The sequence below is a fragment of the Stenella coeruleoalba genome, assembly GCF_951394435.1.
Source record: "Stenella coeruleoalba genome assembly, chromosome: 20".
Classification (NCBI taxonomy): Eukaryota; Metazoa; Chordata; class Mammalia; order Artiodactyla; family Delphinidae; genus Stenella; species Stenella coeruleoalba.
This window is the reverse complement of record NC_137166.1, coordinates 57,003,852-57,068,340: the sequence shown is the minus strand read 5'-3', so window position 1 is coordinate 57,068,340 and position 64,489 is coordinate 57,003,852. Positions and strand designations below refer to the sequence as shown.

The 64,489-nt window shown below is 43.4% G+C and overlaps 1 protein-coding gene and 1 pseudogene across 2 annotated transcripts; one reads left to right on the top strand and one right to left on the bottom strand.

Annotated features, from left to right (window-relative positions):
* Nucleotides 1–4,861: 4,861 nt before the first annotated feature.
* On the top strand, nucleotides 4,862–10,756 carry DUXA (double homeobox A; the record flags this gene model as incomplete). Its single annotated transcript, XM_079906692.1, has 5 exons — nucleotides 4,862–4,886; nucleotides 7,833–7,987; nucleotides 9,074–9,176; nucleotides 9,583–9,728; nucleotides 10,658–10,756. The coding sequence occupies 5 exons, from the start codon at nucleotides 4,862–4,864 to the stop codon at nucleotides 10,754–10,756; spliced, it is 528 nt and encodes a 175-aa protein (XP_079762818.1).
* A 37,923-nt stretch (nucleotides 10,757–48,679) lies between these two features.
* On the bottom strand, nucleotides 48,680–49,039 carry LOC307178954 (protein CEBPZOS-like; annotated as a pseudogene). The gene has a single exon. The product of its transcript is annotated as a protein CEBPZOS-like (transcript).
* Between the last annotated feature and the right edge of the window lie 15,450 nt (nucleotides 49,040–64,489).

The following is a 64,489-nucleotide window of genomic DNA, read 5'->3' as shown; positions in this document are numbered from 1 at the left end:
TCCTAGGTAGAGGTAGTCCTAATGGCTGCCACTTGGCCTTTCCCACCATAAAAGCCCTTACTCCCCAGGTCAGGAATGTAGGAATTCTGCCATCTGCTAAGTACGTCTATTCTAATTATGCATTCTGGAACTGTGGGAATAACCACAGGATATGTTTGAGGATCCACTGGACCCCACTATAAGATGGATCTGAGATAGTACTCCATGGATCACCTGAACTCCATAACTAGTAGATTTTGGGTCTCCTGGAATTAGGGTCAGTTCAGAGCCAGAGTCCAGTAGTCCTTAAAAGGTCTGATTCTTTCCTTTTACATAATGCACACTTGCCCTAGTAAAAGGTCGCTTTGGAGAAGACCAGGAGAAAGAGTAACAATATAAATTTTCTGTGATGTACTGTGGTTCTTCCTCAAGGGGACCCTCCCTCCCCTTCATCCAAGATGTTCTGAGCTTACAAACTGGCTCAAGTCTTGGAATTGATTGAGGGGCATTTCTTGATTGGACTATTTCATAACCTCTAGGAAAATATATCTTCTCATAGCATAATTTCTTTCCTCAATGTGGTACAAGACATGTCTAATAAATTCAAACATCTTTAGTTTCCCTCATGTAAGGAGACAAAAATAGGTAAATTTACACCTGTTTAGCAATTAACGTTCCAGTATTTTATCTTATTTGAAATGACCTGGATATTCATTGAAATCCCATCATTTAACTTAACTTATCAAAACTCAAGCTACCAAAAATCTGGAGAAACTATTTTAGATAGACATACCCAAAGCATAATTATTCCTAAAAAGATCACCTGAAAACTCTTATCTCACTTACCTTTATTTTATAACTTGTGAAAGTATCACCGCACCAAGTTAACTTTTTCTTGCTGACAAACTGCAACAGAAATAACACGAGCTTATTGACCTTTAGTTAACCTAGGTACAATAAAAGTAAGACATCTATATTGATTAAACCAACAAGCTTAAGTTAGCTTTAATACCAGGTATTAATTTAATATTGAATATTTCCTAGATCACACAAACCTGAAATTTATTCTGGCCAGTTTCTTTTACATTTAGAAATATTGAATTTGTAAGCATTTACCATTAAGTCAATTAAATACATCTTTTTTAAAAATTAAATTTTGGTAACATTATACAGAGGTAGAGACATATCAAATGTATGATGTGTACACAGACATACAAACAGGCAAAATTAGAGTTCTCATAGCTTCACTTTAACACTTAGCTGTGAATCAGGTATTACAACGTAAACTTACTAGCTTATAAATAACAGTTGGAATAAGTTAAATTTGCTTGCTCAGATGACTAAGGCCTTATTATTTGTGGAAAAGACTTTTAAGATTTGTATTTTTCCTTGATAAACCCTTAAAGAGATGATGAATTAGATTTTAGGTTAGGGAGACTTTCCAGCAAATTCTTCCCAGGCTTTCAACTTAAGATAACCTATTCAGTGTCTAAACTGAACAAAATCATCCCAGCCTTTCAACTTAGGATAACCCACTCAATATCTACACTGAGCAAAAATCTTCCCAGTCTTTCAACTTAGGATAACCCAGGTACCTCTTTTTGAAACTAAGCTTCAGGATAATCTACTCCAGAGAGGAGTTTAACACACCCCAACAAAACTTAGCTTCATCACTCAAGAAGGGGAGACCTGAGAACCAGGAAAGGTGTCTGCTGTGGGTCACTTCATTGGTAGTCAAAACTGTCGACTGAAAAAAAAAAGTACAACTTAAAAGTTGGGATATGCAAAAAGACACATGCACCCCAATGTTCATTGCAGCACTATTTACAATAGCCAGGTCATGGAAACAACCTAAATGCCCAGCGACAGACTGATGGATAAAGAAGATGTGGTACATATATACAATGGAAGATTACTCAGCCATAAAAAGGAATGAAATTGGGTCATTTGTAGAGATGTGGATGGATCTAGAGACTGTCATACCAAATGAAGTAAGTCAGAAAGAGAAAAACAAATATCGTATATTAATGCATATATGTGGAACCTAGAAAAATGGTACAGATGAACTGGTTTGCAGGGCAGAAATTGAAACACAGATGTAGAGAACAAAAGTATGGACACCAAGGGGGGAAAGCGGCAGGCGGTGGGGTGGTGGTGTGATGAATTGGGCGATTGGGATTGACATGTATACACTGATGTGTATAAAATGGATGACTAATAAGAACATGTTGTATAAAAAAATAAATAAAATTAAATTTAAAAAAAAGTTGGGAATTGTTTTTTATTCTGAGAATTTACTGAGGACTTATGTCAGGGATACAGCCTCTCAGCGCTGAGATACTGTTCTGAGAGGTAACTGAGGAGACAGGATATGTAGAATTTTTTGCAAAAAACAAAAATCCAGGTAGTTGAACCTCAAAAGATTACTGTTAATTAAAGAATACCAGAGGGGGCTTCCCTGGTGGCACAGTGGTTAAGAATCCGCCTGCCAGTGCAGGGGACACGGGTTCGAGCCCTGGTTCGGGAAGATCCCACATGCTGCGGAGCAACGAAGCCTGCACGCTCTGGAGCCCTCACCACAACTAGAGAAGAGCCTGAGCGCTGCAACTAACACCCGATACAGCCAAATAAATAAATAAGTAAATAATTTTTAAAAAATACCAGACATCTCAAGTTAATGAACTTAGTGCATTTTTACATATGGGAAGACACAGGAGTCTGGGCTTCTTGAAATTATTCCTTTGATATACACCTTAACTATCTAGGGCCAGTATACTGTTCTCGTCTATCCTGAATCCCCTCAGAGACACTTTGTGTATGTCTATAAACACCCCACACCATGTATTTACTCTCAGTGCTCTCTTTACTACTAGAAAGAGAGCCATCATCATCTTTAAATCTAATGTGATTAGAGAGCCAATTCTAGAAACCCAAGAACCAATTCAGAAAACTCATCCTTAAATTCTCTTCCTGTAGAACCACTCTTGGTTCCCAAATCTGTGTTAATCAGGGGTCTTCAGAGAAACAGAACAAACAGAAAAGATATATAGATAGAAAGAGATTTATTATGAGGAATTGGCTTACATTCTTATGGAGGCATCTTGAGGAGGAGTTTGTGCCTGAGTGGGTCCTCAATGCTGCATACTTGTAAATGACAGTTAGTTAAGAGGAAATATATGAGAAAATATTCATGGCAGAGTCTCATGCCTAGAAGCAGTTTTTAGCTTACACCACTCAAGGAGATTGCTTTAGCTCTCTAAGTGGTTTTCTCTACTTACTAGATGGCTTAGGTGGCTCTATAAGGGACTCAATTTTTGTTTTTTTTCCTTGGCCACAGCGCTGAGGCTTCCTGAGGATCTTAGTTCCCTGACCAGGGATCAAACCCAGGCCCTGGAAGTGAAAGCGCAGAGTCCTAACCACTGGACCGCCAGGGAATTCTCATCAGCTTCTTTACATTATTTTCCATGGTCATGTTTTCATCTCTTAAGTGCATCATCGCCCTTGTGGAACAAAGGTGCTGCTTAAAGTATTGGGCCTCCTTGGTAGTGTCACCTGACACTTTGACGTCTCCTGAGTCACACAAGTTTATATGGGTAATAAATTAAAATTTCTCTTTTATTCTGCAGTGCTGTGGAAGACAGCTATAAACAATTGAACAATCTTGTCAACTTCCCTCAGGACTGATCAATGACCTTGAGAAGATTGCAAGGGAAAGCAATTGCACGTATGCCCTCACATGCATAAATCCTGCCAGTGCAGGATAGGATCCTGTTTTTATTTATAATTTTTATATTTTGTAAACATGGGCTTTTTGCAATTAATTTTTTTAAGTATTGCATTCAAATATTATTTATATTTTTTTGCTTTTTTCTTTTCCTGTTTTTCTTTTCATACAATTGATTTTATTTTTTTGTAATTAGTTTTTTTAATTGAAGTAGAGTTGACTTACAAGGTTGTGCCAATCTCTGCTGAACAACAAAGTGACTCAGTTTTACACATAAATACATTCTTTTCTTTACATTCTTTTCCATGATGGTTTAACACAGGCTACTCAGTACAGTTCCCTGTGCTACACATTAGGACCTTGTTTATCCATTCTAAACGTAATAGTTTGCGTCTACCAACCCCAAACTCTCAGTCCGTCCCTCCCCCACCCCCCTCCCCCTTGGCAACCACAAGTCTGTTCTCTATGTCTGTGAGCTTCTGTTTTGTAGATAGGTTCATTAGTGCCACAAGTGTTATCTACTTTGATCACAGAATTTTTAGCACCTCCCTTAAACATTGCTCCCTGGAAATGAGAGCCTCACTTGCCTCACCCTAATCCTGGTACCAGTTATTAATTTAATAAGAAAAGGCTACCACTTCAAAAGATAAGTGAAGGGCTTCCCTGGTGGCGCAGTGGTTGACAGTCCGCCTGCCGATGCAGTGGACACAGGTTCGTGCCCCGGTCCGGGAAGATTCCTCATGCCGCAGAGCAGCTGGGCCCGTGAGCCATGGCCGCTGAGCCTGTGCGTCCAGAGCCTGTGCTCCGCAATGGGAGAGGCCACAACAGTGAGAGGCCCCCGTACCGCAAAAAAAAAAAAAAAAAAGTGAAGACCATGAAAAAGCAATTTCAAAAAGAATATGTAATAAACATTGGAAAAACAAGACGTGTAAATGCAATAGTACTCAAAAGTGTGCTTGTTCAGCTGTATATGTTGGTATAAATGATTAAATCTCTATCAAGGGAAGAAAAGAAAATCCTATCTAGTCCTTCCTAGATTAAGTGGGTGTATGCCTAAGTAAGCAGGAGGGGCCATCCCAGCTCATCATATAAAGCCAGCCTCGCCAAGGCTGTTTATCTCTCTTTTGATGGAACCAGGCTTCGGAGCTCCCTTCCAAGATGGCTGAAGACAATTCTCCATACAGTAAGTTCCTCACGCATCAGATTGCAGTTGTGGTTTCCTTGGTTTGGGGCGGTGGGTTGGGCTGAAAACATAATGGGCTTGTTAGAAGTTGTGGGAGTCCCATTTTTCAAACTTTTAAATAACTGTGCTAGGGTAAGGGAAAATCAGTTTCTTTCATGTAATATGAAAATATGCTGTTTTCTGTGCATCTGAGCATTGGGAATTTCAGAAAGATGCAGGCATGTAAGAACTAAACAATACAAATTATTGTTTAGGGGAGGGAAATGGGAGGAAAAAATAGATGGGAAGAAGAAAAAGGAGAGAAACACACTAAAAGAAACTAAGGGAGGCATCAAAAAGTCCTGCGACCAGAATGTCTTTGGAATCAAAGTAGCTTCCTGATTTCTCTCTCCAGACTGAACTTTTCTCCTGAACTTCCAGCTTTGTCTACATAACCGCTTACTCGTCTGTAACAGGCATCTCAAACTCAACGTGTCCCAAACTGAACTCCCGATGTTCAGACCCAAACTCTTCCTCCTACTGTTTTCCTTGCACAAGAAATGTCAATTGTTCATGCCAAAAACCTAGGAAACATCCTTGACCTTGTCTTCCTCTCATAACCTATATCTAATCAGGCTGAAAATTCTGTTGGCTTTAACGAAATATTTTAGGGATCTTCTGACTATTTCTTGGACTGTTTCCACCATTGTCACTGGATTATTTTTTTAATAAATCTATTTATTTTATTTACCTTTTTATTTTATTTTTTTAAATTTTCGGCTGCATTGGGTCTTTGTTGCTGCACGCGGGCTTTCTCTAGTTGCGGCGAGTGGGGGCTACTCTTAGGTGCGTGTACAGGCTTCTCATTGTGGTGGCTTCTCTTGTTGCCGGAGCACAGGCTCTAGGCGCGCGGGCTTCAGTAGTTGTGGCTTGTGGGCTCTAGAGCTCAGGCTCAGTAGTTGTGGTGCAGGGGCTTAGTTGTTCCGTGGCATGTGGGATCTTCCCAGACCAGGGCTCGAACCCGTGTCCCCTGCACTGGCAGGCGGATTCTTAACCACTGCGCCATGAGGGAAGCCCTCGTCACTGGATTATTGCAAGAATTGATCTCTCTGCTTCCATTCTGGCCCTGATTTAATCTGTTCTCAACCCTGTAGCCCGTGTGATCTTATCAAACTGTCAGATCAAGTCTTTTATCTACTCCAAACCCCTCGGTGACTTCCCAACATACTAAGAGTCAAAGGCACATGGTTGGAAGAGGTCCTATATAATCTGCCCTGCCTAGGAGGTCTAGGACCTCATCTGTTTCTGCTTCGTTTTCTCTTCTCCAGACTTATAGCCTTCTTGCTCTTCCTATCTATCTTATTTCTCTGTCATTTTTTCCTCATTACTTTGGTCTTATGCATAAAATTCTATCACGGGAATATACCATATTTCACTTATCCATTCTCCTAGCAATGTGCATTCAGTTGCTTCAGCTGTTACTACAAACAGCATTCTGAAAAATGTCATGCAGATGTAGGCAAGAAATGGATTGCAGGGTTACAATTACTTACTATACATAATTTAAACAAGCATACCCTGATTGCCCTACAGATTATCTTAAATAAATTACATTCTACCCAGCTCTCAAGAAGGGTTCTGATCTCCCCACCTTACCCCCATCATTGCAAGCTGCTGACTTTTATCTGGTTTTCTACCTTTTTGAACTGAAGGTTTCAATTACGATATCATTAGTTCCAGCAATTTTTCCCATTATGCATTTTGGTATCTTATTTAGTATATAACTTTTTCTATCTCAGTGTAACATAGGTTTTCTTGTACATTATCTATTTTTAGCTTTCATATGTATTTAATTTTTTGGCATTTATTTCTATATGCTGTATATTGTGTGACCCAACTTAATTTTTCTTCATATAGTAAGTCATTTTCTGTATCCAACACTACCCTTTCACATTGATTTTGGAGGCTATAGCTATCCCAATTCTAAGTGTGGACTTCAGTTACTAATAATGTATCAATATTGATCCATTAGTTGTGACAAATGTACAGCACTGATATAAGATGTTAATAATAGGGGAGGGGCTTCCCTGGTGGCGCAGTGGTTGAGAGTCCGCCTGCCGATGCAGGGGACACGGTTCGTGCCCCGGTCCGGGAAGATCCCACATGCCGCGGAGCGGTTGGGCCCGTGAGCCATGGCCGCTGAGCCTGCGCGTCCAGAGCCTGTGCTCCGCAACGGGAGAGGCCACAACAGTGAGAGGCCCGCATACCGCAAAATAATAATAATAATAATAATAGGGGAAACTGGGTGTGCAATATATGGGAACTCCCCATACTATGTTTTATTTGTTAAATGATATTCATTCATTTATTTATTTAAATTAATTCATTCATTTATTATTTTATTTTTGGCTGCGTTGGGTCTTCGGTGCTGTGCGCGGGCTTTCTCTAGTTGCGGCGAGCAGGGGCTACTCTTCATTGCGGTGTGCAGGCTTCTCATTGCAGTGGCTTCTCTTGTTGTGGAGCACAGGCTCTAGGCGCGCAGGCTTCAGTAGTTGTGGCTCGTGGGCTTAGTTGCTCCGTGGCATGTGGGATCTTCTCGGACCAGGGATCTAACCTGTGTCCCCTGCATTCGCAGGCGGGTTCTTAACCACGGAGCCACCAGGGAAGCCCCTCGCCTGCATTTTCTTGACTCATATTGTTCTTGATCCATATGAACAGGACATATCAATTTTTCATGTTGTTTGAAAACAGAAGACCTTGACTTCCTAGTCATGGCATTCAGATCAGCTGAAGAAGTTCAAGAATCACCCTTGTGTTCTTAAGGGCTTTATAATTGAGAGTTCTTTCCTCCTGGGTTCTCATGGATTCACAATGAAAAGAAGAAATGAGAGACAAGCTCGAACCTGAAGTTGGAATACATAAAATGGCCTATTTAATGCTTCTCTCCTAATCTTTCCTCTTTGCCAGAGGCCGTGGCAACAAAGGGTAGACGCAGCCGCACCAAATTCACAGAAGAGCAATTGAAAATCCTCGTTGATGCATTCAACAAAAAACCTTACCCGGGTTATGCCATCAAACAAAGACTTGCTTTGGAAGTCAACACTGAAGAGTCTAGGATCCAGGTAAGTTACAAGTTCTGTATCTCCAAGACGAGAAATAGAAAGGGAGGGGGGAACCATTCAGTGAGCACATATCATGTGCCAGTGTGACAAGGGCTTTTTTTAAAACAACATTTATTATTTATTAATTTGGTTGCACCAGGTCTTAGTTGTGGCACATGGGCTCCTTAGTTGCAGCAGGCGGGCTCCTTAATTGTGGCTCGCGGGTTCCTTAGTTGTGGAATGCGAACACTTAGTTGCAGTATGTGTGCAGGATCTAGTTCCCTGACCAGGGATTGAACCTGGGCCCCTTGCATTGGGAGCGCGGAGTCCTAACCACTGTGCTACCAGGGAAGTCCCGTGAAAAGGGCTTTGAGTAGCATGTCCTACTTGACACTCAGAATGAACTCCCAAGAATGTTGCTCTTAATCTCACTTCATGAATATGGATACTGAGGGTGAAGCTCCCAGGAGTGTGCAAGAAATATGTAGGTACACCTCCAGAAAAGAGGAAGTATGTGGTGTGGTGGCACACTTATTCCAGGGTGTAAATCCAAGTAAGTCATTATAAGCAGTGTGGTCACAGATAGGCAAGTGTCTGGTGACATGGTAAGATTCCAGAGGAACTGTGGGTGATGTGAGGGTTAACCTTCCCCTTTCAATGAAATACAATAGACCAGAGAGTAGTGGACTGGTGTGCCATTGCAGATTTAGGCTGGAGGGAGTTCTTAAATACATAATAATGGCAGCATTTATTTATTAACTTAAAAAATTATTAGAGTAGGTCATGTTGGAACCAGGTCATGAAGATGCTAAATGCCAAGCCTTGATCTAAGTCTTAGTCGAATGTGACAGGGATCAGTAATAGTAATCCTGAGCTTAGGGCTCATAAGAATCCTTCACAACCCCCTTTTTTTTGGCCACGTCGAGGCATATGGGATCTTAGTTCCCCAACCAAGGATTGAACCCTTGCCCCCTGCAGTGGAAGCACAAAGTTCTAACCACTGGACTGCCAGGGAATTCCCAGAATCACTCCCTTTGGAGAAAGGCAGCAATGGGGCTGAGATGACATAAATATGCTTAATTCCCTCATTTTCTTTTCCTCTTGTAGATATGGTTTCAGAATCGAAGAGCTAGGCACAGGTTCCTGAAAAGACCTGAGAAGAACTTAGACTTAAGACAAGACCGAGCTTACCCTGAAGAGAACATTCAAGGTGAATAGCCTGCTCCAGTCCTGCTACCCAGCAGAGCCTCTTGGGTACCCAAGTGCCTTTTTATAGTGAAGCCAACTACTGCTCTGAGTGGGAAAAGAATGTTTTCTCCTTCAGGGCCTCCTGTTCAGGGTCTTTGGTAGCAAAGGGCTCAAGATGGCCCCTGGAAATTCTTCCCCACAAGGTCCAGGGACCTTCTGAGGCTTACCTGATTTGCACCGGAGTCCAGCAACTCAGCCAAATATTGCCTCTCCTCTAGAACCTTCTGTCTTGAATAGGCTGGGACAAGGCCCTCCCAAGGAGAGGCAACATGTTCCAAGTTAGATGGTGGGACGTGTTTGGGTTCCTTGTTTGAACATGTAAACTGATCTCAAATGTTCCTCTGCCTTCCATCTTTCACCTCCTCCAGGTGTGAGAGACAGACGATGTCGTACCAGCTATACTTCTTCCCAATTACAAACTCTTATGAATGCGTTCATGGAAAACCCTTATCCTGGGATTGATTCCAGACAGCAACTTGCTGAAGATATTGGGGTTCCAGAGTCAAGAGTCCAGGTAAGTGATAAGGAATTTGATGTTGGTAGGAACATATATAGTGAGACATCTCGGAATGACTTCTCCAACAGGGATTAATTCTCATAGATATTATAAGCAGGACAGATGGGAAAATGGGATTTCTGGTTTGGATAGGTGCAGCTCTTCCAAAACGATCAATCATTTATCTGTAGAGTGGTATCAATATATGCCTTCTGGAGGGAGGTCAAAGTTCAGTGCTATTAGGTGACTTTTCTAAAGTCTGGTTTTGGGGCTCCTACAATAGACCTGTGTTTATTCTACTTGGAACCTCTGAAAACCAAAAGTAGTAGCTGTGAAACATGAGGGGGGTGTGTGTGTGAGGGGGGGCACAAACAAGGGGTAGCAATTAATGACATCTTATGGAAAGAAAAATGTCTTCCTTGGGACATCCCTGGCGGTTCAGTGGTTAAATGTCTGCGCTTCCACTGCAGGGGGTGCAGGTTCGATCCCTGGTCGGGGAACTAAGATCCTTCAAGCCATGCGGTGCAGACAAAAAAAAAAAAAAAAAAGTCTTCCTAGAAGATATTACTCTATCCTGCATCATGGAATAAAAATAGGTGTTTTAGGGAGGAAGAAAAGAAGTGGAAAGAGAATTCTAGGCAGAGGAGAGAGTTGCAATATAGGCATGGCACTTTAGGGAAAGACTAATACTTGTAATGAGGGGATCGTGGGGACTTCCAGGATATGAAACCCATCACTAGACCATAAAGGGACTTGGTACAAGATTCAGAATCTTGAGCTTTATCTTGAGACATGATAGGCTTTCCCAGACATCATATGGAATGTCAATGATTTGGGAATTCGGCCTAAAAGAAGCCACCTCTTCCTCCCCTTTGCCTTATGAGAAGAGCAATGGTGAGGCTCGCATGACATCGTTTTCAATAAATCTCTTTGTTTTACCCACTTAGATTTGGTTTCAAAACCGAAGATCTAGACTCCGTATCCAGAAGAAAAGAGAACCCGAAGAAGGTTCAGCCCAAAGACAAAACCAGGGACAAGATCTCTGAGATGGGAGCGTTCAAGGTACCAGCCTGTGGTTCCCAATTTGGCTCACAAGTGGAGTGTCCTGAGTGCTCAGTCCTTCCACATGGTGTAGTCAACTCCAGCTTCCTCTCAGGAGGTGGACGACGTTTCCACACATGTGCCTCCAGAGAGTCAGGGGCTTCATTGGTCACAGCCCCTGAAGGCTTTTCCCAAGTCTGTGGTCCTGCCAAGGAATTCCACTGCCCACTTTTCAAGCTCTGAACTGGAACCCAGACAACCCATTAGTATGTGAACTTTGTTCACTGATGTTTTCCCAGTGCCTGGCACATAGTAGGCAATCCATAAACTTTTGTGGCAGGTATGACGGAGTGAACAGAGGAATGAATCCTCAGGCGTGTTCTGCCGGGGGCCAGCTCATGCATGGCTTTCCCAAGAGGTAGGAGGTTCCATATTTGACTGGAAAGGTGGGAAAGAGCTGACCTCCCTTTCTGTATGTATAAATTGGCTTCTTCGATTTTTCTTTCCCTTTCCTCTTTAGGTTTACAGAATGGCACTCCCTAGTGACTGTTTTATTTCCCTGGAGCCAGAACAAGGTTAACAGAGAGACAAATTCAGCGTATTTGATGTCATCAGCCTGGACTCCAGATCGGTTCTCTTCCTGGCAACATACCCTTCCAAACATACTTTCGCCTTCTTCTTCGTCTTCTGGAAATGGTAAACAGGACTTCAGGACTCAGAGGCAGATGACACAAAGTACCACACAGCCCTAGTGACTGAACCTAGATTTAGAGTTCAACAGATCTCGAGAACAATGAAAGTAAACTTATTAACACCGTTTTTATGGTCATACAAATAAATGACCGATTCAAGTAAAAATCATCAAAACATATGTGGTATTGTGACTTTGATCAACTGTGCTGATGTACTGAAGCCTCCATAAAAACCCAGAAGGATGGGGTTCAGAGCTTCTGGGTTAGTGAACGCATGGCGGAGAGGAGAGCGATGTACTTGAAGAGGGCATGGAAGCTCGAGCCCCTTCTCACATACCTCGCCCTATGTATCCATCCGGCTGTTGACTCATATCCTTTAATATCTTTTGTAATAAATCTGTAATCTAGTGAGTTTCCTGAGTTCTGTGAGCCACTGTAGCAAATTAATCAGACCCAAGGAGGGGGGGTTCGTGGGAAACTCTGATTTATAGCCTGGTGGTCAGAAGTACAGGTAATAACCTGAACTTGAGATTGGCGTCTGAAGTCTCGGAGGAGTTGTAACGGAGCAGGAGCTTATGGTGATTTCCCAGGACAGATCCCCCCACCCCCATATCCTCTGCCTGCTTTTTGTCTGTAGAAAAACTTTAGCTGAAGAATAAATTTAATCAGAGAAATGAGAAAAATGCAGAAATGAAGGAAAACAGTCCAACAAGATGAAATAATAGTTCAGCTATTAAACAAAGTCAAGGATCTTTAGTTCCTTCTCAAGGCTATAGATCATATTCTGAGCCATATCCTTTAAGCTGTTTTGTAGATACTGAAACCCCACCAGAAGCAAGACGTTAACTACACGATGACCAGACTGCAGCCACAACATAAGCTTCTCCATCTTACACAATTCTGAGAACTCACCTCAAGGAAGTGGGAACAAACTGACCCTGGAATTGAAGATTAACTGTACTTAAAACAATCAAGATGATGCTGACCAGACCACCACGAGAACAGTTTCAAGATGATTGTCAGAGATGACTGCTGCTCTTCACGCAGCCACCCCCCCAGGCCTGTGCATTCCTGAAATTCCCCTTTAAAATCCCTTGCCCTTGATTAGCAGCGGGGATTTGTTTTTTTGGAACATGAGTCTAGCTTCTCCCCAGGATGGTCGGCTTCCTCAATAAAGCTATCTTTGTTTTCACTCAACACTTGTCTCTGTATTGGATTCTTGAGTGATGAGCAGCAGAACCTGAGTTCAGCAACAGTGTCTTAGGACTGAGCCCCTAATCTGTGGAAGATGATACTATCCCTAAGTAGATAAGAGTCAGAATTGGGTTGAATTCTAGGATACCCAGCTGGTGTCCCCAGCATTGCTTGGTAGTGTCAGGGGAAGCCCCCTCCCACCGCCACACATTGGAATTGGGACCAGAAGCCAAATAGGATGCCCAATATAGTAGCCACAAAAAAACAAAAATCAAAACAATATAGTGGCCACAAGCCACAATGGACTTCTGGGCACTAGAAATGTGCTAATGTGACAGGAACTGAATTTTTAATTCAATTAATTTTTAATTAAAATTTATTTAGCTACATGTGGCTAGTGGCTATCCTATTGATCAGTGCAGATCTGGAAAGCGTTTTAGTAACCATTTCATTCAAGAATACATGAACAGGGCTTCCCTGGTGGCACAGTGGTTGAGAGTCTGCCTGCCAATGTTCGTGTGCCGGTCCGGGAAGATCCCACAGGCCGCGAAGCGGCTGGGCCCTTGAGCCATGGCCGCTGAGCCTGCGCGTCCGGAGCCTGTGCTCCGCAACGGGAGAGGCCACAACAGTGAGAGGCCCATGAACCGCAAAAAAAAAAAAAAAAAAAGATGGTCAAAGATTCTTTTTCTTTTTTACTTTAATATGTGTAGATCTGCCTTATTTCAATGCATTTTTTAAAAATTCTTCTCCTAGATACCTCCTCTTCCCCTCCTTTTGTCATAAAATTTTGCAGATTAACATTTCATGCCTTAGTTCCTTTTCCCTCCATTGACTTCAGTCTCATATCCCCCTGCATCTACCAAAATATTCATTTGAAAGTCACCATGGTCGGGATTTCCCTGGTGGTCCAGTGGTAAAGAATGCACTTTGCAATGCAGGGGACACTGGTTCAATCCCTGGTTGGGGAACTAAGAGCCCACACGCCGTGGGCAACTAAGCCTGCGTGCTACAACTACTGAGCCGCATGAAGCAAACTACAGAGCCCATGCGCCCTGGAGCCCCGTGCGCCACAACTAGAGAGAAGCCCGCATGCCGCAACTAAGAGCCAGCACAGTCAAAATATTAATTAATTATTTAAAAAGACACCATTTTCTTTCTCCTGGCTAAGTTGTTCTTGACTTTATCAAACCCAGGGGTCACTTTTTATAACAGATATTTTATACCTCTCCATGTACCATACTGAGAGAAACTCCTATTTAATTTTGCCTTTATAGGGAATTCCCTGGCGGTCCAGTGGTTAGGACTCCGTGCTTTCACTGGTGGGACCCCAGGGACAATCCCTGGTCGGGGAACTAAGATCCTGCAAGCAAAGAAAACAAAACAAAACGAAAACAAACAAACCCAAAAAACTGCCTTTCTAGATGCATAATATTAAAACATCAACATAATGTTCTGACTATTGATGGAAAAATAAAAACAAAGTTGCTTATAATAAAAAAGAACGTGTACTTCACTGTGTAAGTGTTCTGGCATGATTCTGCTTGAGGTCAAACACAAGTAGCTAAATTACCTGCTCAGCTGTAGATTGACCTTGACACAACAACAGATGCAGCGTATGTATTGGCAACTCAGATGACCTGAGTGGCATTGCTTGGAGGTGTTATGATTTTTGAAATGATGTCCCCCACTTGGCAACATCTCAACTAAAGCAGTGTTCCCTCATATCTTGATCATCATATCTCCTAGGAGTTTCAGCATAAATTAAAGCATGGAAAAATGCTCAGTGTTTATATGTAAAATAAGGTTCAGTTTCAGTTACTTATCAACAGGATTTCCACCCATGATATCTACCTGCATGAATGTCCAACAGAACATTCAAAGGTTATGTGTTTGTTCCTTCATTTTCTCTTCACCTTCATCTTTATCCCATCACCTTCTCTGCCTCCACAACTTTTTTGGGGGGAAGTGGGGGCCGTGCTGAGCGGCTTGCAGGATCTTAGTTCCCCGATCAGGGATAGAACCCATGCCCCCTGCAGTGCAAGCGCAGAGTCTTAACCACTGGACCACCAGGGAAGTCCCAACACAACTTTTCTCCATTGATTAGTTCCTCTTCCTTTTGACTGTTTTCCTCCCTCCCCTCTTCCCTCAGCCTTAAGTCTCAGCTCCTCAAGCAACAACAAGAAATTCTCTCTACTCCTCCACTTTCTGAGACCTGGCTGCTCCCACCCCATTCTGCTGTCTTGCGTTTCTCCTTCCCAGGGAAGCATTGCCTCTGTTCTTTCTGTACCCCCTCACCTCCCACGATCCACTGCCATCAGACCTCTACCAACACCTCCCCACTGAAACTGTTCCCAAAACGTCACCAGTGTTCCTCCCTTCGACCAAATCTAAGGGAAGTTTTCAACCCTTAGTTTACTGGATTTCTGCTATATTTTATAGGGCTGACTACTGCTTCTTTCTTAAACTGCTCCTGTCCTTATTCATCTGGTCCTCAGACCTTTCTGGCTGATCCATCTTTTTTTTTTTTAATTGGGGTATAGTTGTTTTACAATGTTGTGTTAGTTTCTACTGTACAACGAAGTGGAGTTCCCTGTACTATACAGCAGGTTCTTGTTAGTTATCTATTTTATACATATTAGTGTGTATATGTCAATCCCAATCTCCCAATTCATCCCACCCTCCATCTGTTCCATCTTGATTATTTCAAGCATGTCTCTTCCTCTCTGTAAGCACTGTGAATCCCTGGGGCTTCATCTTTGCAATAGTCTGATTTCCTCTCTGCAGGCTCTCCCGGAGAGAGTTTATCCATTCCCTTCTTTTCCTAACTACTGCTTTTTGTAGATAGATAGATAGATAGTTACAGATAGATCTCTCTCTCTCTCTCTTTTTACTAGAATGATTTCGAGCAACACAGGATTTGCTCCCTCTTAATATATTGGGGAAACTTTCTATAGCAACAAATATTTCTATCCCTTATCCTTAGTTGTGGATACACATCATTCCCTTGTGCTTTGTACAAAAAGAACTTATTGAGTCAGTTTCTTAAAGATGGATAAACTGTTTCTGATGTTTTTACCCATGAGAAACAGTGCTGTGTTATGTGTGTTAATGTATGTTGCATACTCTCTAACATATAAATTGCTACAAGTGTAACTTGACCGGTAAGAGTAGGCTTTACTGGAAGATTCTCAAGGGATATTGCCAAGTTGCCCTCAAAAACAGATGATAACACATTACAGCCCACCACCTCTGTTTTCACCAGAACAGTTTCAGGAAGCCCTGAAAAGGTCCTCCAGCATCTTTACTCTTCCTGTTTACGATGATAAAGTGTGTATGGTGTGAATACTTTCATTTTTTTTACTCCTAGTGAATGCAAACTTTCTTTAATGCTTATCTACCCCTCCCCTCCCTTTTTTGTGGGGAGGGGTGTACTGCACAGCTTCTGGGAACTTATTTCCCCAACCAGGGATTGAACCTGGGCCCATGGCAGTGACAGCGCTGAGTCTTAACCACTTAATAAGCCAAGGAATTCCTTCCCCTCCCTTTTTTGCTTCTTTTGTGAACTGTGTTTATATCCATTGTCAACCCTTCCATTGGAGTACTTAGGGTTTTTTGGGGTTTTTAATGAGCACTCTTTCAGTGTGACTATTTGGAGATGAGGCCTTTATGGAGGGAATTAAGGTTAAATGAGATTATAAGGGTGGGGCTCTGATAGGATTAATTACCCTATAAGAGACAGCAGAGGCCCTCTCACTCTCCCCCTCCCTTTTTCTCTGTTTCTCTCGCTCTCTTTTGCTATTATCTTGTATTTATTGCACCTGCTGCAGTGTTCCATTGAAAATGACATACCTTTTAAAATGTGTTTTTGATACAAGTAGATATTATCATACTAAGTGAAGTAAGTCAGAAAGAGAAAGATAAATACCGCATGATATCACTCATATGTGGAATCTAAAATATGACACAAATGAACCTATCTATGAAACAGAATCACTGACATAGAAAACAGACTGGTGGTTGCCAAGGGGGAGGGGTTGGGGGAGGGATGGAGTGGGAGTATGGGATGAGCAGATGCAAGCTATTATACATAGGATGGATAAACAACAAGGTCCTACTGTGTAGCACAGGGAATTATATTCAATATCCAGTGATAAACAATAATGGAAAAGAATATAAAAAAAGAATGTATATCTATGTATAGCTGAATCACTTCACTGAACAGCAGAAATTAACACATTGTAAATCAACTATACATCAATAAAAAAATAAAATGCGTTTGTAAAGTGCACCTATTTAAAGAAAAACTGTTAGGCAGAATCGGATGACATGGAAAACTGTGGTGATGGTGTTGAAGTGTCTAACTTGTGGGGCTTCATGATTTAACGGGGCGGGGCGGGGCGGGGCGGGGCGGGGGCCCAAACAAGAGTGTAAATTTCTTGTTGGAGACAAAACTAAAAGATCACTTTATTACTGGTCTTCTATCACCACCTAGTGGTAACACATAGCAACTGCCACAGAAATTCACAGACCCAGGCTCACACATGTAGACAAATAAAATAAAATACAATGAAATAAAATAAATCGAAGGAGGCATTTGTGTGCTCAGGAATGCTGAGTTATTGCTCTCTCACAAACTGCATGCACATTAAAGGCTTAGCAAAATGCAAACGTCCCACTGGGCTCTTAACTAGCCCCATATGTTGATGATTTAAATACTTCCCTGCACAATGAAAGAAACTTTTATTTTAAAAAAAGAAGAAAAGGAAAGAAATCCTGATTGTTTAGAGTAGGGACTTCTCAAGGTAAGGTTCCCAGACTTCCTGAACCAGGATCTCTAGTTTTGGGGCTCAGCCCTGTGTTTATTCTCCCCACCCCGTGGAATCCACTGATTTAGAGCAGTGGTCCTCAACCAGGGGCGATTCTGCCTCCTAGTGGACATTTGGGGATGTCTGGAGACATTTCGGTTGTCACAAGAGGCATGAGTTGGGGGCCGGAGGCCAGGACACAGGACGTCCTCCTGGGACAAAGAATCATCTGACTCCAAATGTCAATAGTGCCAGGTTGAGAAAGCCCACCGATAGTACGGAATTTCCTCCATGCCCCAGCCACTGCCCCACCCTACTTTCTTACCTCTGCCAACTTTACTTATCCACCTGATGTTCATCCGTGTGCTCGACCCTGATAGGCAAGGAAGATATTCAAAATGTATAACCACTGTGTGAGCATTAACCCACCCTCGTGGGGCCCTGACTAACTGTACGAGCCCCTGCTTCTCCGTTCATCAGTCCTGCCTGCGGGTATTTGCCTTTTTAACCTTTGCTTAATCGTAAGTATGTTTCAGATTTATAATTTAGAAGAACCAGGGGGATTCCCTTTTGGTGCAGTGGTTGAGAATCCTCCTGCCAATGCAGGGGACACGGGTTTGAGCCCTGATCTGGGAAGATCCCACTTGCCACGGAGCAACTAAGCCCGTGCGCCACAACTACTGAGCCTGCGCTCTAGAGCCCGCGAGCCACAACTACTGAAGCCCGCGTGCCTAGAGCCCATGCTCCGCAACAAGAGAAGCCACTGCAATGAAAAGCCTGCGCACCGCAATGAAGACCCAACGCAGCCATAAATAAATAAAGTTTAAAAAAATAACATAAAAGAACCAGGGGCACAGCATAACCACAGTTGAGGGGAACACATGTACATGATGGGGAGGAAGCCAAGACGGTGAGAAATGTTCTCATATTGAGGTATGGGGAAGTCATTCTGGCTTACACATGATTTAATTTACCACCAGCCATTCTCAAAACAATATCTACTGATAGCTGCCAGCTGCAACCTTATCGTCTCAAGGTCTCCCCTGGTAACTAGGCAACCATTTCAGACCCCAGCCAATCCTTGTTTCACAAGCACACATTTTTCTTGCCAGATCCGATGATAATTCTGGACAAACAACTTGTAACATTGTGGGTTTTGCCTTTATAAGGCCCCCCCATTTTGTAGTCCAGTGGAATACAAGTCAAGTGCTTCCTGAATTTGTATCTCCTGGGCTATAGTCTTCAGTTTGGCTCAAATAAAACTCTTTTCTATTCCTACTATAGACTGTGTGTGTGTGTGTGTGTGTGTGTGTGGCCTGCGGGCATGCGGGATCTTAATTTCCCGAGCAGGGATCGAACCCGTGGCCCCTGCAGTGGAAGCCCGGAGTCCTAACCACTGGACCGCCAGGAAAGTCCCTTCAGTTCTTTTCTGTTTGTTTGTTCCCTGGACAATGGTAACATCCACACCTGTGCACACTCAGCATCGCCCCTTAATGAGACTGGAGAAGATGCCTCTGTTTTCCTTACCTGTTAAATGCCAGTAATGATGGTAACCTCCTGCTAGAAAACAAAAGTGAGCAAGATGACTTACAATTGTGATCAATGCTCTGAAGGCTAGACAACGATTGGGTGAGAGAGACAGCGCGTGCCTGGCAAGGTTACTCTGCTTGGGGTGTCCACGGAAGGCTTCTCGGAGGAGGTGACATTTGACATGAGGCTTGAGTGATGTAAGGGAATCAGGTCTGTGAGAACCTGGGGTAAGAACCTGAGTCACGAAAGAGTGACCCCAGCCCTAGTGAAGGAATAAATTCTGATGGGTCTAATCCAGTCATGGAGGCCCCCATCTCCTTGCTAAGGATTGGATTGGGGTGGTTACCATGACCCAGATCTGGCCAACGGGACAGGAGATTGTGTCTGCTGAGAGAGGTGTTCAGAGGAAGTTTTCCTTACTCCTGAAATGGCTTCCTTTAGACTCTGGATGTTTCTGTGGCTGGAGAGGGTCCTTGAAACCACAGCTGCCATCGTGCAACCACCCTGAGCGGGTGGCTCCCTCTGAGGTCCGTGAGTTGCCTGCGGTTCACGGAAAAGACCACGTTTTCCTCAGACCCCTGCAGTCTGCTGCTTCTGGGGTTTCTGCTAGAAAGAACGAGGCAGAGAGGGAGAGAGAGAGGGTGGAGACAGAGAGAGCAAGATACACGCAGAGAGGAGAGAGGCAGACATGGAGAAAAACATAAATGGGAAGAAAAAGAAAGTTCATTTTTTTGTTTTTGTTTTGGTCTATTTTCCCTTAAGGGGGAGTGGAGGGAAACAAATAGAGGCCAGAGGAAAATAATTTGAAGAAAGGGAAAGGGCAGAGCAGGGCAGGTGAGATTGAAATGCTAAGCTGAGCCCTCCCCCCATTACACACACACACACACACACACACACACACACACACACACACGCATTGAGGCATCCCATGCCATGTCTGTGTATTATACGGACATAAAAAATGAACAAGAGTATATCACAGCGTACCAAATTTTACTTATGCAGATGTGGGACCACCACTAGCAGGGATCCCTTGCTACATTGGAAAAACAAAAGGACCTTTCCACAGCCCAGCCCCCGCCTCGGGAATGCAGTGCCTTTGTTTGTTTGCATTTACTTATCCATTTATCTCATAAATATTTATTTTATTTTTAAAATTGGTGTCCAGGGACTTCCTTGGCAGTCCAGTGGTTAAGACTCTGTGCTTCCAATGCAGGGGGCACAGGTTCCATCCCTGATTGTGGAACTAAGATCCCACATGCAGTACGGTGTGGGGAAAAAAAAAAATTTTCGTGTCCAGTTTGGTTTTATCTGAGTAATTGTGTGTGTGTGTGTGTGTGTGTGTGTGTGAACTCTCTTAGCAAATCTCAAGTATATGACACAATATTAACTACGGTCACCATGCTGTACATTACTGTACGTTAGAGCCCCAGAGCTTATTCACCTTGTAACTGAAGGCTTCTACACCTCGGCCAGCATCTCCCATTCCCCCGACCCCCACCTCAGCCCCTGGCAACCACCTTTCTACTCTTTCCATGAGTTCGATTTCTTTTTTTTTTTTTTAAATAAGATTCCACATATGTATAAGTGAGATCATACAGCATTTGTCTTTTCTGTCTGGCTAACTTCACTTAGCGTAACACCCTGACGTTTCATCCATGTTGTCACAAATTGCAGGACTTTCTTCTCAGGGCTGAATAATATCCCATTGTATGCTTTATGTTTAATTATTTAAATAAGTATACTTTAAGCCACTGGCACTTTCGGCCTCTGCCGACTAGAACCTGGGATTTCTTTAGCATCTGCAAAAGACTACAGAGCCATTTTATTTTATTTTTGGCCGTGCCAGGCGGCTTGCGGGATCTTAGTTCCCTGACCAGGGACTGAATCCAGGCCCCAGCAGTGAAAGCGTGGAGTCCTCACCACTGGACCGCTAGGAAACTCCCAAAGCCATTTTATTTTCCATCCTTTTGTAAAGACTATAAGTTTTCATTTTAATAGCAGCAAAAACATACATGACATACTTCTTAGGGCAACTGGAGGTTTGAGCCTTTGCTCAGCCCTTCCTTTTCCAGCCATGCTGGTCTGGCATCCACCTCTGCTATGGACTCAATGTGTTTGTGTCCCCCAAATTCATATGCTGAATCCTAACCGTCAGTGTGGTGGTGTCAGGAGGTGGAGCCTTTGGTGAGTGATTAGGTCACAAGGGTGGAGCCCTCATGATGGGATTAGTGCCCCTGAGAGCTCCCTCTGGAGGACACAGAAAGAAGATGGCCATTTATGATCTAGGAAGTCGGTTCCTCACCAGACGCGGAATCTGCTGGCACCTTGATCTTGGACTTCCAGCCTCCGGAACTGTGAGAAATAAACGTCTGTTGTTCATGAACCACCTAATCTATGGGTATTCTGTTATAATGGCCCGAAGGGACTAAGACAACGCCTCTACCCTCTTCAGGTCATAGAAGCTCCCTCCCACCTGGGTGAGGCGAGAGGCTGTTGCCATGGAAACCAAGGCTGGCAGCCCAGGAGGAGGGGTCGGGGAAGGGACAGAAGGAGCCCCAGAGACTGAGATTTCCCGGGCTTTGCAGACTTTGTGCGATCCCAATCACAACCTATCCACGCAGGAGGTGCGCAAGGTATGAATACAAAATAGAGAAACTCTGCAAGCGGCTTTGCCTCTCCAAGCCCCAGCTTCCTCTTCTAGAGCACAAACTACAAGCATTCCTTGATCATGAGGTTGGTGTGAGCATAAAACAAATCATCTTATACAGTGCTCAGCACCAGATCTGACTCTTTTTAGCCTGTGTTCCTCCAAGTGGAGCCCAGAGACCACGTGCCTCAAGGCACTTGGCTGGAGGGGGGCTGTTGTTAAAAATGGAGAATCCTGGGGTCCCTAAAACTAAGGAGGCAAAAGCTTTTCCTCTTCACTTGTTTAAATGTTTTAAGAAGTTAATTTATTTTATTTATTCATTTTTTTTGGCTGCATTGGGTCTCCATTGCTGTGTGCAGGCTTTCTCTAGTTGCCGGGAGCAGGGGCTACTCATTGCGGTGGCTTCTAGGCGCACGGGCTCAGTAGTTGTGGCACACAGGCTCAGTACTTGTGGCTCGTGGGCTCTAGAGCGCAGGCTCAGTAGCTGTGGTGCATGGGCTTAGTTGCTCTGCAGCATGTGGGATCTTCCCGGACCAGGGCTGGAACCCATGTTCCCTGAATTGGCAGGTGGATTATTAACCACTGCGCCACCAGGGAAGCCCCGTATTCATTTTTAAAATATCACCCTGCTTCATTTTCTTCAGAGCATGTGCCCATATCCAGCATGAGTTTTGAAAATTGGTTCATCTGCTAATGATCTGTCTTCCTGCACTATGGTGTGAGCTCCAATACAGCATAGAGCCTGTCCTGTTCCCCAGGGTACACCCCCACCCCCGATCCTCCCACCTAGAGCGGGTCTTACAGCTTAGCTAAACTTCAGTGTATTCTTTTTTTTTTTCAGTGTCCATAATTAAAGTTTTATTGGAACACAGCCACACCAAGTCATTTCCATATTGTCTGTGCCTGCTTTCCCCTTACAATAGCGAGAGAACTATGGACCACAAAGCCTAAAAAATGTACAACCTGACCCTTTTCAGAAAGTGTTTGCTGATCCCTAAAAACAGAGAATAACAGAGTCAGACATGCTTTACAGGGGGTAATCTGGGAGGACTTCTCCACGGAGGTGAGGTTGAAGTGGCAAAGAGTCAGGAGGCATTTGGGACAGTCTGAATGTGGGTGAACCGATCAAACCAATGTTAAATATCTTGAGTGTAAATTTAACTCCTCTAGGTACCCCATATAGGTGGACTCCTACAGTATTTGTCCTTTTGTGACTGGTTTATTCCATTGCATAATGACCTCAAGGTTCAGTCATGTTGTACATATGTCAAAATCTCCTTCCTTTTTAAGACTGAATAATACCTTATTATATGGATACATTACATTTTGTTTACCCATTTATTAGTCGATGGACACTTGGGTCACTTCCATGGGTCAGCTTTTGTGAATAATGATGCTATGAGTATGGGTGTACAAATCTTCAATGTATTCTTGTTGAAAGGGTGGAAATACCAGAAACTTATTTTGAAAGAGGGCAGATCTATGGGATCCTAAATTCATAGGGAAGAGTCCCTGCCCAAGGTGGTAAGGGAGAGGGACAGAGGGAGCTGGCGAACTGCAGAGTAGCCAGGAGTGAGGTGGTCATGGCTGGGATGGAGACATCAGGTGAGAGAATGCCTCCATCCAAACCTGGACCAGCCAGAAGAATGACAAGTGGGTAGAGGGGCAGTCGGAGGTGCCCCTCCCCCGGTGGAATCAGCTCACATATTCTCAGCTACTTCTGACCTGAGGGACAGGGCAGGGACTACATCTCAAACGAGCCAGGACCAGGCCAGAAACGCAAGAACAAAACTCCCCCTATTCCCGCCCCTTGGTTCAGTGGCTTCTGGTTAAGGCATTGCGCTTTGGCGCCAAGTATTCACCAGTGATTGAGGTCAACTGTCAAAAGAGGGTGCAGATTTATTTCCACATTTATTTCAATCCATTTTTTTTTTCCCCAAAAGAGGGAAATCTGTCCCCAGAGGGGAAACACATAAACTTAGAGAAGAAGGCAGGGGAGCAAATTCCACCCACTGCCTACGTGTCATGGCGCCAACACAGCAGCAGGGCCCAGGAGCAAGAGCTCCCGAGGTTGAATTTACAACCTGGCTCCACTACTTAAGGAACGTGGGCCGTTGCCCAAATGCACTGCTGCCTCTGAACTTCAATTTCCTCAGGGATATTTCTTTCAAAAATTCGTGGAGCCCTTGCTCTGCCAGTCAAGGAGTCCTCAAGGAGCTTATGTTCTAATGAGGAGACAGAGAGTAAACATGATAAAATGAAATATACAGGCTGTTAGTGTTGGACGTTAAGGAGTGTCAGTGCCCCAAGCCAGAGATCACCAGGAAGACACCTATAGATGAATACGTTGGTTATTGTTAAAATGAGGGAAAAAGCACACAATAGGAAACTGTGAGTAAGATGGTGTTAAAAAAACTATTATAGGATTTGGATTTGAGTTGGGGATTTTGAGGAGAGCTTACGGAAGCTGGGCTTTGTTCTAGATTGTGTGCCATCAGGAAGCGAGGTTATTTCTATGACTGAGTTTCTTAATAAATCTTCTGGAGAAGGAGGGTCCGCCAGAGCAAGGCTAAAGTTGTAATTGGTTAAGACGCAGCATCAGCCGGGAGAGAGGACTGTTTGGTCATTTTCGTGGCTTAGATGATGTTCATGTCTTGTCTGTGTTCAGACATGATTACAGAGTGGTTGTGTTCTGTCTTGATCTATAACGATTACTGAGTGGCCTTTTCTGAGGTTGATGTGCCGTGAGAACACTTTTTTTTTTTTTTAAATTGAAGTATAGTTTTGTTTGTTTATTTGTTTTTGTTTTTGCTGTGTTGAGAATAGACTCAGGAGGACAGGATAGAGGTTGGGAAAACAGACTGGGGGTGGAGGGTTCTTGAAATCATTCAGCTAAGAGCTGTTGGTGTCATGGACCAGGGCAGTGACATTGGTCATGGTGAAGAGTTGTTGAATTTTTAGATATATTTTTAGATGAGGATTGGACCTGATTTTTCTGATGGACTGGCTATGGGATGTGAGAGAAGGAATTGAAGATGGATCCCAGGTTCTAGGGGCAACTGGAGAAATGAGATACCATTATAGGAACATTGCAGGAGTTGTTGGTTCAGTGGGTGAGGGTGGACATCAGTGGCTTAGTTTTTTTTTTTTTTCGGTACGCGGGCTTCTCACTGTTGTGGCCTCTCCCGTTGCGGAGCACAGGCTCCGGACGCGCAGGCTCAGCGGCCATGGATCACGGGCCCAGCCGCTCCGCGGCATGTGGGATCCTCCCGGACTGGGGCACAAACCCGTGTCCTCTGCATCGGCAGGCGGACTCTCAACTACTGCGCCACCAGGGAAGTCCAGTGGCTTAGATTTGAATTTATTATTTATTTATTTATAAATTTATTTATTTAATTTATTTATTCTCAACCACTGTGCCACCAGGGAAGCCCGGGATTTATTTATTTATTTTTCTTTTTTGGCTGCACCCTGTGGCTTGTGGGATCTCAGTTCCCCGACCAGGGATCGAATCCGGGCCCTCAGCAGTGAGAGCACGGAGTCCTAACCACTGGACCACTAGGGAATTCCCTGGATTTGTTATTTTGAGACCCCTGTTAGATGCTCAAGTGAAGATGTAAAAAATGCAGATAGAGGGCTCCCCTGGTGTTGCAGTGGTTAAGAATCCACCTGCCAATGCAGGGGACACAGATTTGAGCCCTGGTCTGGGAAGATCCCACATGCTGCCAAGCAACTAAGCCCGTGCGCCACAACTACTGAGCCCGCATGCCACAACTACTGAGCCCTCTTGCCTAGAGCCTGCGCTCGGCAACAAGAGAAGCCACCGCAATGAGAAGCACACACACTGCAATGAAGAGTAGCCCCCGCTCACCGCAACTAGAGAAAGCCCGCGCGCAGCAACGCAGACCCAATGCAGCCAAAAATAAATAAGTTTTAAGTATAAGTATGTGTCAATATTGCATGAGACATACACTGAAAAAAATTACTTTTTGTGGGGAGAACAAATTTCTTGTACATAAAAATTCCAAATAATTTATGTAGATACTCCACCCCCAAGGAGGTGGAGCATAGCTCTTTACTTTTTAAGAGCAGGTGACTTCCTTTGAAAGAGTATAATATGGAAAGGGAGAAAAAAAGAATAACTTTACAGTAGAGAAACCTGACACACCTCATCCTGGTAGTAACCAAGGTTACCAAGAGTAAACTTGATCACAGTATGTACTCATGATACGGTGTGATAAAAGTGGTACTTTTCCTCTGATCTTCTTCCACAAAACCAATAACCCTAGTCTAATCATGAGAAAAATATCAGACAGCCCTAAATGAAGAATATTCTACAAAATACCTGACCAGTCCTGAAAACTGTCGAGATCATCAAATACAAGGAGAGTTTGAGAAACTGTCACAGCCGAGAGGAGCCCAAGGAAACATGATGACAAAAGGCAGGGACTTCCCTGGTGGTCCAGTGGTTAAGACTCCACGCTCCCAATGTAGGGGGCAAGGGTTCGATTCCTGGTCGGGGAACTAAGATCCTACATGCCGTGTGGCGTGGCAAAAAAAAAAAAAAAAAAAAAAAAAAAAAAAAAAAAATGTACTGTAGGGTCCTGGATGGGACCCTAGAAGAGAAAAAGGGCATTAGGTAAAAACAAAGGAAATCTGCATAAAGCATGGACTTTTGTTGATAATATTGGTTCATTAATTGTGATAAGCCATATTAATGTAAGATGCTAATCAGAGGGAAACCAGGTGCAGCCTCTATGGGAGCTCTGTCTACTGTCTTTGCAGCTTTCCTCCAAAGTGAAATCTATCTTAAAATTAAAAGTTTATTCAAAATTAGTAGTTGTTTATCTGAAATTCATATTTAACTGGGCACCCCGTATTTTCACAACTCTATTCTGAGTTATCTAACCCAGTTATGCATTTTGGAGCCATCAGTGTGCTTGTGATCAAAGCCAGGAGCCTGCATGTGGGTCACCAAGGGAGTGAGTGTGATTAAAGGATACAGTGTCAGATGTCGGTGGGAATGAAAACGGGTGCAGCCACTGTGGAAGACAGTATGGAGGGTCCTCAGAAAACTATAGAGCTGCCATAGGACCCAGCAATCCCAGTCTGGGGCATATATCCAGACAAAAGTATAGTTCAAAAAGATACATGCATACACCCCTATGTTCATAGCAGCACTAGTCAAAATAGCCAAGACATGGAAACAACCTAAATGTCCATCAACAGATGAATGGATAAAGAAGATGTGGTACATGTATAAAATGGAATATTACTCAGCCATAAAAAAGAATGAAATAATGCCATTTGCAGCAACATGGATGGAACTATGATCATACTAAGTGAAGTAAGTCAGAAAGAGAAAGACAAATACCATATGATATTGCTTATATGTGGAATCTGAAAAAAATAGTACAAATGAACTTATCTGTGAAACAGACTCGCGGTCATAGAGGACAGACTTGTGGTTGCCAAGGGGGAGGAGAGCGGGCGAGGGATGGACTGGGAGTTGGGGATTAGCAGTTGCAAACTATTATATATGGGATGGATAAACAACAAGGTCCTACTGTATAGCACAGGGAACTATAGTCAACATCCTGGGATAAACCATAATGGAAGAAAACATGAAAAATAATATATATATATATGTATAACTGAATCACTTTGCTGTACAGCAGAAATTAACCCAACATTGTAAATCAACTATACTTCAATAAAATAAATTTTTTAAAAATTGAAAAAAAAAATAGTGCCAGGAGGTGGAAACACAGCTAGAGGAGGTGTTAGGTGTTTGAGCAAAGTGTTTAAGGGCGTCCATTCACTGCTGTGTGACTCACTCTCTCTAAGCCTCAGTTTCCTCACCTGTAACATGCAGTTTAGAATTGTGCCTGCCTTTTGGGCTCCTCTGGAGGAGAAAAGGAGATGACCTTGATAAAACATTTAGCATCCCATCCGGTGCACAAAACCCAAACAATGAAATTTAACGTTTACCCTCGTTTATCAACCCAATCTTCTTTACGGATACGCCTCTACATATGCACATACATACATGTACTTAGGTAATATGAAATTTTAAACATTTATTTTAAACATTTTACTAGTCCTATTTAATTTATCTATTTTTGGCTGCATTTTTGGTCTTTGTTGCTGCATGCAGGCTTTCTCTAGTTGCGGCGAGGAGGGGCTACTCTTTGTTGTGGAACATAGGCTCTAGGCACCCGGGCTTCAGTAGTTGTGGCATGCGGGCTCTAGAGCACAGGCTCAGTAGTTGTGGAGCACGGGCTTAGTTGTTCCGCGACATGTGGGATCTTCCCAGACCAGGGATCGAACCCATGTCCCTTGCATTGGCAGGCAGATTCTTAACCGCTGCACCAACAGGGAAGTACTGAAATAGATGTTTATGTTTTCAAAAACAGGGTACACATTAGGTAACGTGAAATGTTTCACTCCTGTTGACTACATTAGGGAAATTGATTCCAGAAGCATTCCATTGTGCATTTATTGTGTGCCAGACACCATGATTAACACTTCCAAATAAATAAAGCCTGCAGATTATAAAATTCAATGTTGTCAGTTCCCAAAATTTGGATGAAAACTGGTGGAGGATTGAATCCAGGGATAATTTGCTAAACAGGTGGGCATTCAGACAAATGAATGATTTTAAACAGATGTCTGCAGAATACTGTCCGCATTGTCTTGTGTCTTAGAGAAACCTTCCCTATTCTTAATTACACCGGTATGTATATCATTCTTGGAATCCAGCCTGGCCTTTAGCTCAGTGGAAAATTCCGCTGGTGATTTATGAGCTGTTTCATCTGGCCATTGGAGAGTCAGTAAACATCCTCGCTGCTTTTCCTCACTGAGTACACACTCTCTGTGCTTTTATTCTTTTCACGTTGTCTCTCAGTAATATCCCTCCAATTGTTTCTCCATTTCCACCGCCCCTGGCCTAACCACACCCCCTACATATATTCCCTGGGTAATTCTTGTAGCAACCTCCACCTCTCCCTCTTGTGTCCCAGGCTGGCCCATGTCAGTAAATGTTGTCGTGATCCACCAGGTTGCTCGAAATGAAAACCCAGAAGTGATGCCTTATTTATCCTCTTCTTTGGAACCCCTGCATCCAATCCATCTGCAGATCCCACTGAATCAACTTCATCTTCTCCCACTGTCTACGTATGTCTCAAAGATATATTGTGTACAGAAAAAAAAATTAACCAAAAAAAAAAAAGGAAAAGACTATTGTGTACATATTTCTCTCCTCTAGACCAGATCACCATCAACTTAGGCCTGTGGATTAGTCTGGGTTCTCCAGAGAGACAGAACCAACAGGAATGATAAATAATTATAAAAATGTAAATTTATGGGAATTCCCTGGCGGTCCAGTGGTTAGGACTCGGCTGGGGCCCCGGGTTCGATCCCTGGTCGGGGAACTAAGATCCCGCAAGCTGCAGGGTGCGGTTGAAAAAAAAAAGTAAATTTATATTATAATATAAATATTATAATATAGGTATATAGTTCTATGTAATATGTCATAGATAATATATTTCTGTGTAATATATTATAAAATATAATGTATCTTATATTACAATATGTTGTAGATGTGATTAAATAATCAATTGACTTAAAGCCAGTTACCCTCCACCATGTGGGTGGATCTCATCTAATCGGTTGAAGGACTTTTATTCTGCATTATCATGTTTATAAAATTACATTGGTAATGAAGCAAAGGGGGCAAAATGTTAATAAGTAGCCAATTTGGGTAAAGGTGTGTAGGAATTTTTTGTTCTGCTTTTGCGACTTTTCTGTAAGTTTGAAATTATGTTAAAATTTTAAAGTTATATAAATTGTATTGACAACTTGCAAAAAAAAATAATGAGAGTGCAAGATTGGTCAGCCCCTCCCTCCTGGCTTCCAACTTAGGGAAAAGCAGGTTTATAAGATAATCTAGGGATAATAATTTTGCAAAAACAATTACCATTGCTTGGGTGTGGAAATGGGCACCTGCACACTCTTATTCCATTTTTTAGGATATTGATGGATATGCTGCCTGGAATCAGGCCTGGCATTTAGCTCAATGGAAATTCCGTGGAATTCTGGGGAGCTGAGTGTCCATCAGCCACTGGACCTTGTGTGAAAATTCTAATGGCTTCTTCTTCCTGGCCGGTCACGCTCACTCAGAAGTGCATTTCTTTTTTATTTTTGATCTGTCAGAGGTTTTATTAGAGGGGAAAATGGCAGGTCCGTCTCACAGTAAATAGACATGTAAAAATTCTAAACAGAACGTTGCCACATTTATAACCAATGGTATATAAAAGAGTAACACATCATGAACTAGTTGACTCATCAGGAATGCAAAAAAAAAAAGAGTTTATTAAATCCGTCATCCATTATCGATGAGGACATTTAGGAAACTAGCAATAAATTACAGCAAACACAGAACAGTGAATATTGAAAATACTTCTTAGGAGATTGGGAGTAAAATAATGATGCTTCCCTAACTGCTTCTGCTAAATGTTGAACTTGTCCCTCAATCTTGCCAACTTGTCTGATTATTGTATTGTACTGTATTGTATTGTATTGTATTTAGGCCGTGCCACACCGCTTGCAGGATCTCAGTACCCCAACCAGGGACTGAACCTGGGCCACGGCAGTGAAAGCCCAGAATCCTAACCACTAGGCAACCAGGGAACTCCGTGATCAATTTTAATAATTTTTATGTAGATCTTTTGGGTTCAGAAGTGGATTTCTTTATTTTATTTCTTTATTTATTTAATAAATACTCCGGGTCTTAGTTGCAGATCACGGGCTCCTTAGTTGTGGCATGCGAACTCTTAGTTGAGGCATGCATGTGGGATCTAGTTCCTTGACCAGGGATCGAACGCAGGCCTCCAGGCCCCCTGCATTGGGAGCACAGAGTCTTAACCGCTGTGCCACCAGGGAAGTCCCCAGAAGTGGATTTCTAATTGTTCTCCCTTTATCAACCTCGCTTCACCCCTTATTATCTCCCTCTGCTAAAAAAAACCCCTACTCAGTCCGTTCTCCAAGCCCTCTGCCTTCATCTTGGTCCAGCCCACCATTAAATGCCCCTGGTGACAATGACAAACTCCCAGGAGCCCACCTCCAGCTCCCCCATCTTGCCTATCTCTAATGGTCACCACCGGTCACCACCACCCACCATGTGACTCAAGCCCCACACCTCCTGACTCAGCCCCTTTCCCTAAATCCCCAATCCCAAGTCCTGCTGACTCTTATCCACTCTCTGCAGCTCTCTCCCAAAGCTCCAGTTTTCTTTTCTCCCACACTCGACTGAAATACTGCTCAGGATTTGTAACACATCTCCTCACCTCTTTTCAATCCCCTGACCGATGTTTGCCTGGCATGTGACATGCCCCCACTGATGTTCTCTAGAGATTAAATAAAATGCTAGAGAGTTCCTTGGCGGTCCAGTGGTTAGGACTCGGTGCTTTCTTTGCCAGGGCCCAGGTTCAATCCATGATTGGGGAACTAAGATCCTGCAAGCCATGTGGTGTGGCCAACCGCCCACCCCCCCAAAAACAACCCCAAAACAAAACAAAACAAAAACAAAGCTGGACACACGACATTAAATAATGTTTGAATCAGAAGAAGAAAAAAATTCCCTTTGCAGTATCTTTGGGGCCATCATATCACATAAAGGATAGTGTCTTAGTTTTGTTTGAATATCTTTAACAATATTATTCACCAACATCTCCTTTGAACAAACAGGCAAACAAAAACAGGTCTTAGGCTCAAAACCCTGGCTGGCAATTGCATCTATTAATGTTAAACAACATTCTTTGTGTGTATGTTTCCTTGTATATCTATTTTTATTTTCCACAGTAAGAGAAAATGGTGTTTCCATTCACAGTCATGATTTAAAATTTCCTTTAAAGGGAATTTACAGTTCAGGTATAACAGAGAGCAATTTAAAAGGAAAAAAAGTATTGTCTAATAATACAGCAAAGACACCCATATGGCAAAATTCATGAAGGTGGTACATAAAGGGCTATATATTTGGAAACACTGCTCACCAGTCCATCTGCCACCCGCGTAGCGGAAGTGGCCTCTCTAGAATGTAAATCTGACCGTATCACTCCTCAGGATAAAACATACTTTCCCCAGGGAACCCTCCTACACTGTTGGTGGGAATGTAAATTGGTGCCGCCCCTATGGAAAACAGTATGAAGTTTCCTTAAAAAACTAAAAATAGAGCTACCATAGGATCCTGCAATCCCACTCCTGGGCATATATGTGGATGAAACTATAATTTGAAAAGATACATGCATCCCTGTGTCATTGCAGCGCTATTTACAATAGCCAGGTCATGGAAGCAACTTAAATGCCCATTGACAGACAAATGGATAAAGAAGATGTGGTACGTATATACAATGGAATACTACTCAGCCATAAAAAAGAAGGAAATAATGCCATTTATAGCAACATGGATGGACCTAGAGATTATCATACTAAGTGAAGTAAATCAGAAAGAGAAAGACAAATACCACATGATATCACTTATATGTGGAATCTAAAATATGACACAAATGGACTTATCTATGAAACAGAAACAGACTCACAGACATAGAGATCAGACTTGTTGTTGCCAAGGGGGAGGGGTGTGTGGGAGGGATGGATTGAGAGTTTGGGATTAGCAGATGCAATCTATTATCTATAGGATGGATAAACAACAAGGTCCTACTGTAGAGCACAGGGAACTGTATTCAATACCCTGTGATAAACCATAATGGAAAAGAAAATGAAAAAGAACATTTTATATATATATATATATATACACACACACACACACACACACACACACACACACACACACACACACACATAAAACTGAATCACTTAGCTGTACACCAGAAACTAACACAACATTGCAAATCAACTATACCTCAATTAAAAAAAAAAAAAACCTCCTTTCCCAAACATAACTTATGTTTGCCCTCACATCCTGGTTTCCAAATACCATTCTCCACTCAAGGGGAGCCAGGGCTCCTTGAAGAAATGGCTGATTCCAGAGCTGGGCAAGAAAAGCACAAGATGAGCCTGTAATATCTTGTGTCTGAAAGTAAGGAAAGACTAAAAAAAATAGTCAAAATGACCCAGATGTCAGCTTGAAGGGATTCTCACTATCAAAACTGGAATAATTCCAGGAAAAAATAAATACAAATGATAACTCATAAGCCAAAGTTAGAATCCATAAATCAACACTGAATCAGGGACTTCCCTGGTGGCGCAGTGGTTAAGACTCCACGCTCCCAATGCAGGGTCCCGGGTCAGGGAACTAGATCCCACATGCCTGCCACAGCTAAGAATTCACATGCCACAACTAAGGAGCCCGCGAGCCACAATTAAGGAGTCCGCCTGCCACAACTATGGCCCAGCGCAACCAAGTAAATAATAAAATAAATAAAATTAAAAAAAAAGATAATTGGAGAATATTGGAAACAATTTTAAAAAGACAGTGAATCAATAAATATGGGAGAAAGGAAAGCACAGTGTTGGTGGCTGGTGAGGGTCCACTTCCTGGTTCATTGATGTCCATTTTCTTGCTATAACCTCACATGGCAGAAGGGGTGGAGGAGCTCTCTGGGGCCTCTTTTATAAGGACACTAAATCGATCATGAAGGCTCCACCCTCATGACCTAATCACCTCCCAAAGGCCCTACCTCCTAATACCATCACATTGAGGACTGGGTCTTAACATATGAATTTTGGGGAGACACAAACAGTCTGTAGCATTGACCTGAGACATCACCCCAGTCCACCAGCCACCCAACACCTTCCACATGATGTGACAGAGGTAGCCTATGTATACACATATTATTTATATATTTTGTATATTGTATATCTTATAATTATTGTATAATGTAATATATTGCAGTAAATTATATATATTTATATATATATAAAATATGTTCCTTCCCCCCTCTTTTACACAATGGTAGCAACCCTTCATATCATTATACACCTTGCTTTCACTTCACTGTATATTTTGCTTTTTCAGTTCCTAAAGGACGTCCCGAGAATTTTGCACAGCAGCCTCAAATTCCATCTAATGCTCTCATCAGAATTTATGCACTCATCAGCCCCCTCTTGAAGACTACTGAGTTTGCTTCGAGCTATGGTATAATAAGAACTAGAGTTGGTAAAAATTTAAGTTTTCGTATGACCAGGCAGAGGGATGCCAGCAGGAATGATTCATGTGTTTCAATGTCCCTGGCTGATTACGACTCCCCAGTACTCTGGGTATTTCAAAATATTTACCTGTGTGGGTGTTTGTCATAATCCCTGAATCCTTTCTTGTCTGTCCATTCTGTTTAGGATTGTGGCATAAATTCTGTCTGAGGAAAAGCACTTCAAGTTCATTCCCCACCAGAACCTCTACACAAACTCTCCTCTGTAAACTGCCATCGGAGCTTCCCTGGCAGTCCAGTGGTTAGGACTGTGTGCTTTCACGGCTGGCTCGGGTTCAATCCCTGGTCCGGGAACTAAGATCCTGCAAGGTGCAAGGCCAAAAAAACCCACAAAAAACAAAAAACAAAAAACTGCTACCATCTATTTAGGACCACATTTTAGAGCCAGAATGGCCATGCTTTTGAAAAAAAACAAAAAAACAAAATATAACAAACCCCAATCTGTGAAATGGCCCATAGTCCTTAGAAGAAAACACTGACAGTTTATACAGTTTCATGGAAAAAAAACCAAAAACAGAACAACAGCAACAACAAAACAAACATTTGCTCAAGCAGATGTTCAACCCTTTGTCCCCCATACCATCTTCTTCCCTTCCTGAGGCACCGCGTTACAGTGAATTTCCCCAGTCATCATAAGTTCCACCGGGAGGCACCTGTCCTGAGATTCTGCATTGTGATGAATAACTGCAGAGTCTCAAAATAAACAATCACTTTCTGAAGGCACGGACAAAGACCATCTCCCTTTTACTACCCCCACCCCGATCCTGTAAATAATGTAATTTCAGTCATGAGATGTGGTTGAGTCTTTGGTTTCATTCAAATTATTGTTAGCTTTGTGGGGGTACTTGGGTGATGATGGGGACCAGAAAACATGTGCCCAGCACCTTCTGGAAGAAGGCTGAATGGAACCCTCCCACTTGTGTTTGTTGGGGGTAAAGATGCTTGAAGCTTTTGAAGCCCAGCTTGCCTTCCTTATAGTCAGGGGTGTCTCATAATTACATTCAGGCGCCCACAATGTCCCAGGCACTCAATCATCTTGTGTCGCAGGAAGAATGGGATACGGTTGAATGGTTAGGATAGACAAGGGCTCTGTCACCAGCACCTACAGCAGCTGCTTAATGGCGAACCTAAGATTTCTTTAAGTCAGCAGCAGCTTGCACGCCCAATTTCATGTTTGTCCTTCTGCAAAAACCCCATTCGAGGAGACCTTTTAACGAGCACGAAGGCTGGAGTGACCGTTAACATGGGTCGGGGAGGGATTGCAGGATAACCAACCCTCCCGGCACCCCCCCCACCCCCACCCCACGCCCCGTCACACCATCCCCAAGTCCAGGCTATTCTGATGTTGACTAGATTAACCCTCGGTCCCGTCAAGGGTACTTAACTGGCATTAGCGACTGAAACTGTTGCCATGGAAACTATAGCTGGGGCGGGAGACAGGGGTGATGAAGGTGCAGCCGGAGGCTTGGAGACTGGAATTTTCCAGGCCCTTGCATCATACAATGTGTGGGTGCAAAATCCCAGTCTAGACACAGAGCAGCTGGTCAATACATATCTGTATCTATTATTTGCGAATGAGTGAAAATACGGGGTCTTTGGTGCTTGGTGTCAGAGCTCTCTGAAACCTCACCTTACTTTTCTCAAATGGGTCTAATCATCACTCCTGGCTAATAGGGCTGCTGGGAGGATTAAATTACTCTGGGTCTACCCAGGCCTTACTACCCAGGTGTACCTTGGGGATCAACTGGGCAGGTGGAGGCTTGTTGAAAGGCACATTCCAAGGCTACTCTCTAGACTTTCTGAAGCAAAATACCTTGTCTGAGTATTCATCCACCTTCCCGATCGTCATTCATTTCCTCTTACCCTGATACTTTTCTTCGCAGCAGTTTTTAGAGCTGTGCTTTCCAATATGGTAGCTGCAAGCCATTTTGTGGCTATCTGAGTGCCTGGAATGCGGCTAGCGCCTGTTGAGATACGCTGTAACTGTGAACTATACACCAGCTTTCAAAAACCTAGAAGCAAACAAACAAAAAATTAAAATATTTCATTGATTTTTTTTTTAAACATTGGTATCATTGGTTCGAATGGCAATATTTTGCAATCAGTCTTGGATTCAATAAAGCCTATTGTTAAGATGAATTCCACCTGTGTCTTTTTACCTTTTTAAACATGGCAACTGGAAAATTTGACACATGTGGCATGCATTTGTGGCTTGCATCGTATTTCTACTGCTTGGTTTTATTTTATTTTATTTTTTAAACCAAATATTTCTCTCTCTCTCTTTTTTTTTTCTGTCTTGATTCTTTTATTGATTTTATTTATTTGGCCGTGCCGTGCAGCATGCGGGATTTAAGTCCCTGACCAGGGATGTAACTCGTGCCCCCTGTACTGGGAGCGTAGAGCCCCAACCACTGGACCTCCAGGGAAGTTCCCACTGCTCGGTTTTGGAGTCTGAAGTAATCGTGTTAATTTTTTTTTTTTTTTTTTGCGGTACGCGGGCCTCTCACTGTTGTGGCCTCTCCCGTTGCAGAGCACAGGCTCCGGACGCGCAGGCTCCGCGGCCATGGCTCACGGGCCCAGCCGCTCCGCGGCATGTGGGATCTTCCCGGACCGGGGCACGAACCCGTATCCCCTGCATCGGCAGGCGGACTCTTAACCACTGTGCCACCAGGGAAGTCCCAATCGTGTTAATTTCTTATTTGCTTTCTGCGTCCCTGCATGCCGGTGAACATTCAATGAAAGTACAGACCTTGTCTGTCTTGTTTATCCTGTATTAAATACACAATCTGGCCCTTAGTATATATATATTTTAATGACTACTTGAAATATTAAGTAGCTATTTGGGAAGAGGGCAGATCCTTGAAAGTCAGAAAGCCACAGAGCAAAATTCTCTCTGTCAATGATCAATTGGGGAGTGTCATCCTCTATCACAAGAAGCCTCTTTTCTTCCATCTTTCATGGGTACTGTCCACTTTTCAGCTAAACCTGGATCTCAACTGATTTGTTAACTTTGGGTACTGGAGAAACTAGGAATTTTTTTTTTCTTTTTGGCTATGTTGGGTCTTCGTTGCTGCGTGCCGGTGTTTCTCTAGTTGCCGCGAGCCGGGGCTACTCTTCGATGCGGTGCATGGGCTTCTCATTGCGGTGGCTTCTCTTGTTGTGGAGCACGGGCTCTAGGCGCGCGGGCGTCAGTAGTTGTGGCGCACGGGCTTAGTTGCTCCGCAGCATGTAGGATCTTCCCAGACCAGCATTGGAACCCGTGTCCCCTGCATTGACAGGTGGATTATTAACCACTGTGCCACCAGGGAAGTCCCAGGAATTTTTAATATTAGCAGGGCGGTGGGGGGGAGTGGTCCAAAATTGTCCCAGGAGAATAGCTTGGATTTGGGGTTTGGAGGAAAATGCAGGTGCAGAGTCTATCAACCTGTGCACAGAGATATCTGATCTACCTATTCTTGTAAATTCCCCGATCCCACCCCCACCTAAAATAGTCCCTGACCTGTCACTCTCTGTGCCTTATCCCAATATTTTATTCTCCAGAGAATGTAATACTATCATAGATTTTAACATACATATACACATATGTGTGTCATATATATGTATATATACTTATTATATATTATTTACATATATTATTTATATATAAATATGTGCTTGTATTTACATATATATTTGTATTTACTATGTCTTCAAATAGGATGCCAACTCTCATGAGAACGAAGACTATATCTGTTTTAGCTGCCCACCACTTAGGACAGTGTTTGGAAAAGCAGTAATCACTCTATAAACATCTGTTGAATGAATGAATCAGTCAAATAATTGATTATTGGCGAGAACAAAGGCTGTTTACGTCATCGGTGCCGGAGGCTGTTGCGGAACAGACAACTCTGATTTCTGCTGGTGTCTGCAGGTTTCCCCACCTCTTTTGCAAAGACATCATTTAAAAGGTGCTCATTTAAAATTGTGATGTTACCAAAAGATGTGCCCAAATCCCACGTAGGGGTTCAGAAGACCTGTGCCCTCCCCCAGACCTCGCCCTTCTCCAGCTCGACAGTTCTGGTATCCATTACTCTGCCCTGGTCCTTAAGAGCATTCACGAGGTCTCAGTGATGCAGGCAGGCCCTGTTGCCATGGAAACTGCAGATGGCGAGGCGATGCGGAGGACGCTGAGAGCCCCTTAGAGGATGGAACTTTCCAGACTGTGTGTGTGTTACAATCTCAGCCTGCCATGAGAATTTGTTCTCAATAAATATTTGCGGGGTGGAGTTGAATAAAAATATGGGACCATGGGAAAGTGATGTCACCTTTCTGAGACAGTTTTCTCTTCTGAAGTGGGAAAATATATATATTTTTTCTGGATCCTTGGATTGTGGTGTGGATTAGAATAGATGCTGCTTGTAAATCGCTTGGCACCGTGCCTCTCATGGTGTAGCCAGGATTTTTTAAAACTCTGTTCCAGAATTCACCTGCATCAGAAAGGGGAGGGGGGGTGGAGAGAAATAATTAAATATACAGAGTTCTGGGCTGCCCTCCAGACCAACGAAAGCAAAAGAACTCACCCCCCTGCTCCCTGCACCCACCTTCTAGTCACTATCCTGCTTTACTTTATGCAGGTCATCTCAGCACCCAAAATTACCTTCTTCATTTCTTCCCCCCCAACAGCTTTATTGAGGTATAATTACATTACATGATATTTTGATATATGTATACGTTGGGAAATGATTACCACAATCAAGTTGTTGACACATCCATTACCTCACAGTTACAACTCTGTGTGTATCTGTGGCGAGGACATTTAGGATCACTCTTAGCAAAAGTCAAGTATACAATTTGCGTACTTATATGGTAGTATTAACTATAGTCTCCATGCTGTACATTAGATCTCCAGGACTTAACTCATCCTGCATAACTGAAACTTTCAAACCTTTGACCAACATCTCCCCATCCCCCCCAACCCTTCTTTCTTTTTTAAATTATCTTTCCCCGCTCACTACAGAGTGAGTTCCATTCTGTGGGAATGGAAACTGTCTTTCTTGGTCTCCTCCTGCACCCCCAGCCCATCACAGTGACTGCACGTACAAGGTGCTTCATGTATCAATATTTATGAAGGTATGGAAGCATCAATGCATTGTGTGGAGGGAGGAAAGACTTCTGAAAGGCAGAATGACCTAGGAAGTGGAGAGGAAGACAGAGGATGCTTTTGTGGAGGGCTAAACCGTTAAGGAAGGTGGGCTGGGGGACACTGGCAAGGCTGGCATTAGTGTTCAGGCAGGAGGAGACCTCGTTGTCTGATCCTAGAACTGAGAGAAGGGAGAGGTGGAATGGCAGAGCAGCCTTTGGGGGCATCACTTATCAGGAAGAGGAGCCCACTCCCAAGCCCCCAGACAATTCTGAAATCCAAAGTTCCCCAACTTGAACTCTCACGAGGATGACACAGGTCATGGAAGGGAAGAAGATGGGCTGGGGCTTGTGCATATTATACAATTCAGACTATTTTTCATTTCTGTAAAGATACATCCTCCCCTCTTCCACTCCTTTATTTTATTTTATTTTTAAAATATATTTTATTTATTTATTTTTGGCTGCGCTGGGTCTTGGTTGTGGCAGGTGGGCTTCTCTCTAGTTGTGGCACGCAGGCTCCAGAGTGCGTGGGCTCTGTAGTTTGCGGCATACAGGCTCTCTAGTTGAGGTGAGCGGGCTCAGTTGCCCTGCGGCATGTGGGATCTTAGTTCCCAGACCAGGGATGAAACCTGCGTCCCCTGCACTGGAAGGCAGATTCTTAACCACTGAGCCACCAGGGAAGTCCCTCGTTTATTTTAAAATAAGTGATTATCCTATTGATACGATGTATAAAATAGGTAACTAATGAGAACATACTGCGTAGCACAGGGAACTCTACTTAATGCACTGTGTGACCTGAATGGGAAGGAAATCCAAAAGGGAGGGGATATATATATATATGTATGGCTGATTCATTTTGCTGTACAGTAGAAACTAATGCAGCATTGTAAAGCAACTATATTCCAATAAAAATTAATTTTAAAAAATAAATTAAATAAGTGATTATCTGAAATAACGCCATTTGCAGCAACATGGATGGTGAAGTAAGTCAGACAGGGAAAGACAAATATCATATGATATCACTTATATGTGGAATCTAAAAAAATGATACAAATGACCTTATTTACAAAACAGAAACACTCACAGACTTAGAGAACGAACTTATGGTTACCGGGGGTAAGGATGGTGGGGGAGGGATTGTTAGGGGGTTTCGGATCGACATGTACATGCTGCTATATTTTAAATGGATAACCAACAAGGACTCACTGTACGGCATTTTCTTAAAATAGGTGATTTTCTCAGTCTGGCCTCGGTGTTCGCAAGGGTGCAGAGTAACACCTCCTATGAAAGCGAACTATCACCTCAAGCACAGTACAAACCGGACACTGATACAGAGTCTGGACATACAGGGAGTGGTGAGGAGTGTGGCAAAGGGGAGAAAGTGTGTTTGGTTGAGGCGTGCAGCTGCTACCAGACACCATCGAATGGCTTGTACGGGTGACATCGAGCCCAGTCTCGATGCTAGATCTTCTGAATTTTCAAGAGAAATTGGAAAACCATGTTTCTGTGTTGAATTCTCCCAGAATTTCAGTGCCGCTTCAATACTTATACATTGTTGTTGGGCTGGTAAATGGCACGATCTTTATGGTGGGCGATTTGGCATTATCAGTGCAAAATCTGAAGGCTTGTATCCGCTTCCAGAAGTGTATTGCACAGATGCACTTGTACACGCCTGTAGTAGCACGGATGTATGGGAATTCTCCGCCGCATCGTTAGTTATAACAGAGGAGTGGACACAACCTCAAAACCCATGGTTAGATATTGTGGGACAGCCATACAGTGGGATACTTTGTATGAAAAATGAGTAATCTGCTGAAGTCCTGGCATAGAAAGACCTCCAAGAGTTATCTATTTTATTTAATGTGTGTATGGATATTACAGGCACCACTCCGGCTGCTTTTCTTTCAACCCTCACCACAATCCCTGTTTTAGAACTGGGGAAACGGAGGCCCCAAGAGGTGAAGCCCAGAGCCCCACAGTAACAAGTGAAGAAGCTGGGAGTCAAATGTAGACAGCTGGGTTCAATCCATGCTTTTAGCCACCAAGCTTTGCTGTCTTCACATTAAGCAGGAAACAGCAAGTTGCAGAAAAATGGGTGCAAAAGTTACTATTCTATTTTTAAAGGGGGGGGGCTGCCAATGTGATGTGCTTACAATGACTCATTAAAGATGATGTTCCACATCCCACGAAGGGTACAGGGTGGCTTGGGACTGGCGGGAAGGTTGAATTTTCACTACACAATATTTCCTGTAAGATTATTAAGTCCACAGAGTTAATATGTAACCACTATTTAAAATGTACTATTATTGAAGCAACCTAAATGTCCATCGAAGATGAATGGATAAAGAAGATGTGGTCCATATACACAATGGAATACTACTGAGCCATAAAAAAGAATGAAATAATGCCATTTGCAGCAACATGGATGGACCTAGAGATTATCATACTAAGTGAAGTAAGTCAGAGACAAATGTCATATGATATCACTTATATGTGGAACCTTAAAAAATGTTACAAATGAACTTATTTACAAAACAGAAGATTCACAGACATAGAAAACAAATTTATGGTTACCAAAGGGGAAAGTGGGGGAGGGATAAATTAGGAGTTTGGAACTAGTAGATACACACTACTCTATATATAAAATAGATAACCAATAAGGACCTACTGTATAGCACAGGGAACTATATTCAATTCTGTAATGGAAAAGAATCTGAAAAAGAATATATATATATATATATATATATATATATATATATATATATATAAACTGAATCACTGTGCTGTACACCAGAAACTAACACAATATTGTAAATCAACTATGCTTCAATTAAAAATTTAAAAAATAATAAAATGTGCTACCATTAAAAAGAAAAAAAAAACTAACTTGAAAATAATACTGGTAGCTTTGTCTTCCTGGAACTTAATGCCTGCCGTCATATGATATATTATTTCCACGTTCGTAGCACCGCATCTAAGATGCAGCCCTAAACATCATTAAAGGAGGCACTGGGGCTTTTTCTTCATCCTCCACCGTATCCCTAGAACAAAACCTGGAGCTTAAACTAGGTATAGAATTAATGTGTCAATAGAATTATCTATGTTCATCATCTATTTAATCCAATCAATATTTGTGGAATAAATAAGAGGTTTAACGAATGAATGAACACGTTGCAGAGCAGCTGGGGTTGATGGTATCGCTGGCTTTCGGGCGGCTTGGGATTTCTAACAGCGGCATAAACTCCCCCCCACCTCTCTTCTGCAAAGACCCCCTGTCTGAAGATGCACTTTAATTGCATTAAAGTCGTGAGCAGACTACCAATGGGGAGACCTTGCCCCATCCTCCCCTTCCCCTCACCCCCACCAGGTGGCTGGTTATCAGCCGCAAGAGCTGTCGGCTGGCGACATCCGTTGTTATGGAAACCGCAGCCAGCCAGGGAAGAGGAGGGGGCTGCGACGGGAGCAAGTGGGGCCACGGAGCTTGGAATTTTCCAGGCACAGCAGTCAGACGGTGTGTACGGTGTGTACGTGCGTATTCAAACCCTCCCCTGGACTCCAAGAGGGGGGGGTCCATGTGGGGGGGTTACTGAGAAGGGGGGTCTGAGCAAGTGGCTTCTCCCCCACCCCCCACTCTGCACCCCTCTTCCACAATGGAGACAAGCTTCACAGTTCATGAGGTTCTAGCTTAGAAAAAAATGTTTCTAGAATCTTCCAGAATCACACCCCAATCATTTTCCACCTGTCATATTTTCTCCAAATGAGCTGTGTCTGCGGTCTTGTTTTGTCTGTGCTTGTGCAGTACTGTCCTCTCTCCTGTGCAGGGTCACAGGATCTCTGTGAGCAGAGCTGTGCTACCCTAGTGACCTGGGGACCCTCAGAGTCTTGGGCAGCGCCTGGCCCACAGTAGGTCTGCAGCGCAGATAACCAGACTTGGGCGGACAAATGGATGGATGACTCTGTGCTTTCCTGTTATACCACAGTCTCATAGGAGATGACTGGAATGGAGCATCGTTTCTGGATTCTTATGGCCCCCGAGGGGGTAAAAGTTGTAATCCTGGGGCTTCCCTGGTGGCGCAGTGGTTGAGAGTCCGCCTGCCGATGCAGGGGACACGGGTTCATGCCCCGGTCTGGGAAGATCCCACATGCCGCGGAGCGGTTGGGCCCGTGAGCCATGGCCGCTGAGCCTGCGCGTCCAGAGCCTGTGCTCCGCAACGGGCGAGGCCACAACAGTGAGAGGCCCGCGTACCGCAAAAAAAAAAAGTTGTAATCCTGGCTCCTCCTCCTTCACACTCCTTCCCACCAAGAGGGCTCAGATCCCAGGACAGCGATGGGTGGGCTCGTTTACCCCCCCCATGGAGATCCTGGGGTCTTTTTGTTTGTTTGTTTGAGCTTTACTGCAGTATAATTGACAAATTAAAATGTATACATTTAAGTTGTACAACATGATGATTTGATGCAAGTATGTATTGGGAAATAACCATCACAATCAAGTTAATTAACATATCCACCACCTCACAGTTACTGTTTTTTTCTTTTCCCTTCCTTCATTTCTTGCTTTCTTTCTTCCTCGCTTTCTCTTTCTTTCTTTCTCCTTCCTTCCTTCACCTTCTCCCCCCTCCCCCTTGCCCTCCTCTCCTTCTCCTTCTTCTTCCTCTTCCTCTTCTATGTCTTCTTCCTCCTCCCCCTCCCCCTCCTTCTTCTTCTTCTTCCTCTTCCTCTTCTTCTTCTTCTTCTTCTTCTTCTTCTTCTTCTTCTTCTTCTTCTTCTTCTTCTTCGTGTGTGTGTGGTGAGAACACTTAACGATTTACCCTCTTAGGGTAAAATTTCAAGTGTACCATACAGTGTTATAACTATAGTCACATTGCTGTATGATACTTGGAGATCCTGGATTCTTAGAGGTCAGCCCATGGGTGTGGGGCACACTCTCACAATGGTATGCCTGAATTTGAATCCAGGTCAATTAGCTGTGCACCCCAGGGCCGGTCACTTAACCTCTCTGTGCCTCACTTTCCTCATCTGCAAAATGGCAGTAATAATACTGCCCATCCTCTGGGGTCCTTGTGAGGATTGAAAGAGAAAATTACATAAGCACTGAACACAGAGCTTGCATGTAATGGGGGCTCAGGAAGTGTCATGTGTAGTTGCATTTTATATATATTTTTTCACTTCATAAATATATGTACACATTTCAATATATATAATAAATAATTAATAATCAAAATACTGTTGGCCCTTGAACAATGCAGGGGGTTAGAGGTGCTGCTTCTCCATGCAGTCAAAAATCTGCATATAACTTAGAGTCAGCCCTCCATATATGTGGTTCCTTGGTATCCACAGATCCAACTGACCACAGATCATGTAGTACTGTAGTAGTTACTACTGAAAAAAATCCAGGGAGAAATGGACCCACGCAGTTCAAACCTGTGTTGTTCAAGGGTCAGCTGTGTTTTATGTGTATAAACTCGATATATAGTATAGATAGATTTTTATATATAAAAATATATATTTATAAATTAAAAATATATAAGTCAATGGTTCTTAACTGAGGGTGATTTTGCTCCTCAGGGGACAACTTGTCAATGTCTGGAGGTGTTTTTGGTTGTCACAACTGAAGGGGTGAGGCTGCTGGCATCTGAGGACACTGCTCAACATCCTACAGCACACGTGGATGGCCCGCACGGCAAAGAACGATTTGGCCCCGAATGCCAGAAGTACCAAGGCTGAGAGACCCTGGCAGATACACATACATTTATAATAGTCCAGACCAATGAGAAATAAAGAAATATAACGTAAGTCACATACATAACTTAAAGTTTCCTAGCATCCTCATGAAAAAAAATAGAAAAGGAACAGGTGAAATCAATTTTAAGGCCAGCTCTTATTTAACCCAGTACAGCTGACCTGCACACAGACTTTTTTCAAGAGTAAATAGGACAGTACTACACCTCTGCAGAGGCAGAACCACAGATGTGGAGGAACTCTGGCTTCGGAGGGCTGACTATTCGCTATACTCAAATTTTCCACTGCTCGGAGGGTCAGCACTCCTAACCCCTGTGTTGTTCAAGGGTTAACTACATATTCAAAATATCACATGTAATCAGTATAAAGCGTTGTTGGGAATTCCCTCGCGGTCGAGTGGTTAGCACTCAGAGCTTTCACAGCCGAGGCCCGAGTTCAATCCCTGGTCCAGAAACTAAGATCCCGCAAGTTGCGTGGTGTGGCCAAAAAAAAAAAATGTTAATACAATATAGTCCATGTTTCTGAATATATAGAAAATTATGGATGCTTAAAAAAAACTACCATTGTTAACAAGCGATCTCACATTCTTTTTCTCGTGCAGTTTTGGAAATCCAGTGTGTGTTATACGTTATGGCACATGTCAATTCGCACCAGCCACATTTCAAGGGCTTAAGAGACCCAGGACGCTGGTGCCGGCCCCCCGGGGGCTGGATGGCTCGGGAGAAACCATTATCACACGCTGAACAGAATGGCCAGCAGAGGGCGTCATGAGACTAGCACGGATTTACTGAAATAAGACAAACACTGTATGATATCACTCATATGTGGGATCTGAAATATAAAACAAACGTATGAATATAACAAAAAAAGAAACAGGCTCACAGATAGAGAGAACAAACTAGCGGAGTGGGGAGAAGGAAGCGGAGAGGGACAAGATGGGGTAGGGGATTCACAGGTACAAACTACCAATACTATGTACAAAACAAAAAACTAGGAGGATATATCGTACAACACGGGGAATATAGCCAATATTTTATAATAACTGGAAATGGAGTATAACCTTTAAAAATTGTGAATCACTACGTTGTACACCTGAAACTTATATAATATGGTAAATCAACTGTATCTGAATTTTAAAAAAGCAGGGAGAGGTGGTTGGGAAGGAGCAAAAACAAACAAAAACAAAACAGAAAAATAAGGACTGGAAACAGATTCTGTGCCTGCTGGGGATTATAGGTAGTTTTTATTTCTCTATTTTCATCTGCATTTTCTAAAGTTTCTACAACAAACATGATTTTTTTAAGTACAAAAAAAAGAACCTCACGGAGTTACTTGAAAACCTATCCAACTGGAGAGAAACACATCCAATGGGCAGGGCCTGAGAAAGGAAAAGACTTTTGGCCACAGATGGTCAAGAGCAGGGCGGCAGTCTTATGTGCTGTGTTTCATCTCTCTAGGGGGATGGACGCAGTTGACAGCATGTACTTCCAAGCCTGGTAACTCCAAATCTCAGTCTCCTCTGCCCAGGCCCGCCCACCCTGCTGACCCCAGCCATGTCCAGTTTCCATGCCTGGATTCCCCCATGGTCACCTGTGGCCTTCAGTCCAGCCCCGGTGCCCCACCGGCAGCTGGAGCCATGGTGCTTAGACACAAGTCTGACCATGGCTCTCCCTTGCCTGATGTCCCTGGGGGCTCCCGACCGCACTCAGGGTGAAATTCAAGACACCGGCCGTGGCCTAAAATATGTCTCCAGGTGTGGCCTTACCAAGCTCTCCAGCCTCATCTTACAACTACTCGCCCACCTTGGTTCTGGGCTGTTGTAGCTCCAGTTGTGTCTCCCCTAAATTCAGATGCTGAAGCCCTAACCCCAGGACCTCAGAACGTGACTGCGTTTGGAGATGGAGTCTTTACAGAGGGAATTAAAGTAAAATGAGGTCACGGGGCCCTAATCCAATATGACTAGTGTCCTTATAATAGGAGGAGATTTGGACACAGACACACACAGAGGGATGACCATGTGAGGACACAGGGAGAAGATAATTGTCTACAATCTAAAGAGCGAGGTCTCAGGAGACCAACCATGTTGAAACCTTGATCTCAGTCGTCTGGCCTCCAGAACTGCGAGGGAAAAAATTTCTATTGTTGAAGCCACACTTTGGTGCTTTGTTATGGCAGCCCTTGCAAACTAATACAGCCACTCCTTAAAAAAAAAGTTGTGCTTAAAAAGCAAAAAACGTTCTGGAATCACGTGCATATAATTGATACTAAAACAAATAATTATGCAATATATTAGAAATTATTAAAAAACCCGGGTATCTCAAGTGAAATCTAGACTATGGAGACCAACAGGTGAATCCTGACAGAAATGTAAACCTATAAAATGCATGCGTCATTCTTCGTATTTAGAGAAAATCGCACACAACACCTGCGACATCCAGTTGTCCTGATAGCGTGAGCAAAGGGTCAGGAGGATGAAACTATCGGGGGTTGGGTGGGTCAGCGAAACCCAGCCACTGTGGGACTGTCCGTCAGGATGGTATTTCTGGCTGGCTATTTGACAATATGTGTTCACCTCAGTCCTAAGACACCGGCTCACTGAGTCTCCCACTCTGTGCTCTGAATCCCCGAAGCTGTGTTTCTCCTTCCATTTCACGCTTGTATGTACCTGCCTCGTCCTTACCCTGTCTTCAAAGTCAGCTCATGAACAACAACAACAAAAATAATAATAGCTAACGTGTGTTGTGTGCTTTAGATGTCTTACTGAACTTGGATCTTTTTGTTTTTTTGAATTTTATGACGAATTTTACTCCAAAATGGCTCTAGTAGTACCAGAGACATTGATGTAGTGTTTAAATATTGTTTCAGGCAATGTGAAAATGGATAAAAGCAATATTTCTAGTGCATATATTTTTAGATAATGGTATTTTAAATGTGTGAGTTAAAATGTGATAAATATTAATGAACTTATTTACAAAACAGAAACAGACTCACAGACATAGAAAACAAACCCACGGTACCAAAGGGGAAAGGAGGTGGGGGATAAATTAGATAAACAATAAGGTCTTACTGTATAATGCAGGGAACTATATTCAATATCTTGTAATAAACTACAGTGGAAAAGAAAACAATGTAATAAATATTAAAAATAGATGTTTCACTATTTTATCCATTTTGAAAGGTTTATATATTCAGAATTACAAGGGAGGTTTTTTTTTTTTAAGGAGAACCACTTTATTTTGAGTAGTAAAGAAAACTCTATTTACAACATAATATACAAACTTTCCATCAGTTTCTTCACAGTTAGTCCAAAGAATGAAACCTCTAGGGACTTCCCTGGCGGTCCAGTGGTTAAGACTCCACACTTCCGGGACTCCCTGGGTGGCGCAGTGGTTAAGAATCCACCTGACAATACAGGGGACACGGCTTTGATCCCTGGTCTGGGAAGATCCCACATGCCGTGGAGCAGCTAGGCCCGTGCGCCATAGCTACTGAGCCTGTGCTCTAGAGCCTGCATGCCACAACTACTGAAGCCCACGAGCCACAACTACTGAAGCCCGTGAGCCACAACTACTGAGCCCATGTGCTGCAACTACTGAAGCCCGAGTGCCTAGATCCCATGCTCTGCAACAAGAGAAGCCACCTCAGTGAGAAGCCTGTGCACGGCAACCAAGAGTAGCCCCTGCTCACCGCAACTAGAGAAAGTCCCCATGCAGCAACGAAGACCCAACGCAGCCAATAAATAAATTTAAAAAAAAAGACCCCTCACTTCCAATGCAGGGGATGCGGGTTCCTTCCCTGGTCAGGGAACTAAGATCCCACAGGCTGTGTGGCCAAAAAATAAATTAAATTAAATTAAAAAACCCCCCCTTTGACTTAAAGTTTACATTTAACTTTAAATATTCATGTCAACTTTGGAATTTTATTCTTGCCTGATACTATGAAATATGAAACTTTAATCGATGGCAAGTTCCTAATTTTTGCTGTTCAGCCACTTTTCTGGATCTTGCTCTCTGATCCCATACATTCCAGAGTGTTCACTGGATTTGTAATAAACTTCCAAGATGAAGGGGAATTTCTTGCTCGTGTTTTGCCTGAAATCTTGCCTTGTGTTCATCTTTTTAAAAAAAATATGCTCCAAAAAATGTCTACAAGTTCAGCTACTAAAACTCCTTTAAAGAGCTTCTTTGCCAGTGGGTCCATCCTGAGGCCCAAGGGCTGGCAGACACCACCCCTCCCACTCACTTTGATTTTTTAAAATAATATTTATTTATTTATTTGGCTGCGCTGGGTTTTCCTTGTGGCATGCAGGACCTAGTTCCCTAACCAGGGATCGAACCCGGGCCTCCTGCACTGGGAGCTCAGATTCTTAACCGCTGGACCACCAGGGAAGTCCCTCACTTTGATCTTTATAGCAGCTCTAGTGGGTTGATACTAGGATAGGCCTTCATTCCCCATGGGGAAACTGAGGCACAGAGGAGTTAACTTGTTATTGGAGGTCCAAATGCCAGGGTGGAGCAGAACCTGGATTTAAGATAGAAGCGCTAATTCCTGAGCCTCAGCTGTTGACTGCCGTGCTCTCCTTAGACTACATGTCATATGATCCATCTTCCCAGGAGGGTCAGGATCCCCCCACCCCCATGGTGGTCTGGCCGCAAGTCCTCCCCCTAGTGGGACGCATGGTTGCCCCTGTCCTACCAAGTAGGACACTACAAGATACCCAGCATCCTTAGAGCCAGGCTAGTAACACCTATCTCCTGACTAGATCAATATTGAGAAAAGTGATGGTAACTAATGATTGCCACTTGTTGAATACCCTCTCTGGGCCAGGGCCTGTTTACAAGCACTTTCCATATTAACTACACTTCCCAACAACCATGTGAGGCAGGTAATTTGATGATCCCTGATTTTAAAATGTGGCGACCCAGCCCCAGAGAGTTAAGTAACTGGCCTAAGGGCACACAGCCAGTTGGTGGAGCTGGGATGCAGACATTCCATGTAAGGTATATATGGACAATGTCATCACACACACGCACACAGAGGCACACATGCACACACACGAACCTCAAATAAAGGGCAAGGAGACCCTCGGCCTGGGCACTATTGCCATTCTGAACGGAATCGTTCCCTGCTGCGGCAGCCCGTCCCGACCTGGGCACTGTTGCCATTCTGAACGGAACCTTTCCCTGCTGCGGCAGCCCGTCCCGACCTGGGCACTGTTGCCATTCTGAACGGAACCTTTCCCTGCTGCGGCAGCCCGTCCCATGCACTGTAGGGTGTTGAGCAGCATCCCTGGTTTCTACCCACCAGATGCCAGCAGAACTCCTCCCCCCGCCCCCATCGTGACAACCAAAAGTGTCTCCAGATATTTCCAAATGTTTCCTGGGGGCACAGCCACCCTGGTTGAGGACCATGGTGCAGCCTCATGGAAACACGTTTCTTCTGAGGGCTGAGCGGACGCTTTAGTTAAAACCTGTACCTTCTTCCGAGACCAAAGGAAGTTACATGTGAGAAGAATGCTGGTGAGGTGGGAGGCGGGGGAGGGGCGGGGCGGTGACCCCACAAGTCTTCTGGCTTCTGCTCTGCAGCTTCACCTCCATGACATAGCCAGAGGGCTCCTGCGTAAATGCAAAACTGATGTTATTCCCCTGCTAGAAACCCACCCAAATTTCTTGTTTCACGAAGGGCAGCGGCCCCTCTCCTTGCCGTGGCCCACGTCCACGCCCTCCCCATGTCTCACCACTCTTTTCACCTCCTTGATTCCACCTGCACCAGCCTTCCTGCTGCTCCCTGGACAGACCACATATGTTCCTACCCCAGGGCCTTTGCACGTGCTGCTCCCTCAATCTAGAGGGAGCATCGAATCCCATCAGAGCAATCTCTCACTGATCATTTCCAAGGGTGAATATAAAATTACCCTTATTTTTAAAAAAATTATTTTATTGGACTATAGTTGATTTACAATGTTGTGTTAGTTTCAGGTGTACAGCTAACTGATTCTGTTATACTTATATATACATTCCTTTTCATATTCTTTTCCGTGATGGTTTATCCCAGGATATTGAATATAGTTCTCTGTGCTGTACAGTAGGACCTTGTTGTTTATCCATCCTATACATAGTAGTTTGCATCTGCTAATCCCAAACTCCAAATCCTTCCCTCCTCCACCTCCCTTCCCCCTTGGCAACCACAAGTCTGTTCTCTATGTCTGTGAATCTCTTTCTGTTTCATAGATAAGTTCATTTGTATCATTTTTTAAGATCCCACATATAAGTGATATCATATGATATTTATCTTTGTCTGTCTTACTTCACTTAATATGATAATCTCTAGGTCCATCCATGTCGTTGCAGATGGCATTATTTCATTCTTTTTTATGGCTGAATAGTAAAATTATCTTTATTTATTATTATTTTAAATTATTTTTTTCAGGTGTATTGAGAAATAATGGACATACATCACTGTATAAAAACTATTGGGGCGGAGGGATAAACACCTCCTAGAGTAATGGATATAAAAACAAAAATAAACAAATGGGACCTAATGAAATTTAAAAGCTTTTGCAAAGCAAAGGAAACTATAAACAAGATGAAAAGAAAACCCTCAGAATGGGAGAAAATATTTGCAAACGAATCAATGGACAAAGGATTAATCTCCAAAATATATAAACAGCTTATGCAGCTCAATATTAAAAAAAAACAAGCAACCCAATCAAAAAATGGGCAGAAGATCTAAATAGACATTTCTCCAAAGAAGACATATTGATGGCCAAGAGGCACATGAAAAGCTGCTCAACATCACTAATTATAAGAGAAATGCAAATCAAAACTACGATGAGGTATCACCTCACATTGGTTAGAATGGGCATCATCAGAAAATCTACAAACAATAAATGCTAGAGAGGGTGTGGATAAAAGGGAACCCTCCTGCACTGTTGGTGGGAATGTAAATTGATACAGCCACTATGGAGAACAGTATGGAGGTTCCTTAAAAAACTAAAAATAGAATTACCATATGACCCTGTAATCCCACTACTGGGCATATACCCAGAGAAAACCATAATTCAAAAAGATACATGAGGGGCTTCCCTGGTGGCGCAGTGGTTGGGAGTCCGCCTGCCGATGCAAGGGACACGGGTTCGTGCCCCGGTCCGGGAGGATCCCACATGCCGCGGAACGGCTGGGCCCGTGAGCCATGGCCGCTGAGCCTGTGCGTCCGGAGCCTGTGCTCTGCAGTGGGAGAGGCCACACAGTGAGAGGCCCGCATAGAGCAAAAAAAAAAAAAAAAAAAAAAAGATACATGCACCCCAATGTTCATTGCAGCACCATTTACAATAGCCAGGTCATGGAAGCAACCTAAACGCCCATCAACAGACGAATGGATAAAGAAGTTGTGGTACATATATACAATGGAATATTCCTCAGCCATTAAAAGGAATGAAACTGGGTCATTTGTAGAGACGCCGATGGACCTAGAGACTGTCATACAGAATGAAGTAAGTCAGAAAGAGAAAAACAAATACTGTATATTAACGCATATATGTGGAATCTAGAAAAATGGTACAGATGAACAGGTTTGCAAGGCAGAAATAGAGACACAGATGTAGAAGAAAAAACTGTGGACACCAAAGGGGGAAAGTGGGAGGGGGGGTGGTGGTGGGATGAATTGGGAGATTGGGATTGACATATATACACTAATATGTATAAAATAGATAATTAATAAGAACCTGCTGTATAAATAACATTACATAAAAATACGTAAACATTACATAACATTACATAACATACATAACATTACATAAAAATAACATTATAAAAAATAAAATAACATTAAAAAGAAACTATTGGGGAAGAGGGATAAATTAGGAGTTTGGGATTAACATATACACAGTACGTATATAAAACAGATAAACAACAAGGATTTACTGAATAGCACAGGGAACTATATTCAATATCTTGTAATAAATTATAATGGAAAGAAATAAAAAAGAGTATAGATATATACATATACATGTATAACCAAATCACTTAGTTGCACACCTGAAACTAGCACAATATTGTAAATCAACTATACTTCAATTTAAAAAAGTTATCTTCACTAAGACTCTTTCAATTTGAAGAAGCAGGGGGTCCATTAAAATTTAAAAAAAAAAGTTAAGGAGGGAATCACATAGGCAATAAGGTTAATATGGGGGAAAATATAGACGTGGAATGGGAAGGAGAGAAATCTGGGGCTTATCACCCCAGCCAATCCGTTCGGGCAGCCCAAGTAATCTTCCTAAAAGGCAGGTCTGAGATGCAGCTTTCCTGTTCAGAATGCTACTCTCCTCGGGGGAGGAGTAGATTGTTCACAGTGCTTATATATGATGCACAGTCTGACCCCAGGTCCCCTCTGAAGCCTTCTTCAGTTTTTTTTTTTTGGCTGTGCCATTAGGCATGTGGGATCTTAGTGCCCCTACCAGGGATGGAATCCGGGCCCCCTGCTTTGGGAGCGCGGAGTCTTAACCACTGGACCAGCAGGGAAGTCCCTCTGAAGACTTCTTGCCCATTCTCCTCCCCTTCTCATTCTGTAAATGCACCAGACATGGATGCCCACCTTTCACTTGTCCCTACGGGTCCTCTCCACGACCTGTATAGGATGTGGGAGGCCTTGGAGGTGATGCACGGGACAGTTGTCTCACCGGGAACTCGCCCCTGGATTCTCTTGGCCCCAGGCTGCCGGTCTTTTCCTTGAAGCCAATAACACACCTGGGAGGGGGAAGAAAGGACACTCGTTAAGTGAGGGTAGTTCTCGTTCTGCTGACTGTGTCAAAGTTGGGCAAAATGGAGGGTCAGAAAGTGCCACTGGCCTCCCATGGTGAACTATCAACATGATGAAGATGGTAGGGGCTGCTGGGGAAAAAGGGCCGGTGTCTCCGTTTTAATTTACTTTTAATATTACTTATTTTAATTTAAAATCGAATTTCATTCATTTTTTTGAATAGATAAAAACATTCATAGATTCAAAAAGATAGGTCGTGAAAAGACTTTCCTCTGGAGGGTGTGGAGAAAAATGAACCCTCTTACACTGTTGGTGGTAATGTAAATTGGTCCAGACGTTGTGGAAAACAGTATGGAATTTCCTTAAAAAACTAAAAATAGAGCTGCCATATGATCATGTAATCCCACTCCTGAGCATATATCTGGAAAAGAAGAAAACTGTAATTCAAAAAGATACATGCACCCCAATGTTCACTGCAGCACTGTTTACAATAACCAAGACATGGAAACAAACTAAATGTCCATTGACAGATGAATGGATAAAGAAGATGTGGTACATATATATAATGGAATACCACTCAGCCATAAGAAGAATGAAATAATGCCATTTGCAACAACATGAATGGACCTAGAGATTATCATACTAAGTGAAGTAAGTCAAAGACAAATATCATATGATATCACTTATATGTGGAATCTAAAATGCGACACAAATGAATTTATTTACAAAACAGAAACAGACTCATAGACATAGAAAACAAAGTTATGGTTACCAAAGGGGAAAGGGGAAAGGAGGGATAAATTAGGAGTTTGGGATTAACAGATACACACTACTACATATAAAGTAGATAACCAAAAAGGACCTACTGTATAACACGGGGAACTACACTCAATATCTTGTAATAACCTATAAGGGAAAAGAATAGTGTAGTATTCCATTTTATGGACTAAACCAGAAATAATTAAAACATAATGTTATTATGAATTATTATTATCCCCCATGGATGCATGCCTGGGTTGTTTCTAGTCTTTGACAAGTAAAAATCTTGATGAAATAAATAAGCTTTTTGGCAAGTGACCCTAAAGACAGCTGTGTGTAGGATGCTTTTGGGAGAGGGGAGAAGCAGTCATTTTAGAAACAAGGGTCGATTGGCAGCCTGAGGAGACCCCCTATTGTCTCCCATAGAACTTTCTGCTGAATGAAATAGCCCAGCTGGTTCCCAAGGAATCTTTGTAATTTTTGCATTGCTCTCTATCTAAGGAAAGGAACGGTTAGTTATTCTTGGGTTCAGACCAGCGCGGTCAAGATTCTAGAGTCGCCCTATCCAAACCATGGAAACACCTGAAAGCTAGCCGTTGTTCTCCAAAGTACACCCCTAGATCCCATTTCCCACCCACTTTTCTCTAATTTTCCTGCTTTGTTTTTGCCCTGCATTCTGGGTGCTTGAGGTAGTGAGGTCTCAATGAAGCCCAGCTGTTCCCGCTGCCGCTGCTGATTCTTATTTTATTATTGTTCAGCCGTGCAGAGCATGGGATGCATAACACGTTTGCCCCACATCCCATGTGTTGCATTCAGTGTTTATCAATCAGATTGTGAGCATCTCAAGGGCAGGGAGTATGTCCTATATTTTCCCCTCAATGCTCAGCACGGCTCCTGGCACACAGGGAATGATCACGCTTTTAGAACCAGGCTGTACTGTATCTAGTGTGTAAATCCCAAGTAATGCAGAATTTTGCTTGTGTGTAATATAGCTTCGATCTAAGTAATGCTCACATACGCCATTCTTTCCCCCTCGTTCTTTGCAACGGACAATATCAGGTGACTTCGAGGGGGTAGGCTCTGTGTGCGTTCAAAAGTCAGCTCTTTATGAAAAATAAAATAAATCAGCTTTATACAAGAGGCTTTCTCTTTAGGAAACAGATACTGAACTCTGTATGGATGAAATGGCATCATGTCTGGAATTTGCTTTGAAAATAATTCTGGTGGTTACAGCATGCTGGGGGTATGAGTTGGTCAGTGTTGAAACGATGAGTGTAACAGAAAAAATTTTGCTATTTTGTCTACTTTTGTCTATTTTCAAACCTTTCAAACTGGGCTGGGGCGGAGGGAGGAACAGGTAGAGCACAGAGGAATTTTAGGGCCATGAAAATACCGTGTGTGATGCTATAATGGTGGGTATATGTCAATATACGTTTGTCCAAACCCACACAATGTACAATGATACAATGAATGGTGATACAAACTGTAGACTCTGGGTGATAACAATGTGTCAGTGCAAGTTCTTCTCTTGTAACCAATGGCCCATTTTGGTGGGGAAAGTCGACAATGGGGGGAGTAGGCATGTATGGGTCAGGGGGTGTATGGGAACTCTTTGCAACTTTGCTCAATTTTGCTGTGACCCTAAGACTACTCTAAAAAATTAAAAATTTTTTTAAAAGGAAATACACTGAAAACAAAAGTGTGAATAAGTGTGGCTAAACCAGTGGTTCTCAATCAGGGGTGACTTTGCCCACTAGGGGACACCTGGCAATGCCTGGATACGTTTTTGGTTGTCACACCATGAGGGGGACACACTGCTGGCACCTGGTGGGTAGAGACCAGGGAGGCTGCTCGACATCCTACAGTGCACGAAGCCGGCTCCCGCCACGGTAATCATCCAGCCCCACGTGTCTGCAGTGCCAGGCTGAGGAGCCCTGGGCCAGACGCTGAGGCCTGCCAAGGATCTGAGCGAAGCTGTCCTTTTTTTTTTTTTAACATCTTTATTGGAGTATAATTGCTTTACAGTGGTGTGTTAGTTTCTGCTTTACAACAAAGTGAATCAGCTATACATATACATATCTCCCCATATCTCTTCCCTCTTGCGTCTCCCTCCCTCCCACCCTCCCTATCCCACCCCTCCAGGCGGTCACAAAGCACCGAGCTGATCTCCCTGTGCTATGTGGCTGCTTCCCACTGGCTATCGGTCTTACATTTGGTAGTGTATATATGTCCATGCCACTCTCTCACTTTGTCCCAGCTTACCCTTCCCCCTCCCCGTGTCCTCAAGTCCATTCTCTAGTAGGTCTGCGTCTTTATTTCCATCCTGCCCCTAGGTTCTTCATGACCACTTTTTTTTTTTTTTTTTTTTTTAGATTCCCGAATTCCATACCCCTCCTTCTCGCCAGCCTGAGTGTCCTTTGTTTTATTTTTATTTTTTAAATTCTATTGACATATAGTTGATTTACAATGTTGTGCTAATTTCTGCTGCACAGCAAAGTGACTCACTTATACACATATAGACATTCTTCTTCATATTCTTTTCCACTATGGTTTATCCCAGTATGTTGAATATAGTTCCTTGTGCTATACAGTAGGACCTTGTTGTTTATCCATCCTATGTATACTAGAGTGCATCTGCTAATCCCAAACTCCCAATCCAGACCTCGCCCTTGGCAACCACAAGTCTGTTTTCTATGTCTGTGAGTCTGTTTCTGCTCTGTAGATAGGTTCATTTGTGTCATATTTTAGATTTCACATATAAGTGATATCATATGATATTTGTCTTTCCCTTTCTGGCTACTTCACTTAGTATGATAATCTCTAGGTCCATCCATGTTGCTGCAAATGGTATTATCTCATTCTTTTTTATGGCTGAGTAATATTCCACTGTATATATGTACCACATCGTCTTTATCCATTCCTCTGTTGATGAACATTTAGGTTGTTTCCATGTTTCGGCTATTCTGAACAGTGCTGCTATGAACATAGGGGTGCATGTATTCTTTCGAATTACAGTTTTTGTCCTTTTTAAGAAAGTAATTAGCAAGTGCTCTGGAGAGGCTGAAGGCACACCAGCACCTAAGAGAAACTTCCTCTGCAATGGAATGGAAAGAGTTGACAAGGGTATATAGCATTTTATGATGGAATGTAATTGTTTTTAAAGCCGAACCATCTGAAATGACATCACACCAGTGCAATTGGTCCCCTATTCTTGGAAACACAGGACTCATGGATGGGTGGGATGCACACTTTGGGGAAAAGGGATGGAAGAGGAATTAATCCTGAATTATAACTTGGGCAGCTCGGGAAGTGGCGTCGACATTTCACGAGATGGACAAGACTGGGACACAGAGGGGGTGGTTAGGAGTTTGTTGTACTTGTGCAAACCACATACAATGAGAGAAAGAACTAGGGTGTTTGCAGTGTGGACGGAGAAAAGATCTGAGATGTTGAAAGAGTGATTACGGTGAGGCAAGTGAGGCATTCACCTCAGGTGTAAAATTTAAGAGAAAGCAGAAAACCTCAATATTCAAGGTAATATTTTATATATATATATTTTTTAATTTTATTGAAGTATAGTTGATTTACAATGTGTTAATTTTTGCTGTGCAACAAAGCGATTTAGTTATACATATATATATTCTTTTTCATATTTTTCCCCATTATGGTTTATCACAGGATATTGAATATAGTTCCCTGTGCCATACGGTAGGATCAGGGTAATATTTTGATGCAATATTATTTATTTATTTATTTTTTTTTTGCGGTACGCGGGCCTCTCACTGTTGTGGCCTCTCCCGTTGCGGAGCACAGGCTTCGGACGCGCAGGCTCAGCGGCCATGGCTTATGGGCCCAGCCGCTCCGCGGCATGTGGGATCTTCCCGGATCGGGGCACGAACCCGCGCCCCCTGCATCGGCAGGCGGACTCTCAACCACTGCACCACCAGGGAAGACCGATGCAATATTTTTAAAAATAAAAATGCCAGAAACCCATGATGCATACAACACCAAAATATTTACTCCAGACAGGATAGGACCCTGAGCTTTGCAGGACTCACCTCACCCTAGTCTCGACCCTGTGAGATCCTGTCTTGAGTGAAAATGTTGATATTTTGTTCATCATTGATTTTTTTCCGATGAACTTTGAAATTTTATTTATTTATTTGGCTGCGTTGGGTCTTCGTTGCTGCGCACGGGCTTTCTCTAGTTGCGGTGAGTGGGGGCTACTTTTCATGGCGGTGTATGTGCTTCTCATTGTGGTGGCTTCTCCTGTTGTGGAGCACGGGCTCTAGTCACGTGGGTTTCAGTAGTTGCGGCACGTGGGCTCAGTAGTTGTGGCGCACGGGCTTAGTTGCACCGCGGCACGTGGGATCTTCCCGGGCCAGGGCTCGAACCCGTGTCCCCTGCATTGGCAGGCGGATTCTTAACCATTGTGCCACCAGGGAAGTCCAATTTTGAAAATTTAAGGACACGTTGCATTAAAGTATTATCTCTCTTGATTACTGAGATGTTTGCACTCCTGTCACCCCCACACTTAAATTTTATACCCAAGCTGAGAGCCTCAGTCACTTCCCTCAGGAACCGGCCCCCATGAATGCAGACAGATGGGAAGGAGCTGTTAGAATTTTCACACGCGGCCAAGTGGCCAGGGTGGACCCTCATCTCTCCAGAATCCCATGGACTTTCCACTGAGCTCAAGGCCAGGCTGAGTTCCAAGCAGGATATACATCCGTGGAACGAAGGATGGGAACGGCTCTCTTGGACCCAGCCCGGTACAGACGGCATGGTGGAGACAGCCCTTTCCAAAACACGAAAGAAAGCTTTAATACTAACCATCTGTTTGGCAAATCATTCTCACCACATTCTGTTTCTAAGCAGTTTTTCCTCTATGATTTTAGAATTGGTCTTTTCGCGACTTTATTTTGCAAAGGAAGTCGTTTTTCTGCCCTATGGACCCTTCATGGTGCCTTGAAGCCAGTGGGTGTCCGTTAAATGCTTACTGAACAAATTCCACTGATATATGAATTAGAACGAGGAGGGTTTCCATTTGTTTGAGAGTCTTGCTGTGGTGCGTGCGCGCGCGCGTGTGTGTGTGTGTGTGACATTTAACAATACGGTGCACGTGCCCTTATAAACACGTTTATAGACGCATGAATGCAGGGTTTGGATATGGTGAATTCAGGTGATAACGCTTGTGGCATGTGCACAGGTGCTTTGGAAATGGATCAAGTCATTTAATTCCAAGAATCCATAGGGAAAGCCCCGAATTTACCCCCACTTTACGAAGGAATAGCTTGAGGTCAGAGAGGTTCTCACGCCAGCCAGAAGGAGCACAGCTAGGCTGTGGACCAGGTGTGTGTGACACCAGGCTGGTCCCCACACTAAACGCTTTGCTCAATGGCCCCCAAATGTTCATTCTAACTCACAAACTAGAGCCTTCATCATGACGGTCTGGGGGTGAGGGGACTACGGTCCCAGACCCACTGGACCACCCATCTCCATCCTGGTGCATGTTCCTTGGGCCCAGCACGTGCCAGCAGAAGGTAGTTTTCTGTTGCTGTGTCACAAATCATCACAAACTCAGCAGCTTAAAGTCCCCTGGTCAGGGATTCAGGTTAAGGTTAGCTGGGTCTTCTGCTTAGGGTCTCACCAGGCTGAAGTCAAGGTATTATCCAGGGCTGTGGTCTTGTCGGGGGCTCAGGGCCCTGTTCCAAGCACGCACACACACACACAGACACACACACAGACACACAGACACAGACACACAGACACACACAGACACAAAGACACACACACAGGCACATACAGATACACACACACATACAGACAGACACACAGACACACACAGACACAAAGACACACACACAGACACACACAGACACAAAGACACACACACAGGCACATACAGACACACACAGACACATACAGACAGACACACGCACAGACACACACACACACAGACACAGACACACAGATACACACAGACACACAAGACACATATAGACACATGCACACAAGTACACACAGACACACACAGACACACATGCACACACACACAGCGAGACTGCCTGTTGGCAGAATTTGCTCCCTGTAGTTGTGTGGCTGAGACCCCTGCTTTCTCTCTGGCTGTCAGTGGAGGATTGCATTGAGCTCCCAGGGGCTACACCCAGCCCCCTCCCACATGCCTCCTGTGGGAAATAACACCGCGGCAGCCGCTTCTTTCCCTTCTAGGCCACCAGGAGTGTGTCTCTCTGGTTTCCTCTGCGACCAGGTGACCAGCCCGAGGAAACACTCTGCTCAGAAAGGCCTCACCTGATTAGGTCAGGCCCCCCCAGGGTCATCTCCCTTCTTCTGTGGAACATAACATGATCAGAAGTGAGGTGTCACTGTATTCACGAGTCCCACCTCCACTCAGGGGAATTTCAGGGAAAGACAGGAGTGGTGGCAGTATTGTCAGTTGTACTTCACAAGGCCATGGACCACCGCTGGCCAGGGTTACAGGGGCCCACCCTGGGGGCTGGCTCCTGCCCCCTGTCTCGTTGCTGGGGTCTGGAGGGACCCTTCTCAATAATGTGATGTCATACAGGGGATTTCTTCTGAAACCAGAGAAGGAGCAGAACTGGAGCAAAAACAGCATGTGTTTTCTCTGGAGAAGACAATTTCTGTGATGCTAATCTGTTGGTTACCAATTTGTCAAAAACAGTTCATTCCCAGATTTCACGTTTGCTATTTTCGTTACTTCATTCAACAAGTACGTGTCACTTGTCCCTTCTGCTAGGTAGAATCTTGAGCGAATGTGGTACGTTTGAAGAAGTAAAAAATGTTCCAGGGCACAGAAAGGATTGCTGAGAAATGAGGCAGAAGCCTGACTCAGCACAGAGAAGCCACCTGGCCTCATGGAACTTAAACCCTCCTAGAAGGAGGAGACAGTAAGAAAATGAACAAACCAACGCTACAATTTCAGAGAGCAACTCTGGAAACGGCCCTCTGAGGCAATGATGTGGGAGCTGAGACCTGAATGATGAGAAGGAGAAAGTCTGCAGAAGGACTTCCCTGGCTGAGGGCACAGCAGGTGCAAAGGCCCTGAGGTGGGTACAAGCCAGGTCACTTGGAGATCCTCAAACAATCCTATTCCAGGATATTGCCTGGAGCTGTTTTTCAGAACACAGAATGACCGTATGTTTGAAAAGATCAGTCCAGGGGGGTGAGGGTCTCTCTGCTGTCCTTTCCACCAATCAGGTGGCCTGGGTTCCTGTTTTCTGGCTCTTTCAGTGATCAGCTGTGCATTCTTGGGCAAGTCACTTAACCTCTCTGTGCTTCCATTTCATTACTCATAAAATTGATGAAGGGATAGGAACTAAAACAACTCTGGATAAAGACAAATGATTCAGTCAGAGAACAGGTAAAAGACCTGAACAGGCTATGTGTCTATAGAAAGATGAATGGATACAGAAATTGTGGGATATAGATATGATGCAATATGACTCAGCCGTAAAAAAGGAAAGAGATCCTTCCATTTGAAACAACATGGGTGAACCCAGAGGACATTATGCTAGGTGACATAAGCCAGACACAGAAAGAAAAAAATGCACCACCTCACATATGTGGAATCTGAAAAACTCAAATCCATAGAAGCAGAGAGTAGAATGGTGGTTACCAGGGTGGGGAGGTAGGGAAATGGGGAGATGATGGTCAAAGGGGACACATTGCAGTTATGAGGGATGAGGGAGCTTGGAGATCTAGTGTCCAGCACAGTGACTGTGGTTAATAATACTGTATTGAGACATGGAAGCAACCTAAGTGTCCATCGGCAGAGGAATTGATAAACAAGATGTGGTACATATATACAGTGGAGTACTACTCAGCCATGAAAAAGAATGAAATAATGCCATTTACAGCAACATGGATGGACCTAGAGATTGTCATACTGAGTGAAGTAAGCCAGACAGAGAAAGACAAATATCATACGATATCACTTACACGTGGAATCTAAAAAAATGATACAAATGACCTTATTTATAAAACAGAAACAGACTCACAGACATAGAGAAAAAACTTATGGTTACCAAAGGGGAAAGATGGGACAAGGGATAAATTAGGAATTTGGGAGTAACATACACACACTACTATATATAAAATAGATAAACAACAAGGACACATGGTATAGCACAGGGAACTATATTCAACATTTTTTAATAACCTATATGGGAAAAGAATCTGAAAAAGAATATATACATATGTATGTGTGTGTGTGTATATATATATATATATAAATATATATATATATATATAAAACTGAATCACTCTGCTGGACACCTGAAATAGCACAACATTGCAAATCAACTATATTTCAATAAAAAATAAATAAAACAGAAATACTGTACTGAATACTGGACATTTGCTGAGAGAGTAGATTTCAGGAGCTCTCATCACACAAACAATGGTAACTATGTGAGAAGGTATGCTATTTAGTTTGATTGCAGTAATCATTTCACTATGAATGTGTGCATCAAATCATGTTGTACACCTTAAATATACAATTTTTTTTGGTGGCCGTGCCACGTGGCTTGTGGAATCTTAGTTCCCCTACCAGGGATCGAACCCAGGCCCCCTGCAGTGGAAGCACCAAGTCTTAACCACTGGACCACCAGGGAAGTCCCTAAATATATACAATTTTTATTAAAAAAATAAAAATTTAAAAAGGAGACTTGTCAGACCCCAGAAAGTCTGTTCCTTTTTTGTAGTAAAAGGAATCTTCGCAAGGTTTTCTAAACCACTTTTCATGAACCAGTGAATACTCAAAGGAGACCTAAATCTGAAGTCTGTACCAAAGCCTATCTCTACAACACCTGCCACACTATAGAAACTTTTATGTACTTCTGTCAGTCCTCAACATCTACCTCTCTGAATTTTCATGAACTTCTGTTTCACAAGGGTCATTATTTTATATACACTGGCAGCAGCATACAATAAAATAACTAGTATTAAAAAAAAAAGGAAACTTGAACAGATAGTTCACCAAGGAGGATCTAGGGAAGCACTCTTGAAACGGGTTTGAATCACTGCTCTGGGGAGGATTGAAATTCAATGCACTGAGACACCCCACAGCCACTGGAAGCTACAGGAGGATCCCTGACCATACCAAGGGCTGCAGGGATGTGGGGCAGCTGCGACTCTCACCACTGCTGGGGGGACGCAGAACGGCACATCCACTAGGAGAACGGTTTGACCGTCTTTTATAATTAAACGCACACTTACCTTTCCACCCAGCTTTCCCACTCTGAGCTATTTGATCTACAAAAAAGGACTAACATTGAGAAAAACGTGAATGCAAAGGTTTAGAGCAGCCCTACACTCAGAATCGCCAAAAGCTGGATGGGACTCCAGTGTCCTTCACGTACAACCGGTGGCCCTTCCGCACCGTGACATGGCCCATCTCCACCATGAGATGCAGCTCGGCAACACACAGGACGGGATTTTTGCATTCGATTCATTTTAACGAGCGTAACTTCAATTCTGAAACCGGAGAAGTTTTCAAGGTGTGTGTGGACAATGCGGCTGCTCGAAAACCTCTCTCGCAACCGTAGATCGTATGAAATCTTGATACACGTCAAGTGTATCTGGTCAGATTTAACTTTCAAATGGAGCAATGCCATAACTGTGAAACACACACGAGACAAACGTAGAAGAAATCAGAGGCTATAACATGTTATTTATCATTGTAATGTGGATTACGTTTTGAAGTGGTAATATTTTGATTCCTTGGGTTAGGTGAAAATGTAGGAAGTTTTTTTTTTTTTTTTTTTTTTTTTGCGGTACGCGGGCCTCTCACTGTTGTGGCCTCTCCCATTGCGGAGCACAGGCTCCGGACGCGCAGGCTCCGCGGCCATGGCTCACGGGCCCAGCCGCTCCGCGGCATGTAGGGATCTTCCCGGACCAGGGCACGAACCCGTATCCCCTGCATCGGCAGGCGGACTCTCAACCACTGCGCCACTAGGGAAGCCCTGTAGGAAGATTTTTACAAAGAAAATAGCTTAGGGGTGGCACGGGAGCAGAGTGATCAACGAGGAGGCTGCTCTACTCATCAGAGGGAGAGGTGGTGGCCCTGTCACGGAGAGAGATGGACTTGAGGTGTTCGGAAGGAGTGCCCACAGGTTGTGGTGACGGAGAAGATGAAAAGGGAAGGACAGAAAGAAGTCAGGGGTGATGAGGCCTTTGTAGTCCAGTGGCCTCTTTAAAAAAATATTTATTTATTTATTTATTT